The sequence below is a fragment of the Numida meleagris genome, chromosome 4 (assembly GCF_002078875.1).
Source record: "Numida meleagris isolate 19003 breed g44 Domestic line chromosome 4, NumMel1.0, whole genome shotgun sequence".
Taxonomy (NCBI): Eukaryota; Metazoa; Chordata; class Aves; order Galliformes; family Numididae; genus Numida; species Numida meleagris.
The window spans coordinates 25132117-25204205 of NC_034412.1; the positions used below are offsets into that span (position 1 = coordinate 25132117).

The 72089-nt window shown below is 39.3% G+C and overlaps 1 protein-coding gene and 1 long non-coding RNA gene across 4 annotated transcripts; both read right to left on the reverse strand.

The window, feature by feature from the left end:
* Nucleotides 3436–26255, reverse strand: LOC110398329. Of its 3 annotated transcripts, XR_002438322.1 has the most exons (7): nucleotides 26177–26255; nucleotides 25950–26031; nucleotides 11471–11600; nucleotides 6902–6975; nucleotides 6631–6821; nucleotides 6325–6427; nucleotides 3436–5189 (listed from the first exon to the last, which is right to left on the reverse strand). It is a non-coding gene; the product is annotated as an uncharacterized LOC110398329 (long non-coding RNA). The 3 variants fall into 3 exon arrangements; XR_002438323.1 differs by lacking the exon at nucleotides 6902–6975; XR_002438324.1 differs by lacking the exons at nucleotides 6631–6821; nucleotides 6902–6975.
* MAP9 (microtubule associated protein 9) lies at nucleotides 31719–46006 on the reverse strand. Its single transcript, XM_021396107.1, has 10 exons — nucleotides 45740–46006; nucleotides 44212–44317; nucleotides 43325–43575; nucleotides 41795–41850; nucleotides 41132–41297; nucleotides 40542–40631; nucleotides 39681–39842; nucleotides 38874–39019; nucleotides 37490–37622; nucleotides 31719–34909 (listed from the first exon to the last, which is right to left on the reverse strand). Exons 1-10 carry the CDS (start codon nucleotides 45764–45766, stop codon nucleotides 34787–34789), a joined length of 1260 nt encoding a protein of 419 aa, XP_021251782.1. The 5' UTR covers nucleotides 45767–46006; the 3' UTR covers nucleotides 31719–34786.

A 72089-nucleotide genomic window follows, 5' to 3' on the forward strand; every position in this document is an offset into this window, starting at 1 on the left:
TGGTACAGTGGAAGGATTATGGGTGAAGAGAAAGGTCTTAAGCATTACAGACCTTAGTGCTAGAAAACATTTATAATTTTACAAAAATGAAAGCATAGCATTCAGTCGCTAATGGTTTCTGAAAAGAAAACTCAGCAAAGGAATGAAAATGAGGTCAATTTAATTTGGTCTCTAAGCACAGAGTAGAAGGAAAAAAAATCCCTGTAGCTTTTTAAGTACTGTAACTCAGAAGATCAAATCTAGAGCTTCCACAGTTTGCTCTTTCTATGTTAGAAAAAAAGAGTGCCAGTGAAAAAAAAATATTTCAGAGATATACTTTGTTTCAAAATAAACACATACTCCAGGGTTAAAATCAAGCAGCTCAAAAGATTCAGTCAAACAACTTTAGTCCTTAATATCAATTGCCATTAGTCTTCCCACTGTAGTTTGTCTTTAGAACAACAGGGGCTGGTGGCAGATGGAGAAGAGTTGTGTTTAGCTGTGATTGCAGCTTCCTGAACAGAAGGAACCCAAAACCAGTCTCAGAAGAATCAACAGATAGGACCGTAACAGCCAGGAGACTGACTTTCCACACTGAATACTGTTCAGGAGGTGATGTGAATAGCACAAGAACACAACTCTAATCTGTTCAGTAAATAAATGAAAATAATTTCTGTAGACTTTTCCTTCCAGTGTGGGAACAAGAACAAACAGCGTTCAGCCTTGAATCAAAGACCCTTTCCCCCTGCCTCCCAACAGCAAGTACTTCAGAATGATGGTAAAATATTGCTCTAGTGCAAATTTTTTTTTTTTTTTTTTTTTTTTTTTAGAAAAGTATGCTGGAAGCCCAGGCAGAATTCACCAGGCCGTTTGAACTAGTTTTTTTTCCATGACAATTCTCAAAAGCTTTGCAGAATCAGCTTCACTTGTACAGTGTATATGTCAGAGTTCTGTTGCTTTCAAAGGACATCTTTAAGCTGGGATTTTCTTGCCTTACTGTCATACTGCTTAGTGCTGCAGAAAATGCATACACTGTCCCAAAAGCAAAGAGCGGGTCCCTAAATCCTACCACTACAGGCTCTGAGCGTACTTGTGCTCTGATATTCATGGGAGTAACTGCACACTTCAATTAATAGAAAAATGTGGCATATACATCAGTGTGCTGGTACCTCCTGCCCAAAGAGAGAAGAGATCTGTCCTGAAACCAATCAAGGATCAAAACAGGCTGATGTAGCTGTTTATCTTATCTGTGTGTGCAAGTAACACTAACTACAGCAAACCTCCTTCAAGGCAGGGAAATCTTTCTGTTGCTGGGTGAAACAAAGTATCGTGTCATTTCCTTACTTAAAGGAGGAAGGCAAGTCAAATGGGATTTCAACCACATTGCATTCACAGCTCCGCACATTTGTCAAATCATCCTGAAGTCGCTTGGAGGCAGGAGAACCAGAGTGGCTGTGTAAATCCAAATAAATAGCGTATCCACAGGAGGGTTGTGGTGGCCCTAGCTATATCTACACTCTGTGAAGGTGCCCAAAGCTTTGGTTTGGCACGTTATTTATGTATTTCTGTATGTCTATCAATTTCTCAAAGCCTATTTCAATAACATAGTATTTTTCACAAAGAAACCCTTGGTGAAGGTGTCTACACTTTCAGTTTCCTCACTCAAAAAAAAAAAAATGATGTGCTACAAGTATAGGGGCAAAGTAATTTCCATACACAACAAATCATGGGAAAAAAATGCTCATCAGAAAACACATTATTTTGAGTGCCATGTCTTACAATGATTACTGGAAATAAGTCATACCTCTGAAGCCAAACACACCATAAAGCATTCCAAGCAACTAGGATACGTGTGACTAACCTCAAAAACGTTACAAAACAAAAAGCAACTCTCTCAGAACTGTCTTGTTGCCACCTTTTCCATAGTACTACTGCAGTAATAAGCAGAACTCAATCAGCTTCTTCAGAAACCCTTTTTGGACTGTTCCTGCCTCCAGGGAAAAGAAAGGCTGTCTGGACTCATTTCTTTGGTGCAGGCAGCATAGACATTTTCAAAGCAGTTTGGGCAGGAACTCAGCTTCTGAGGGAAGTGGGCACTCAGCATTTCCACATGGCTTGGAAACTCCATCTGGGTGGAATTAGGCTCTAGGAATACAGTTTTTGCCCTCAGAACAAGGAAGAATTCTAACCCCAAATGAGGATGCAGAGCATTTAAAATCCTGTCACTCACAAAGAAGGTGCTTGGATGGCACAGTAAGTATACTACATCTTTGTAAAACTTCCTTCAGTGTCTTACTGGTGAGGCACAAGCTACTAACTCACTTCCCCAGGAAGTCTGTGAAGTCTAACATCTAATTGCCTCTGGAAAAAAATCACAGTGCAGTAAAATATGTAAAAAATGGAGTGAAAGGTAAGAGCAAAATCCTGTCTATGATGAAAAATAAGCCTCAAATTTCCTCCTGACACAAATACTACCACCAAAAGAATTATTCAGCGTTTTCATGACTAGCTGGTTATGAGCAAGACACTCTGGATCTACATACAGAACTGCTCAGTACACAGTTTTAGTGGAGACTGGAGAGTGTGAAAAAGAAAAGCCTTTGATCCGTAAGAAATAAGGAAGGTGAGTGAATGAAGGCTACTTGAATCACAATTTGTGAAAACAGTGAAAAAATGTGGAAAAGGACAGAGTAAGTGGAGAGAGTAAGCAAAGCAGTAAATGTCTATACATGATGAGTCAGTTCTGAGAGGCAGCCTTTTCTCACCATGCTGTGGAGGGACACTGGGCCTTGGGAGCTGCCTTTTTAGGCACAAAACTGACTATAACCCTCATGCTTCTGTCTTCGTTTGGCAGAGGCTACCCAAGGCACTAACACAGCCCATCTGGGTATCTCTAAACCACAAAGACCCTTTAGCAGGAAGCACAACTGTCACTGAAAGAAGAGAATCCCACATGAAAGGTGAAGATGGAGATAAGCAATAACATGCATCATCAGCATGCTTGTCAGCTGTGCATGCTGCAGATGGAGAGGAAATCTTTCATCCCAGAGAGCAGCACTGTGGCAGTAACATCAATGTGCCTGTCATCAGCAGCAAGACCAGAAGCCAAGAGCAGTGGACCAGGCTTGTCTGTGGGAGGACAGCATGGGCCCTTGGGATAGGAGGAGCACTGAATGGCATGCCAGCCAGCATTCCAACTTGGATAACTGCGGCCATGAGGATTTGAACAGAATGGAGGTATGTAGAGCTAGGTAGTATGACCACCTGTGTTCCTTTCTCACAGGTTTATGAGAAGACACACACACACCAGACAAAAAGAGAAAAAGCACGCTGACCATGAACTCTCCTTTTTGATAGCGTATACGTACCCCATCAAAGCATGCCTGTGAATGACACTATAAATATAACTGCAGCAGAAAATGTGGAAAAAAAATCTTTTTTTCCTTTCTTTTTTATTTTTGTTTTGTTTGTTTGCTTCATGAATTTGATAACATAAGCTCAGGAGAGCAATCTACACATAGCTGACAGGGACTTCTGTTCATGCCATTCTGATCGGTGTCAGTCAGCGTCAGCCAATTACTGATCCAAACAAACTTCATTTATCCGCATCTATTTTTTTCTCCAATCAAATTATTTCACTTACATTGCTTGAAAATTAGTAGATATGATACTGATACCTTGTAACTGCTTTGCACACACATATTAAAGACTTATACAAAATTAGCAGGATTCCAGCTACTGAGGGAAATGCACAGCATGAACTCATACTGCCTTCACACAGCTAAAAAAATATGCCTTTGCTGAACAGAAATAACTCTGAAGTCTACCAGCTTTATAATTTATATGTGTTGCTAATATCTTCTGAAGCTACTCTCCAGAGGACTTTTTTGTCTCCTTCTGATTATCTTCACACTGAGAAATCAACAGTTCCTGAATTATAGCACCCATAACACATCTGACAATTCCTCAAGAATCTAAGACTGAATATTTTTTTGAATGAGTTTACTTATAGTACTTGTACTTTGTAGAAAGAGGTATTAGCATTGCAGTCCTATACTCTAAGTCACCCACATCTATCAGTGCTGCTAAATTGCCAGTCGCCTTCCTGGACTCCACTGTAACAGGAAATTGAATAAGAAATTAATCATTAAGTTAATGCAGGCAACTAAATATAAGGGTCTCCTCAAAGGTTAAAGAGCTGCTCTTATACTTTCATCTCTATCTCAATGCCCAAATATAAACAGCTTCCATACTAGCTAATCTACAGGAATTAATAACTGAAAGACTTTAAAATTCATTTCAATAAGACTGGGAAAACAGGTCAATAAATCAAGTCTTTTATCCACCTGCACCAGGCTTGTTCTAAAGGCTGTTCCACATGTATGAATGATTAGCAGCAGGTGTAAAATAGCTCCCCCAAGGGTTACTACTGGCAAGTCCAATTCACTTGTGGATCTTCCTGACAACAGCACATTAATTGCCACACATTTGAGACCTAAGCTCCTGACATCCAAATTAAGGGTATGTTAAATCTGTTTCCATTAACAGACTTTGAATGACCTCAGACAGTAGTTCAAATTGTGAGCAGCTTTACCAGATATCCAGATGTTTTTCCGTAAAGGACAACGAAGGAAAAAAATAGGTGCTGTTGCCCTCTTTTGCTTTAAACTTGTATATTTCTTTCAATATACGTTGTCCTACAGAAATATTGAAGATTGGGTAAGTGCAGCATTTTGAGATCCTGTGGCTCAGAGGGCTAAATTAATGCCACCAATGAATGTTGTGTTCTGCTTTTCAAACAAGTGACTGTACCTCTTCTGGTACTACATTAGACAAGAATATAATTATGAAAACAATAATGTGTGCCTCAAACACAGTGAAAAATACAGGAAGTATATTTGGTGGAAAAAGACAGAAGTGAAACGATGTGGAAGGGAAGAAACTCCACTGATATAATTCAATGACTGCTCAGCCAGATCTGTTATTTAATTCAATAGTAAGCACGGTCTTGTTTCCGTCAGTGACCTGTGTCCAAATCCTGCAGCTCTCACACTTGGATCAAACCTTGGCAATCACACTGTCTTTAGACACAGGATTGTTGCGAGTCCAAGGAAGGCATTAGCAGCATACAGCAGAGGAATATCTGAGCACTGGTGTGAATTGTAGCATCTGAAATTGCTCTTCCAGACAGTTTGACTTTATAGCCATTTCTAGAATAAGAAAAAAAAATTTTCTATGTAGGGCTCTATATCTCTGGCACTAAGTATTTATAACTTTTCTTGTAAGCCAATCCTGTATTCTAGGTCTAGCAGGGCATTAAAAAGTGCTGCACATTTACTTCAACTGTAGATCACACATAGGAATCTTGAGACAAAAGGACAGTAACAGAGGCACACAAAGCAGCACACAGCAGTGCTGCTGCTTGCTTTCAGATTGTCTCGATTGTTTATCAACATTCAGAAAGAGGTAGTGGGAAGAACAGAATTCAGCTGAGGAGCACACACCATCGAAAAGGTTATATTATCAGTAATTCTTGATACAGTATATAAAACAAACTACATCTTATCATCAGATGCCGGAGTAGGTTATGAGCATTGTCATAGGAATTATCATAGCATGTGTGAAGAGGACTGCAATAGTGAGCAAAAGGCTTTATGCAATGCTTCTAACCTCCCTCCCCATGATGTACATGCTATGCCTTTTCAGGCGTTCTAGATAATTCAGCTGGCAATAATGATGATTACCTGAAGCATCAGAAATGGGCACAAACCAGTAAAGTCTCATTTGCAAGGCATTTCAATATTTAAGTCAAATAAGAACTGTGTCAGTAAGTGACATAAATTCTACATTCATCATTGCTGTCTAAATTACACTACTCATTACCTTCCAATATGCCCACAAGCATAAAACCTGCTATTATAAGAAGTTTAATTTGTTGGAGATCTGTATATTTGGTAATAGTTCAAAAAGCAAACCACAGTATTTGCTTTTTATTTTTTCCTAAAGAGAGCTGCTTTTTGTGACTGAGATAAAGGATTAAGTGAAGTTACTTCTACAGCTCTGTTGATCACTGGCACATCATGAAAAGAAAACCTTTCGTGGAGCTTTAACTGTGGTCAGCAAATACCTCTCATCTTGCCAAGGGAAACTAGCTTTTTTGTTGCAGTGCATCTAGAGCAATGATATCTTTCTCCGGTGCCTTCTGGTAGACTGCTGAAACTACAGATTTAGTACCCACTCATCAGTTCAGACGTGATTACTTATACTGATTCCAGAGCAGACAGAAGACATGCCACAGCACACAATAGAGTTAAAAAATGCTTTGGTAGGAAGAATATCACTTACTACTGCTGTTTCCGTGGCCAAAACCTGTAACTGACTGGTTACTTCATGCAGTTGATGAGAATCTAATGAACGCCATAATAACAGAAGCTGGAAATTGAATTATCTGGAAAATGCACAAAAGAACACCAGTAGTTGAGTCCTTACTAGGAATGCTCCAGGTTTTAAATCTGATTCAAATATTAAGTCCAGAAAATAATCAATTAATTATCCACTGTAACAAAATACAGACCACAGAAACTCAACCCAGAATTTCTTCTATAAATACACAACAGTACAAGAAGCCAGGAAGGGCGAGAAACCTCCTACCATCAGTTATGCAGTAAGTAGTTGATAAGGGTCAGCTTGAATCCTTCTCTTCTTTGAAGAGGGATATTGCTTATGCTGTGCAGTATCTTATTTGTATCCACTTGTGTGGACAAGTAAATGACTTGTCCCATTCACTACAGTCTGCATTCAGCATTCTTTCCACTATACTTCTTGTAGATAACCTGGAAGTACTGAAAAGGAAGATGATGTATCAAATCTGTCCTCTTATTTTCTAAGAACACAGTATGACTTATCTTATAAGAAAGCAGACTTGTTTGGGCTTCAGCCTGATAGCAATAAGGAGTTTTAGGCATTTATCATTCCAAATCCAGTGCTCCTTGAGAACTAGAGAAAAAAAAAAAAGGATTTCTAAAGACTTCAAGTATATTTTTCCTCCTACTTCAGCTATAAACAAAGTACTAGAGCAGAACTATGGTTCTCAAATATCTGTTCTCAATAATCAAGCTATCTTATCTCCAAGACAGCAGTGTCTGAGCATTTCTACTTGATGAAGACGACTCTGTTATTAAGAAATAATGATCAACATCGAGTACATACTGGAAATTAATAACTAGCACAGGACATTTTTTGTTAATGCATTTCAATTGGCGTATTAGCGGCATTTACAGAAGATTGGTAAGGCAGGAAAAGACTTGTTCACTTGCTTGGATGGTGTTAGGAAGTCATTGTCCATCTAAGATGGCCTGTGCTACCACAGCTGAGATGGGTGGCCCATGGGAGTCCATTTCCATCATTATCCAACACATGAACAACCAGGCACCTTAACAGGCTAAATTCCAATCAGATACATTGGTTGCATGACCTCTTCCAAACTCCAGTTTCAGCCTCACTGAATTTTTCCTTCCACACCATTGTCCTTTCCTGTATTTTTTGAGTTCTTCCAGTAAGTACCATAGCAGGTAATTTTCAGAAGAAAATGGTGAATTTGCTAATAAGCCCCAAGTCCAGAATTCTATTTGCCTGAAATAGGGTACTTCATGTACTTTGGGCTGCCAAAAATATAAAGTATGTCCTTGAAAGTACTTGAATTTATGTGAAGAAAGTGCCTGAGGAATTTATAAAGCCTTTTATGTAGTACGTATTAAAGCATTTTAACGTAATATAAATGATCACAAGAATATTGTTCATCCCCTCTTAGTTCCTGAACAACTGTAAGAGCAGTTTGAAAGAGGAAGAATTTAGTGAACCAGGTCTTGAATTAAACCTACGTAGTTCAGAAAAATGAAGGAAGACTGCATGAAATTCAGAATATTCATTTCAGGTTCGGTTTTGACATAAATATGAAACTGTTGTTTTAAATTGCACATTATAACTGCTAGCAGCATACCTCACAGCATTTCATTTTAAGCAGTCAGGAAAAAATAGTCAGAAGTTAGGAAGCTACACTTCTGAAGCTTCCTATAAGGCTGTACATAAAATTAGTCAACTTTCTGCTACACGAAATGAAAGATGAATTTACATTCACTTCCTGGTCAGAAAATAGTTCAGAATAGAGTGATCAGGTAGCAGCAGGGAACAGAGCACGTGAAATAGAAACACAGTCCTTAATTGCATGTGAAAATATTTGCAACTCCACTGCTGTTCTCATCTTTAACTTGGAAGGCTGTGAGCAAAGAACAGACTGCTGAAAATAATTTTATGCTGTTAGGTTTTTCTATTGATTTAGAAACTCTGAAAAAGAAAACAAAAAAAGAAAACCAACAACCCTTAAATTACCACAGATAGAACTTCTGAACATCAGCAATCAAAAGATTTGCAGAAGTTATGGAGTTACCTACAACTATCAACTTCCTCATTCAAAGTAATTCAGAAGTCAGTATCAGAAACATCTTCAGCAACAAGGCTTCTTCATTGATGTGAGGTGTGATTTGTAGCATTAGGTTACCTGACCTGCTGAGAGACCAGAAATGTTTCCATACCCTGAAAAACCTACAGATTTCATAGATTCAGTAAGTGCTACTCGGTAAAAGTTGCAGATGCATTTGAAATGCTATAGAGGGATGCAACTTTTCATTTTCATGTTCTATTTCAGAAATCAGAAGCGTTTCATTTTCATCTCACTTTCAGTGTCCTAGATATTCTATCACCATCCAAAAATCTGTGATTTTTTAAGCTATATTTCTCCTAGAAATGCATAAAAAAAAGCTGCATTCTGTTTTAAGCCATGCTCTCCAGAATATGAGAATTTCAATAGAAGAAAATATTAGCTGGAGGCAACAAACTGGAATAGCCTCTTTTCACTAGATACTGTGCCAAACCACAGAGAGATCTAATTGGTTTTGCATCACTAAAAGATATTTCCTCATGTAGATCTGCAGCTTCAACCAAAACTCATTTAAAGGTAATTGCAGCCTAGCTAACCCCCAGCATTGAGCATCTTGTATCTCCAGTACTTACTGATCAGAAATAAAACTTTGCTTCTCAGTCAGTAAGCAATATGCATTCAAATGTGAAAAAAAATATTACCTATGTGCTAGAGGTGAGTCCAGCAGAGTACCTAAGTGTTCAGGGAACAAATGCACACGCCTACCATAGGATGAATCACCCCTTCCTCCCTGTTGCAAGTGGAAGGAACGTTTTTACATGTGGCATGCGGAGTTCTCACTCTCCTTCCTGTGTTCCTTGCACATGCATAGGCACTGTTGTGCCATCACATATATTTTAAAGGGATGGAATGGAGGAATGATTTCCTCCTTCTACTGCAGTTCATTGACAAGACCCTGATCCTCCACATTTTAAGAATGGAAATGTGTGAGAGCAAACAGTGTGAAAACTGTGTCTTTGACTGCAACGGAGCTGCCAAATAATGCATTTGATACGTAGCATGACCTTTATCTTCATGTTTTCTTGAAATTTATTTATAGCACATGTTTTGCTACAGCACATATCTGAGATCTGTAGGCACTTCAATAAGCCCGTTAATACTATTGAGTTTCTATAAGCAACTGAAATCTTGTATTTGATTTTTACTTTACAGAGTCACTTCAGTGATCTCCTCTTCTTTGACTTTAATGTTTTCAGATTTATCTCTTTGACTTGGCTTGCTAAAGGCTAAAGTAAAAGCCATTATGATCTACAGCACGTAATTTATGTTCCAACCAGTCAGCACCCTTGGGCAATGCAAGTTATCAGAGACAGCTGTTAACACTTAGTAGAAGTTCATATTAATCAAAACATGTGTACAGGTGTATACGCACAAGTTTTCATAACAGCTGTTACGTCTCTGTGTTTCCTTAGGTGAAAAAAGACATTTAGGGAAAATAAAAGGATCCTTTGCATTCCTACCTGTACATATCTAGTCAATACATTAGGCACACGTTATCTACATACAAAATTTCTAAGCAACACAGATTAAACCACACAGGACTTTCAAGGTCAAACAATCCCAAAATATCAATACCTTTAATTTTATCTAGAAACAGCCTGAGGCAAGCTAGGCAACATCACTGTTGACAAAATAAAAACTATATCAAACATGCATTTCTTCACATGGGATAGGTGATACGTGCTCCATCTCCATCATTTTACAGTGTAATTGATAAGCCATTGGTTTACCCAAGGTAAATAAAAGTCAGTCATCTGAATAAATATCTCAGGCTTTTTAATTTGAAAAGCTCACCCACTGCTTCTAGAATAGAAATTTCTACAGGCCAGCTTCTGCACCAGCTTCTGCACCATTTTCATATGTATATATATTTTTATAGCTACATTAAAATTAGATTGAACTCTGCATTTTGTTGCTGTTGTTATTTTCATGTTCCATATTTTTACTTGGATATGAATGTCCAATTGTTTGTGAATGAAATTATTGATTACTCTGGCAGACGATTCCTGGAAACAGATTTTTCTGTCTGATTTATAGTACTAAATGTGCCTGAGCATGTCAATTTTTTTTCTTCATTCAGTTATCTAAGCAAAAAAGATTTATAAAATAATAATTTAATGCCAAGACAAATAAACAATATCTTTAGAACTACTGACAAAGCAAAACAACGTACTGCATTGAACATTTTCCCCTTAAACTTAAACAAGGTATTTAGTTTATTTGGGGACATTGTAATACCAACAGTATGCTGAAGTCTCAAGATGGAGATTATGAGAATTATGGAACTGGTTGAATTCTTACATTTTTGACAGAAACCGTTAATAACATTCTCCCATTAGCTGATGTAACGTGATGGAAAACACAGCCATGACAGCAGAGTAGCAAGGTCCTAGGCTGCAGCAAGTGAGAATTTGCTCAAATGCAACAGCTGCGGGCACAGAAATAACAAAAAGAGGCTGCTTACCCTCAGAAGGCCTCAGCTACGCAGGGATCTCCAGCAAGATCCCCTTGCCTCCAGTGCCAACCCTTAAATGAGGTCTGGGAAGGGGTGGATCCTGGCTCCGCCTCTTCCAGTCACTCAGGTGCATTGCATCCACCAGAGATCCCCTGTGTTGGCACTGCCTTCCCACCAAGTGCTCACTCACTGGTTCAAGCCATGATTTAGCATTTCTGCTACAGCTGATGTATTTATTTTGATTAGCTGACTCATTAACTGGTACTAGTAATGCATTTCCAAGTATAATTTTCAGTGGAAGAGTTATTTTGTACCAGTTTACATACTACAAACAACACATGTATCTGAAGATCGAGCAATTTTGTAATGGAGATGAGATACACAGCTCTAAAGGCAGCAAAGCTAGATGAGTGAACAGTCTTATTTTAACATTCATAAAGCTATCCACCAAGGTCATTGACTGCACAGAAAAGTCTGGTATGGTAAGTGCAAGATAAAATTTGTAGGAAAAGGAAATATTTTATCAGAAACACTGATACCTTTGAAGACATGTGGATGGGATTTCTGGTGCTCTTCTGTTGATTGTAAAAGAGAGTGGAGTGTAGTGACAAGCCAGTCTTTTCTTTCCAGCTGGAGAAGCTTGACTATCACCCATCACAACTTCCACACCTAAAAACAGATCAACGTTATCATTTTTCTATAATCTGGTGTGCATTTGTGACTAGAACTCTCATAAAGTCACTCTGAATTTCCATGCAGCTGTGACTTAGTCCTTAGATATACCCATGGAATGTGACGCCAGTGCACAATCATTCATCAAGACATGCCTTCCAAGCACTAACAAGTGATACTGTCAGCTGAGCCATGCTGTTTAACTGCTTGATCACTTCATCCTACCAGAGTTATATGCATTTTTATCCTGCAAGTTCTTTATGCCTCTGTCCTTCCTTATACAGAATTACCAACTTCTCCTATAGTCCTGTCTCCAGCGTATCAAGGCACATGGGAAATAATCCAGGCAATTCAGTATTCATAACCTCTTTGTGTGAGTAACCAAGGATCCTAGTCTAGATCAGGGCTTAGACCCCCTTTTGCACAGCCAGGCCAACAAATAGATTGGAAATTGTAGTTTGTTATGTTGTAATTCACATATATGTCAAATTAGACAGAGGCAGCAACAGGCATCCATCAGTGCTAATTTGCACAGAGGCCCTTCATGGTTTACCCCTACATGGGTGATCATCAGCAGTAACCAACTATCCACTGCTTCAATGTGTACTTTACAGTACACTATATATTACATGTACTCACTAAACCTTAGCAAGTATTTTGTCAAACAGTTTACAATAAATATCTTGATGTTCTAGTAATAAAGTTATGCTTGAGGCTATCACAGCTGTGTTTGCCTGAAAGTATGAAGCAGATTGCCCTGATAGAGCTCCAGCAGTAGCACTGGACTGTTTCTGTGCAGTGTGTGCATCTGTACAGACATGAGTAGGGCACAGAGCAGCTCAGCTGCGCACATGTAGCATACTAAGCCAAATACAGCCTCAACATTACTACAGTGTCTGACTTTAGTTTCAGTACAAAATATTTTTGGGGAAGTATTAAAAGCAAATAGCATGTGACCGAGGATCAAGAACCGTTCTTTGTCATCTTCAATCATTTCAATATAAACAGGTTCCTGCTCTCTCACCTTTTAAGAAGAGAACTATGGAAGCTAAGTAAAGATCATATGCTTCTGAAATATTGCGATTGTTCACTATTTGACTTCATAGTTCAAGTATTATAAACATGGTGACAAAAAATAATTGATGTAGCCTGTGCAGATGCATTGTTCTACATTATTTAAAGCATGGCATTTGTAGGTACTTTATCTCCCATTGTTACAAATAGAATCCAAGATGACTGAAAGGAAAAGTGAGTAGAGAAAGGTGATTATAGTATTTCTTTTTTCAGTTTGTTTAGTTAGTGCACCAGACAGCAGCTTCTGTACAGATTACTCATGCTGAAAAAGATGAGGTTGTACAGATAGGCAATTACTATGATAAAGCTTCAATCAGTAAGCCGTAGGCTCTGTATATAACTCCTGTTCTCTCTTTGACTGCCCAGCCCCTTATGAAGTCATGATGGCAAGTAGCCTGCGTTTACAGTAACTGGCCCTCACTCTAGTCCTGGATGCTGAACTGAAGGATTTCCTGCAAACTGCTCTGTGCATGAAGTTAAAGCTCAGTGGACTGTTCCCCACCTGCTCTCCATTGGGCAATATCACTCCCTACTAAAACCATGGCTGAAGAGGGCTCCTCAAGCCAAAAACTTGCAACTGCTCTGGGACAAACGTGTGCAACTAACCAGCTGTCAATAATAAGAAAACTGAACAGAAAAAAAATAACCAAGAAAAATCCCCAGAACTTGACCTCACTGCACCATGACCTGTAGCTTCTCTCAGGCTATCCCACTGCCTGGTGGGTAACACAAAATGCTTCCAGGCCATTTCACTTTGCTTCATTCCCAGCCTGTCTTGTCTGCATATGGTAGTCACAAAGCAAGGTACTCGGACTCTAGGCCTGGAGCTCTATATTGTGCTCATGCCTGCCACATTGCCAGCCCATTTTGATTTGCTCAAATTTTTCCACCAGATTTAAAATGTAGCCTTCTGGTAATGAAGCACTGTAGCCTACTTATTCAGCCTAAGTTCAATTCACAAATAATTTAGGTGAAAACTTGGTCCTGTTTCATATTAATCTTCCCTGAAATCTTCATTACCCCATTTTGTTACTTGGTAATAAACCAGGAAACATGTCCGGTACCTGTGAGAATAAAGAAGGCCAAGTAACTTTTGCTTTCAACCACATTTTTTTTCCCCCACTACAACAGTGCAGTTGTACTTCTTTATCTAATAAAAATTTCATTAACTGTCAACTGTGACATGGTAGTTATCAATAGAGTAGAGCAGATTTTTATGAAATCAATTGTTTGGATTCTTTCCTTCTTAATAAAGATGTTAAGATTTAGTAACACAGAGGAAAGAATCCAGAGTTCCTATCATTATCCTTAAAACCAAGAGGCCAGCAGAAAACACTTGTTGAGTTTTTAATTAAAATCTTATGAGTGCTAGAAGTATTTCTAGCACACATCATCATGGAGAATAAGATCCTTGAGCATCTTGGCCTTTAGCTCATTTTTCTTTTTTTTTTCCCCCCCCTGAAGCGGTCTCCTTAGATTTTTCATTTAGTGTATCATTCTGTCCTTGTAGGATGCTTTTTGATCACTGACTAGCCTCACCACTTTTGACTCTGACATTTGATTTACAGCCTTCCTGATCTGCAAAAGTCCGCACTAAACAAGAGACTCCTATTTCAAGAGCTTGTTTCAGGCATGTCTACCTCCAACAGCATTGCACCCTTCAGTCTTATCTAGTTAGCAATTCTCTATAGAGCTTACATCATAAAATCATCAAGTTCGGAAAAGACCTCCAAGATCATCTCCTGGAGTTCTGCAGTTCAGCCATTCTTGTCTCCCTGATCTGTACTTTCTTATCAAGTGATTTTTCCAGAGCTTCCTCCAAATCACTGATGGAAACACTGCATGTATGTTTGAAAGAAAATAGACTCAAAAAAATCAATGAAGAATCCTGCTTGAGATAGCCTTTGACTTTGAAAAACTGAATTCCTGCTCTAAATGTTTCTCACCAATTCTACATTTTCTAATAGACTCACCTACTGCATATTTTCTATAGTAGTTAGACATAGTGAGGGAGCATCAAGATTTGTAAAAGTAAGATGATTTGTTTCCCTTATTATTAGGGCTTCTCCCTTATTCAGACTGCCAGGGAAGAAAATCAAATTAACTCAACATGCCTTGTTACTATTACATTCATGATAGTTGCTACCCATCTCTTGATGATTTTCTAGGGGCCTAAAATCACTTGTTTATTTTGGTATTCTTCCAGGATCCAGTTGTGTTGATAGCTATATAACTCTTTGGTTGCTGTTTTTCCACTGTCTTTTACAAAATAAGCTCAGTGTTAGGGAGATTTTGAAAAGTTTCCTAGACTCCACAAGCACCACTAACAGTTATGATTAACTAAAGCAATTTGTCTATTACTTCTAGCTTACATTTCATCATGTCCAGCCAAACTGAGACTATATAGTGTAAACCATCACTAACCTATTCATTCAATATAAAGATATCTCAAGTCTTGCCCTTTTGTGTATTTTAATGCAAGGTTTTGCTACCTTTACTTAATGAAGGGCTGGAGCACCTCTCCTATGAAGGAGGGAACTGGGCTTGTTTAGCTTGGAGAAGGCTCCAGAGAGACCTTATTGTGGCCTTCCAATACTTGAAGGGAGCATATAAACAGGAGGGGGTATGGCTGTTTACATGGGTGGATAGAAATAGGACAAGGGGGAATGGTTTTAAACTAAGACAGGGGAGGTTTAGGTTAGATATCAGGAGGAATTTTTTCACTCAGAGGGTGGTGACGCGCTGGAACAGGTCGCCCAAAGAGACTGTGGATGCACCATCCCTGGAGGCATTCAAGACAATGCTGGATGTGGGTCTGGGCAGCCTGGTCTAGTGGTTTGCAACCTTGCACACAGCAGGGGGGTTGAAGCTAGATGATCATTATGGTCCTTTTCAACCCAGGCCATTCTATGATTCCATGAAATTTGCAACCTCCCCTCTTTCTTCATGGTGCATACATTATACTAGATCCATATGCATAATCTAAGAACTAGTCTAGCAGATACACTGAATAACCTTCCCCTGGTAAGTGTAGTTCCTTGTTCTATTCTCAGATGTTCCCACCTCTGTTAAGCTTGCCACTCATTTGCATGGGCTAAACAGATGAGATCTGTACAGGAAGGTGTTCCAGTCTGGTTTGGGATAATAGTTACAGTGACTTCAATGTCTTCAGTGCCTACAATATATACATATATTAATAACAATATTTATAACATCTGACTGCTAGAATTATTTGAAACTTAGGAGCTTATTGTTTTGGTGCACGTATTCCTAAGAAAGCTGCAAAGTCTGAACAAGTTAAATATAGAGTTGTGACACATAAGAATACATGCACATCCCCAAATATCTTAGCATTTTCTTCAGGCTGAGAACAGAGGGCTACATTTCAGTATAGCATCTGTGCTAATTATATTCTATGTTTTCTGCATGTGACTCTGCCTGATGCCTTAATCATTCTTCTGTTTGGGAATTCATAAATTTGACTGTATGGTTCATTAAAGACATAACTATGGCTGCTGTTTGTCAATATTTATTCTGAAAGGACTACTGATCTCATTACATGAAAGGACAAGATCATCAGAACCTGCTGCATTGCATCCATCTTCATAACAGTTAACAGACAGCTTCTCAGACAAATAACTTAGCACTGTGGCAACATAAGCAGAGATAGAACAGATGAAGGAGTAGATCTGAAGAAAAAGAATTCAACTCTCTATTTCTCCTTCCTTTGGGGCAGATATGTTTCTGCAGTAAGAAAGTAATAAGTACACAAGTAATTACGCTCCAAATGTCATCTTAGGTGGATTTTGCTAACAACTTCCTAGCGGTCAGCTTCACCATTTTTGTATCTATTAGCGCTGTCAACAACTGACTTACCTGCATTTTTTAATGTATGAAAATACTGACAGAAAATGAGTCAGTATATATAATATATAAGAATGTGTTGCATTCTTATTGTGTTGCAGATGTGTTGCAGCAGAAGGTTCCATCATACATACCAGAGCCATTTTACAACTAACAAACATCTGTTTTCACAAACCCTTCCAACTGCCCTATTTCAATAGCTTCTCTTCTGAAATACGAGATCCCAATTATAGAACACTGCAGTCTAACTCCACAGAAATCAACTTCCATTTAATATCTGCTAAAAATATGTTGTCACACTCAGCCTTGAAGAAATTAGTCTCAAAAACAATGAAGTGCCTTACTTAGCACAAAATTCAATTTATGGACTGCACACATCCTGTCACACTATTCTCATTTTTTGTTACTACCTTGCCTAACACAGAAATGAAGCAAAAGCATATAACAAATGTACCTTATTTGCCTAACTCTGGTTGAGTGTTGGACAAAGAATGCGGACTATTCCAAACATCTGACAGTTCCATTTGACGGATCACTCACTGTACGTCTCTAGCAATGAATATAAAATTGGAATTTCAAATGTTTCAGAAGGCAGCATTATGTTATCTGCTCCGTGCAAAGCTCTAAAATCTCTGTTGGAGAAGTCAACAAAAGCATTCAATTTAATTTCATGCCTCCTATGATCACACAGCTGTGTGATATGATACCACTGAAATAACTTTTCAAGAAATGGAACAACTCCACACCTTAAAACTCAAAAAGCAGTAATAAATCTTAAGGATTCAATTTGTTACAGGTGTTAGATATTACAGCAACACAGAGCACTGCTCTGAATATTGCAAGAAAAACAGGACATGAGAAAAATGCAATTTCTAAACAGTTTCTGATTATCCTTTTTTAGAAAAGAACAAGCTACATGAGTCAGCTAATTTAATCTTAAATTTTCTCCCTAGTATCTTTCAACCTTTTTTCTCCATTCTTCAGTAAGTCTTACCGCTAATATAAATCAAGCAAGTAATTCAGAAGGTACATTATCCTCCAATCTTATTAAATTATACATTTCTCTGGCACATCAAGTACTAGCTGCTATTGCAGACAGGATACAGGATGCTGGATTCAATCTACCATGATAGTTTCTAGTCTTGTTTAAATATTCTGTGGCAATCCCTCAAAATTTACTTGAGCAACCAAGCAGTGCAACTGCACTCTTATCACAGAACATATGCTTACCTTCATTGCTGGCTGCTGATAACGACAGTCAATGTCTCCCACTCATCATTCTTTTGCATTTCAGAAGGATGGTGTTAATTCTGTGTTTAAATAAAACTGCTAGACAACTACAAAGAATTGGCACAAACAAAAAAAGGGCATAATATTTCAGAGCCAAACTATCAACTGAAGGAGAATGTTTTCCCTATATTAAGGTAACTACTTGTTTATGAACAGTTAATTATCAAAGCATGAGCAAGCCCAATTTGCCTTCTCGAAAGAACATGGCTGTGTCTACTTATGCCCAAAAAAACAAAACAACATAGCATTTCCTAAAATAATTTTGTTCAGTCATTTATTCATGAGGAAGAGCTGATGTCAAAAGTAATCAAATTATGAACATCTTGGCCACACAATTGACAAAAAGATGCAAGAAAAAGAATAGTTTAGGAGTCCAGATAGCTAACTCAAGGTCCTCCTCAGATACAAGATAGCTAAGCTCAAGATATTCCTCAGATAAAGCGCTCCATAGGATAGGAATTTTGGCTAAATACCTAATCTATACCACAGTCTCTGCAGATAAACTGATAAATAGGAATAGAGATTTCTTGCAAAAATATGAAGTATAAACAGAAATACATGTTTATCTTCCTGCACGCCTAGAAACTGCATTGCTCTGCAAGGCTTATTGAAGAAGTCATTATTTTTATCTTCATCAGCTAATATAAAGGTCATTTCCAGGAAGTAGGAGAACAGCAAGGGCTTCCATTCTTGTGACCACTGTAACCCTTAAGCATGAGGGACTCAAATAGTCACATGGCTTTCAGGACCCAGAACAGCCCTCAAACAGTTGAGAAAGGAAGCACTTGATATGTGGTTGAAAGTTGCAGCCAGGAAGTTGCTATGGTAAGGGGTCAGGATGGAGGACACTGTGCTATGTATTGACTATGACGGATACGTCAAGCCCGGAACCCACCATGCCTCTCAGCAAATATGTAGCATCTATTCACATGTGCTCATAAACATTACAGCTGCTCTGTGAAGAGTTCAGAATGGCAGGGCTGAGATATGAGAAGTAATTATCCTCTGGTTGGCTGCTCTTATGTTTCATATTTTTGCCTCACTCAGACTTACCGTGCACTCTGCTTTCTTTCTGTAAGAGATAATGACTGGAAGGCTAGACAACCATACCCACATTTAAGAAAATTCAGTTAAGTTTCCAAAACTGTTTTTATCATAACTACAATCTGGATGTTCCGATAATAGAGAAATCAGCCAAACTTGGCATATGACAAATTATTTTTATGTTGCTACAGAAAAAATAAAAAATGTTTAGATAATAAACACAGCTTTAAGCTTCCTGTGACCACAGAGCTAAGCAAACCCTCCTCACCAATGATATTACAGAAAACAATTTGTCAGGATGGAGAAAGTTCAGTCTCTGCACAGTCAGACTGTGAGTCACTAGTATCTAATGTCACTTATATCTAACACACAGCCTCACAATTAATGAAATGGGAGTTGAAATCAGTATTAGATACATGATATCTGAAGATAAGCTAGTATCTCACCCAGGGATTCTCTATAGGTATTATGATGAACCAATTATCACCTACAGATGAGGAAATGATGAGGATATGATCATACCCCAAAACATGTCTCTCTTTCAAGGGCTTGGAACTGCAGTTAATCATGTCTACCCATTTAGGATCCACAGCCCAGAAGATCTAAGTTTAAAAAAAATTGCATTGAAGATGAGTGTTCTCATTTACTTATTTCTGTGTAAGAGATTTAGGCATTCTGACAGGTTATAGGAAATACAGGTTTAGAATATCTAGAATCTCTCTCTAGAATATCAGTGTGAGATGCTGTTAGGGAAAGCAAATGTGTCTGGCCTACCTATGAAATGTAATATAGTCTCACTATCAGTGCACTGAGCCTTTTACTTACTCCCACACAGGTCAGATGCACGGCAAACCATTTTGCAGAGATCATTTAAATACTGATAAGGGTACTAGGCCAGTGTACCCTAATTCTCACAAATGACCTATAGTTTCAAGCGTTTATTCAAAAGAGAAGCATTTCAGGAGGTCAAAAAGTATCATTCATCAGAGGTTTGGAAATTGCTGCTCTGTGAGTTTTATATACAGTAAAAGGATACAGAGTGATTTTCAAAGACTCATATCAAATTTCATTATTTTTCTGATGAAGAGGGTTTCTTTTCTTCCACAGAAAGAAGCATATCTTCTTTAAAGGATTTCTTAACTATTATAACATTTCATAATGAATCTGCTATTGAATTTTACACAATCATCCTAGGACTGTGAATAAGGATAACTGTTTACTTATCCTGGTATTCAGAATTTGATTGCTTTTGTACTGTTACATTTTATCACAACGAGCAAAAAATATCCCTCCCCCACCAAAATGAGGAAGAAGATTAAATTCCATTAAGTTTTGAACACTCATAAAGTATCATACTATCATGCTGAACATGAATTCTTAGTAGAGAATTCAGACTTTTCTATTTAGAAGGCTAGACATATTTCCTTAAAAATGACAAAGATGAGGTAGAACATATTCCCTTGCCTCTGCCACGTACCATCATATGTGATGGCAAGGCATGATCTCACAGGATACGTTGGGGAGCATCACCGAAACCTACAACAGCCACGCTTCATGGGACTCAGAGACATAACATCAGGCCCCTTGAAGAAAGAGATGAGGGGCAGCACCATAATAACAGGAGCACCTCCAGGTCCTGAACCTCCATTCCTCCTCCCACATCTCCATCAGGGTTCTGCAAAGCCCCGAGGAGCACATGAAGTTCTTGCCCTGCTGCAGAGGGGCAGGAAGAAGGCACACAAAGGCAAAGGAAAGGCAAGCACCACAGGGCCCCACACCCCTTCACTGTTTGCAGCAGAAACTTAGATTCTACTACAGCTCAACAGAAGGCAAGTTTTGCCCAAAGGCTTCCTTTGTGTAACTTATGGCATTGATTTTATCTTCATGATTCATTTACGGTGGCTATCTTCGTAACTGAAAAATGCATTGAAAATGACTGCAGTCTGCTCAGCAGCCAACTGCAGAGATGTTGTGTCCTGGAAGGCTACTACAGACAAAGGCTTCTTGGCTTGGAGCAGATGTTTTGAGATCATCAGTCCACTCCAGGAAATGTTTGCGCCTTGCTCAACAAAGACAAGTGCAAATGAAAGCCTTTGTAAAGACAAAATACCAGATATGGCTCAGTTATAATGTATTACACCTCTACTTTCCTACAAATAGCTTGAAAAATGAGTGAGGGGCTGAAATCTTCCTTGCTCATTAAAAAATATTCTTAAGTCCAACAAAAACATTAGCGTTAGTATTAACTGTCCAGATACCCCCAGCTTTAGTTGCTGTTGGGGAAAAAAAAAAGATGAACCGCTGACAATAAAAAACTCCGGAAAAGATACAATGAAAAGGAACAAAGCAAAACAAAAACAACCAAACAAACAGGTGTAGCAGAACCAGAACAAAAGCAACTGGGGTTCTTTGCTGAAGTCACTGTCATTCTGCACAGTTTAAGTTGTGACAAAGCTGTGAAGAATTAGCAGTGACGCAGAGCAAGGCCCCGCCCTGGGAGATATCACCTGTAGATATCTCTCCGCTCTCAGTCAAAATCTAGCTATGAACAGAGAAGCATATACAGGCAAAATTCCCTGGCTGAGAGCCAGAGTGTAAATTATTTGCAGTATGTCATCTCTACCAAAATAACTCTGCACAACGAAGGTCTGAGATAGAAGATGCTCCAAAAAAGGTGAAGCAGGGAATTGATAGGAAACTCCATCATCAGCAAGCATGAGTAGAGTCTATCTTTGTAGCACTCATAGTGCCGTGCCATATGGGCCTGAAAAAGCTCTCAGATGCAGCTGCTCACTTGTCAGTGCTGATCAGCACTGCAATACATACCTGCAAATTCCAGGATTGCAAATGACCTGACCTGGAGAGCAATGAGGTATAATCCTCAGGTAAATTTAAAGAGCCCAGTTCCCTGCTGATTTAAATAGGATTCAAGAGTCTCTCCAGCTCCAGACACTGTGTAGTGAGAAACAGCAAGGCAGAAAAACTAGGGAATGTGCCTTGCAGTGAGCACAGGCTCATCATTACCATCTATCAGTCTGAGGATCCTCAGCAGCTTTTCACTCTCTACAGCAATTAGAAAGACAGCTTTGTGGTAAAGTTAGGTATTTGCAGTTGAAGGAAATATTCTTCACTAATGAGGCTCCAGCAACTCCTATTCCACCTTTTTCTTCCCCTCTTCAAAGAATTTTAATGATGTAGATGCTGTTCTCTAGGGTAGAAAATCCAAAGCATGGCTAAACTATAGAAAGAGCATCCCCACTTTCTTTCCCCACAATGCAGATTCTTTACTATTTCTACTATTGCAGCTTGAACAGCGTTACTCAAAACAGCTTTCCATAAAACTTACCATTTTACTCCCCTTTTAATCTTGTTTTGTTTGACTGATTCGGAGTAAATAGAGCATGAGCTACAAAGCAAGAACTTTTGCTCTTTGTCAGCTGACAACAGCCAAGCTCAAGCACAGACCTGCTGCGCTACCTCCCAGACAGCCCCTCACATCTGAGCCTCCCTAACAGAGAATTGAGGGGAAGAGACATGCTTGGACAAAAGACTTGCTCTGGACCATTTAACCATCAAACTGAATGAGGAATTCAATTATTTGGTTACACTGCATTGAAATACATGAGCAGCTCTTCGCTGTCAGAAAATTGGACACAATTATTCCTCTTTTATTTTTGCTGCATTTGCTGTAATGTGTGCGTGCTGGCAGGAGCTTCTTGTAGGAATCATCAAGCAAATGAATGAGACACCTGGATGCACCTGGGTACTCCAGATTACAAGGTCCTTGTGTTCTTCCTGTTAGGTCATCCAGATGAAAACTACTGATTACCTTAGATGGAAATGTTTACAGGCAGGTATGTCTTGAAGTTTATGTGGCACTTCATGGAATAAAGTACCACTGTTACTTTATAGACTACAACCAAGAACCAAGATAAGGCATCTAACAACTCCTAACATCACAAACTCACACACTGCTCCAGCTAACAGAAGCACCCATTTGCCTGCACTTCTGCATGAACAGGAGCTGTGCTTTTGTAGGTGCCTGCACTCCAAGTTTTGGTGTTTGTTTTAGAAGTTCCATTTATGTTTGTTTTCCCCTCCTAGGGAATCATAACAAAACATTCTGAGCAGTGTTGTTACTGTTTTGTGCTCTATTGAAATAAGTGCAACATCTTCTGGAACACAGCTGTTTGAAGTTTGCTCCTGATGCCAGTATTATCCTGGAATATCTCTTGGAAAAACATCTATTTTCATATTTTTGGCGTTATTGGTAGCCATGGGTCTACAGGTTAACTGGAACGGAGGAACACACCCTTGTAATTTAGAATCATAGAATCATTAGGGTTGAAAAGACCTCTCACATATCATCCAGTCCATCTGTTCCCCCACCATCAATAATTCCCTGCTAATCCATGCCCCTTTGTACCACATCTCCACATTCCTTGAGCACCTCCAGGGTCAGTGATTCCACCACCTCCCCGGGCAGGTTGTTCCAGCACCTGACCACCCTTTTGGAGGAGAAGTTTTTTCCTAACATCCAGTCTAAATCTCCCCTGACACAACTTGAGGCCATTCCCTCTCAAACTGAACAGACAAATTTGAAACAGGTAGATGAGGTGCCCTGGGCTCTCCTCCAAACTTGTACATTCCTTGCCTCCAAGTCCCCCAGGTTCAGAATATCTTTAATAATTTACTTACGTTTTACTTACACCTTTGATTTTAACACAGTAACAAGTAAAACCATGGGGAAGGTTCCAGAAACATAGCCTTGGGCCCTTGGGTAATGACATCACTTATCCACCTGTGCTGTATTGGGAACTGTTAGTTGTATTCGCTTAGTTTCCTGCTGTTTTAACTTACGTAACCCAAGTACTAAGAAGGTGATGTACAGCCATAACCACATTTCTTATTTTACACCTAGTAACAGGACCACCGACCAGCTTGTAACTATGTGCAGGTTGTAGGGTGAGAAAGCTGAAACATTTGAATTTGCCTGACTTGAGGTCACTGGCAGAGATTTGCAGATAATTCATTTCACCAATCTAACTGAAAAGCATCACCTAAATTGAAATTTTAACATCAGAACAGGACAATAACATATACTGAATCTTGCTTCCCACCTGCAGCAAGGTATCATGTCTGCTGTTGCTCCTGTACCAAAACATCTTTATGTGGCAACACCTGATGTAGGAACTGCATGGAGAAATCTTCCTGTCCCATTAAGACTGACTTGGGTTAACATCTAAAGATCAGTGTGTGGCTGACTGTGTAACTGAACTCATTCTCAGTCTTCCTATTGCTTGTTCAAATGAAGGCAGCAGTGTCTGGGCTAGGTGTGCATCGCTTGCTGGCAACAAAGAATTGCATATCATCCTAGAACAATGTCCAGAAACTGCCTGGGCTAGAGAAGGTAATGCATCCAAGAGGACAGGGCCAAGCAGCTGGAACACTGACAGGCTTAGAAACTGGCTCATTGTTAATGGTTCAGGTACTCTGACTCAGATGTATTGATTCAGTGTGCATTTATCCAGATACAAAGCTCTGTTGTACAAAAGATTAAATGGTAACCAGTATTCAGATTCACCTGGATATTCTGCCCCTGAAGGAAGAAACAAACTGTTGTTCAGTCCAGGGGACTGCTGCAGTAGCAGTGGTAGTTACCTCTGTTCCTTATTGTCAATGGAATTCAGCTAATTGCTCATCTTTATGAGCAATTACACTACGCAAAGAGTGGCAAAGTACAGCCAAAGAAATAAAGCAAAAACCATTGATAGCAAGGAGGAAAAAAACAGCATACTTCTCTTAACATCTTTTAACACTCTCCCTTAGCCAGGTGTGCTGTGGAACAGAGATCCAGAGCACATCTCTAGAAGAGATCCTGACAATTCCCTTCTCGCAATAGGATGCCCCCACCTTTTAAATTACACATCGGAGTAAAAATCAACCTCAAAAGAGAACACTTGTCTCTTTGTGTTTACTTGACACCAACACACACAGCTTCCCTGGTCTCTGAAGATTTTCTAACCTTCTGGTTTTAAAGCTTTCTATTCAATAACACTTCAGCAAGTGAGAATCCTACTTTCAAGTTGCAGTGCACCTTCCAGGATGCTGTACTCTAATTTAGTGATTCCAAGTACTAGCTTGAATTTTAATGCTTGCTTTTAGCAGTTTCAACAGCTTTTTCCAGGTGACTTCATTGCAGATAATCTGTGGTTGCTGTTACACACTCAAACAATCACACTTGAGAGAGCATTTAAAGACCACAATCAAATCATGATTGCCTGATATCCTCATAGTTGCCATGCCATGTCTATCAAACCACAGACGATGCATGGTTATACGATTAGCAGAAGTACCCTTGCAGTAATGCCATTTTTGGAGAGCAGGCATTAACATTCAGGGCCAACATGTACAGCTTCTCCAGCAAGCACAGACACATTGTTTCTTCCCTGTGGCTTTTTCTTGTGTGGACAACTCCAGCCAGTCTTTGCTTAACCGTGTTTAATCCATTTTCTGTCATCCAGCATTTTAATCATATCAAACATTTTTTGCCTTAATGCTTTCTTCATTGTTTTTAGTTACTTCCTATTCCTATACTTTCATTTAATTAAAGCGTCCTTTTTGCTTTTCCTGTTAGAGGCAAGCACGTCCTGGGCAAGACTATGAGATTTACTCCATCATGTTTCCTGCCCAGCACTTCCTACCTTTTCCCCATGCGTGTCTCCCTCCCACTTATCTGCTTCCTTTTCAAAGCACAGAAATAACACTAGAAATACATTGACTCCATGGTTTATATGCAGGGGGAACAACACAGGAATTCTAGACTCCTTGCCTCTCTGAAATAACATACAAACAAGTATTTCCCATCTGGGAAACCAATACGGAAAAACAAGGCTGCTGTTAGTTACAGGAACAAATACACAGGCATAGTGGCAAAGGAAGTTGGATGGGACCGAACAGTACAGATTTGCAGCCTCTACTCAGTCCTTTTCACTGGTGTCACTGTCCTCGCTCCTCAATAGCCCCTTCTGTTGATCTCCATTTCTCATCCCCAGCATGAAACACTGGCTTCACCTGCATTCCCTGGGCATTGTCCATGCATTTCCTTCTGTTCGCAGCCTTCCACAGCACTCACATCAGGCAGCACACCAATGTCCTGAGACCACAAGAAAAGCCTAGATGAAGATAGCCCAAGAGGAACAGGATCCACACCACAAAACTTCCATCATGAAGAGCAAAACTCAGGTACACCTGAATACATAGCTGGAAAGCTCTTCTCCTGTTAGTCCCTCAGTTCCCACCTGGTAATGCCTCAATTCTCACAGCTGAGATGCTGCCCAGGAACTCACATCAGCTGTTCCCATCACCAGAATAGGGGCATCCTCCTCAAGTTCCTGTGGCTCATTTATGTATGTGAGTCCTCCAGCTACCGCTGAATGTAAATGACCCTATAAAGCATGTTTCTACTCTAAGTTACCTCTCCACCAAGGCAGAAAACTTCCTTGCATGAGTGTGGGATCTGTAACATTCCCATAGGAGCGAGGCAACTAAGCAGAGGAGTTCACCGCTCATGCTGATCTCCAGCCTCGTGCCCTCTTCTTCTCCATTGGGCCTTCTCTCCCTCCTGAAGTCAGCTCCAGGTTGCGGGATGCTGCCTCAGTCATATGTAGGCTTGGGTGACTTCCAGACTTCTCTTAAACGAGCAGTTTCAACCAGATTTTTTTTTTGGCATTGTATAATGAGTGTACTGGCCAGGCCACATTAATACAAGATCTGAGTGATATCACATCACAGTTCTATTAGACATAGGAATTGTTATTTTAGACACATACCTAATGTACTTTCAGTATGGTACTAAATGTTTGGCTTCCAGTTCTCCCTCTGCATCAAGCCTCTCTTGTCAGCTGGAAATGTGACCCTCAGCCACCACCGAGGGCAGCAAAAGGAGTGCAACGGTGCTCATCCCAGGCTGTAGGGAAATCAAAACCACTCCGAAACATGCATTTCCAGATCGTTCTATCTTGGAAGAAGTAAAGTAAGTTATTTTGATAGTTTCAGTCACAACAGACACTTCCCATCCATTACTGCAGAGTGGATCTGTGCTGCCCAAAGCATTCACTATACAGCAGCACTTAGCTGCCGGGCAGCACTTGGGGTAGTTGGGCACTGGTCTGCCTGGGCCTGGCCACACAAGGCTCTGTCTTCTATACCATGCTCGATACAAGCACAATATTTACTAGAAGTCCACCTGGGAGAGGGTGAAAGCCTGAAGGCTGCAGCAGGGATGAAATAAGACATACTGGTTGTTCATTTTTTTTCCCCCAATTGCATTCAGCTGTTCCAATTGCTCCCACCCTGTTTGCTCCATCCCTGCAGTGCAGCTGCACCATGGCTGCAAGCTAACTGCTCTTAGAGGCAGTAGGGGTACTTATAAATATCCATAAATGCTTTTAAGGTTCTCGGGCAGGCAGGTGCGTGCTGTGTGGGGCCAGTGCAGTGGTGCCATGCAGGCGCAGGGTATGACCCACCTCAGGGGGGTGCTGCGTACTGACACCAATTCTACAAGTCAGGGCTTATAGCATCTTTCAGGTCCCCTCAGTTTGCCTGCTTAGCTCTGTTCGGTGTGTCTGTGCAACTCTTCAACACACAGTAGTATAAATAACTGAAAAGCCAGATGCCATTCTCCTTGCCAGGCACAGACTGTGCTGTGGGGAGCAGGAAGTTAAGGTGGTGGAACCTGAAGCCTTGGTGATGATTTCTGCACAATTACAATCCTGTAAGAAAAGCAGTAATAGCATCAGAATGCATGTTGGGGAACTAAAAGTGTTTTCTAACCTCTGATTTGACTGAGAACCACATTTCTCTGATGTGGGGGATAATAATTCTTACGTGGGAGGATCAAATGTGTGACGCTGTACATGAGTACCAAGTGTTCTCACTAATTCTGGTATGGCTGGACACGAATACAAGTGAAACCTCTACAAAGTCCAGGTGCTTAGCAGCTGAAATCTTTGCTTTACAGAGCTGGAGTTCAGTGTTCAGTAGTCAGGGTGGATCTGTCCTTGAATTACTGAAATTTTAAGTGTGGCCAGAACAACAATCCTTGCTTTTTTGCTAAAGTATTTTCAATACCTTTCAGGGGCAATCTAGGCCTCTTACAGGAGCAGTGAAGTTGTGTGCGCTAATTCCTAGCTGCATGCTTTGCTGAAGATGAGACATACTCAGTTACTGCATTGGAGCATTGTACTGTGGTAAAAGATCATCCACTTTTTAAAGAGCAGATACTTAAAGCGATGCCAACAGAGCAGTGCCAGCTGTGACTGCAGCAGGTCTGCCCACAGAAAATCCTGACTCAGCATGCGTAGAAGGATTTGCCCAACTTTTGGCAGATTGGGAAAATTGCATTCAGCCTATAATGAAGAGAGAAACCCATACAACACCCCACTGACCTGTCTTGTCCTTGCATCCTTGCCCTGTTTTACCCCATCATGGATAGGCAAAAGAGCGAGGACTCCATACACAGAGTTAAATTCTCCCCAGTCATTCTCTTATGACTGCTTTAACCAATAGAATTGATTATTTAAAGCAACTATCTGCACAAGAAAAGGTGAAAGGAAACATAAAGAGCATAGAGTAAAGGATATTTAATTTGCAAGTCACTAGACAGGGTTTGCAAAGCACAGTTGGTTGGTACATGAAGCCCTGAGCTATTATTTCTACTGTTATCATCTACCATTGCCCTCGTGCCATTTGCACATAACTTCTCTCAAGTGATACTTGGGAAGCCAGAAAAGTGTTTGCCCTTGAAAATTGAGTGTCATTATCATGTGACCTTGCACATGTATAAGCTACAAATACGTAAAGCCATTTGCAAAAAGCATTTCTCTAATGCAGTCTTCCTACATATTATTGATTCACACGAGGAATAGAAACTTTAGGCAGAATGACATCTTTGCTGTGGTGAAAGTTAACAGCTTGATGCTGTACCATCTGTTTAAGGGAAAAAGTATGTGTCAAATTGATGTTAGGGTTTGATTCTATAATGATACTTTACACTGTATGCCAGTACTGAAGACAGTTGTTCTTTGAGCAGATTGATCTCTTTTGGAGGTGCAGTATGGCAGCAAGAATGGACAGAATTATTTAGTATCTTAAGCGGGAAAGACAGGAAATCTGTTATGTTGGAAAAAGGAAGCCAAAGGATGCTTGACAACATAGTCAGCAGAAAAGTGAAGGGAAAAAATGAGCACATTGCCTTTGACTGCTGAAAGGAAGACAGTGATAAAGGGCAGTAACTGGCAAAGTGTGAAACCAGACTGCCAGGAGCTGTGGATGTCACTGCAGCATGGCTGCTGGTCTGGAAGCCCTGCTGCCTGCTCACAGCCATCCTCTTCCCCCTCGAGATTTTGCCTAAATGCCTCTTACCTGCTTTGTGGGATGGGGAGTGTTCTGTGACAAGTCCACTTTCCATTTGGCTTGTGCAGTATCTAGCACCATGTTCATAAAAAACAGTGTTTCTACTAATGATAAATTTAATGATGACATCACCAGTTGCTATTTTTTTCTCATTGGTATCCTCTCTTTGACCCTGACAGCTAAAAATATGTTTAAATAAAAGTCTTAATCTTTTCATTTATCTCTCTGACCTTTCACAATGTAAGTTTTTCCCATTCCCATCTCAGTCAAAGATGATATTCTCACTTTTAGCTGTAGGTGATCCAAGCAATAACAACTGTATTAACAAGGCTCTACTTACACAAAAGGCAAAACTGGGAAGTTGAGAAAGCTATCTGCAGTGGTTTAACCTTGGCTGAGGTAACTGCAGCTCACGTTTTGCCTATAGCTGTCAGTAGAAAGATGTTTCTGGTACAGAAGGGAAGAGTGGATGCCATCCTGCACATGTCAGGGAGTGGAACTGGCAATGCCCAGAGTTCCCAAGAGCTCTTCTGGATGGGAGCAGTTCTGCCTACCTGCAGGACTTTGCAACCAGGGTGGTAGACTGGGTGCTAAATCACCTCCATACATCCTCAGTACAATTAAACATTAGAAGCACAAAAAACCTTATAGGAATTCAGATGAGATAAGAAAGACTTTTTTTTTCTAAAATGTAATTTATCCTCCCAAATCCTTCAGATGTTTATTCAAGAAAGTGAAATAGATTGAGAACAGTTTGAATAATTTTCCATCCCCTAGATTTCTTTTCCCCAGTAGTCCTTAAATAATTTGTTATAAAACAGGATATTTGGGGAGGGGTTTCAGTGTTGTTCACCCTGTTAAAATGTGCAAAGGAAAACCAACTGGGGTATTATTGCTGTATGCTACCTCTGGGCACTGAAACAGTTAAACAGTGGAACATCCTACTTCACTTTTGGAGAGTTAATGATGCTTGAAAACAATGTTAGCCTTGTATCATTTTTTATCATCAGGGACTGGGCATCCCAGTTTATGAAAATGAATATATATTCATTTTATATTTCTCTTCATGAAAAAAATGATTAACCTATAATGGGAGTATTCACTTCTTCTCTAAATGAAGAACTGAAAAACTTTCCACTGTTTTAATCAGAATTTATCTAGAAATAAAAGCATCACAGAAAAGAGCTGTTCATAAATGAACAAGTAGTAGAAAAGCAAAATACTTTGCAAAACTAAGAGCTTTTATTGGCACTTTTCATCTGTTATGGGTGTAGGCGCTAAAATTATGTTTTATGTTGAAAATACAGCTTAACTGAGTACAGCCTGATAATACGAACAGACTTGTTCATAGCCCAGGCTGAAACAATGAGGTTAGAATTTTTCAATTACTAATTATCCACTAAAGTCTAACCAATAAATTTTATTAGCATTTTAGAAATTGTTTTTTATGACTCACAGTTCAGTTGGAATCTGAAGGTGGAAGTATCAGTAGTATTTGAAAGTGTTGGTCACCTAAGAGGTGCTTACGACTAGAGCTGAGCTTTTGCAGGGTTACAGGGATGAAGAAGCTCAGATTGTGGAAGCTGATGGCAGCCTTGGTCGCAATGAGATTGCGAAGCTTTTAGTCCGGCAAGAGGAAATGAAATGGCAGAACTGCAGCTTTGGTCTTCAAAGCAAGAGCTGTCCCCCAAAATCACGGTATACTAGGGGGGTTGGAGCTCCTCTTTAATGAGGCAGTGAAAGAGGTAAACAGTGTTTTAGTTAAACTCAAGTGAGTCAGTTTAAAACAGAAATAACTGCGTGGAATGTACCAGTTCTGGATACACAAACTAGGTAAGAGGATCTAACAGACTTTCTGTTCTGTGAATATGAAACAAGAAGTATAACAGAGACCAGTGCACAGCCTTTCCTACCCAGAACAAGGGAACGGGAAAAGAAAATTACTTATCCTTAATGGAATCCTATTTCTTTCTTCAGCTGATTTATATTAATGTCCCCCTGCATAGCTGGTTTCGGAGAAAGAGGGGTAAGGCACTTCGTCATGTGTCTACATTTTGTCTGGACTGCTCTTGGTGAATAAACATTTGAAAACGTTTGAAACATTTGAAAAATGCCTGAATAAAACACCTGGAGAAAAAAAAAGAGAAAATGAGAAACAGATTATCCTCCATGCCATTATTTCAAAACACTGGCGTCCCCTAGGTGGTTTTTTGCACTGGTGTGGCAGCACACAGTGAGTATCAGTGAGCCGGAGGAGAGGGTGCTATGTTAGAAGCTGTCACCTGAGTGGGATACAGGTCTGAGGCTATCTGTCCTATTAACAATGATAAAAGCACTGGTTGTGCTTAGGGACATTGCCTAGTTCACTTACATGTATAAAAGGTTTAAGTAAAATGTTATATCCACAGATCAGATGAAAACATTGACCTCATTATACTAAAATACACTTTATTGACAAATAACAAAATAATTTTCTCATCATCAATAAACAAGTTAAATAGGATTTGCATAGATAAATTTTTATAAGTTACTATACACACCTGTACATCTCAGCTTCACTTTTTCCTACATCATGCTATAACATGTCTGAAAATTAGACCAACACTGCAATACTTCATTATAAAAGACAAACACTGAGTTGTATTAACTTCTTTTGTGGGTGTCTACAAAGCTTGAGTACTTTTTCTTCATTGAAAAGCTGTGAATTTCTGCGGGTTTGGGGTATATCACTCCTATGAAGCATGTCACCTACATCTTCCCACTTGTATCTTCTGAGAAAATTTTTCCATCCAATTAGCTAAAGGCTTGAAAAGAGCAAAGCACAATATTCAGCATAGCAACAGGCATACGAGAAACCCTTTTCCAGATCTGCCATTACCTCTTTTCATTTGCATCCCTCTATTGTTAGCCTGTGAGCATAGAGACTTGTTTTACTTGCTCTAGCTGGATACTGCAAAAATAAAGATCTAGGTGCTTCTGCATCCCAAGTTTCACACAGGCTGCACACTTTGCCTCAGTCTCTCCTGAAGGCAGCTGTACAACACTCTGCTGTCTACTATACATTTTATCTTCCCATTAAATTAGACAGCTATATAGTTTCTTGATGCACTAAACCTGAACTTCAGGTTTCTGGTAGTGCTAGAAGCCTAGCAGACAATGATGTACACCACTGCTGCAGCCCAAAGGCATGAATCCATCATTTTTTTCCCCATAAAATTTGTGTGGGTTAATTCTGAGCTGGCATTTCATTTGGATTTTGCCTGTGCTGTAGTTGTTACTCTCCTGCTGGTATATGTAATTTTATCCTGCCTCTTGGGTTGTCCACTGAAGCTGCTCTGGGTGGGCAAGTTCTCAACTTCTTCAAAGTTTCTGCAGGCAGAAAACTTCCGCTCTCTCTCTAGATATCAACACTGTCATTGTCATATCACTATTGCTGGAAAAAGCACTTGACCTGCCACAATGTAAAGGGTAGTCCAGGCAGGGCCAGGGCCAGAGTTTATGAAAGTCCCGTATTCACCTGTCTGTGCTATCTGTAGTAGAGCATTGCTAAAGCCAGGTAAAAATCTGGATCATCTGCAGACAGCATGTAATCAAAGGATGGCGTCATAAAGCTTCCTATTTCCTTTATAATTCCTTAGTAGAACAAAAACTTCAACACACACAACACGTCTGGGTGAGAAGCCTGATAACAGAAGTTGAGAAACAAATAAAAGCATCAAATCCAAGTCAAGTACAATTATCCTTTGAGGAAGAAATAGACCTGGAAGCAAGAGACAGGACCAGCAGAGACCCGCTTAAATGTTCCAGTACAGAGCAGGACTATGTAAAAGAGTCTACCTACTGTTCTAGCATGTCTTATCTGCTTCTGTCAAACTTTGACAAAGCTTGAATTATGAAGTCACAGAACAATAATGAACGTAACCATATTCAACGGTAAGGAAATGAAATATCCTTCTAATTTCACTTTCACATACATCCCAGTGATAACTGTCACCTGTACAGCATTATGGCAATAAAAACTGTTATGGCCAAAACAAGTGCATTTAAATCCTTGGTGGATTCATTACAAACAAGAAACCTCTGGAACTAAAGAAATTCCTCTGTTTGACAGTCTTGTGTTTTTTTTCTCTTCCCAGGAGATGCCACTATTTTTGTTTCCAAAAAAGCAAGGCAAACAGCAATAAAAAAAAAAGAAAAACTGGCTCATTAGCAATGATTGAAATGTGTTTGGGAGGGATTTATTTGATCATGTAAAAACAACCACTGAAGTCTTAATTCAGTTCCAGAAAAGCCATTTTCAGTTCCTAAGACTGCCTCAAAGACTACCACTGCTCAGCACTAAAGTTTTTATGTAAGATTTTTTATGAATTGCAAAATATGCTTCTAAAATATCATTTCCAGTAGGAAACAGGAAATAATTTGAATGTATACAAATACCTGAAACATAATTAACAGTTGCAGTCTTAAACCTGGATCATTTCACACTGTATCGGTTCCAGTTAGCTCTTTTCTTCCATCCCACAGCTAACTGCTTTTGACTTCGTGAAAAGCAGTTTCTACATGATGTAGTTTTAATTTAAAAGTTATTTTTTATATTTCACAATCTAAGAACTGTGTGTTCTCTGCAGCTTGTTTCTTTATGCATGAAAACGAAATCCTCCCACCATACTGTTTAGCCTCATGTCTCTGTTCTATTGCAAGACACCCAACATCCCCTTCCCCATCCTCCCTGTTTCACACAGCAGTTCTTCCAAACGTAATCCCCCCAGTCTCATCATCCTCATGGCAGAAGCGTTCCTGATCACAAACACCATTCTCACCTATGATATATGGATCACCTCTCAACTACTCACTCAAAACAGGTTTTGCAGGTGAAGGAAGAGAAGTAATTCAAACACACCATCAGGTGTGAACGTCTTTGCATCTTGCACATATAGGTAGGCTCCCTGGCCTGTACTTCCCTTTTCCTTGAATACTGTGTTTATCACCTGTTCATCATCATTTAGTTGTTTATAAATAGATTGAGTCTAAGACTTTTCAGAATGGACATAGAAACATTTTTTTTTCTTGATTCTGAACACATCTAGTTGCAACTGACCACTCATTTTGAGTAACAATTGTCGTTACTAATGCTGAATAGTAGTCTAGTAATTTAAGCTAATTCTGCTAAGTAAGCTGCCACTTACTGGGTGAAAAAAAAACCCAACAGAGTCCAGCCTCACATCTCTTGAATATGCACTTTCACCGAAAAGGAATGGAGTAAGACAACATTTAGCAAAACTAAGTTAAACACAGAATTACAAAAATTAGTGCATTTGTTAAAGTCATGGAATAGGACAACTGACCCATTTCAACTCCAGAGATCAAATAAACTAAAAAGAAAGGATGCAACACCTATCGTGGATTCAGTGAAAATTCAGCTGTTACTGAAATAACACACTAGTCTTGAGAGAATATAAGCAGATCATCTTTTTGCAGAGAAGGCAATAGACTGTTCAGTAATTCTTTGTATAGGTGACTCTGCCAGGTGGGATCCAGGGAAAAGACACTTCATCCTCATGGACAGCTGGGAGGTTCTTCTGCTTCTTCTCAAGCTGCTCTCTCCTCTTTATCTTCTCCTGAGAACAAAACATTATGTCAAATAAAAGAGTTCTAGCAACTGAAAAGTCAGAATTATTGCTAAATCTTTCATGTATAAAATGAGAAGTTAAAACACAATAGAGATTTGCCATTTGGAGCTTAGCACATCCCTCTTAGGGATTCAGCCACACACACTGCACAATGCAACAAAGAAGCATAATAACATTTGATGTTACTTGCAGTTGAAGTGACAGTCTCAGGGATGAGATGGCTTTGTGCGCTATCTAAACAAAAAATGAAACAGAAGGCCTTGTAGATTAGGTACTATATTTGTCTTGGATATAATTAGTTTCATTTTAATATTTCTCTTAAGAAATATTTGTGCATACAATTTACAGGCCCAAAGCAGTTTTCCTATTGGTGGGACGATGACTGACATTGTGAACCAGAGCATCGCTTAGTGTGCTCCACTTGACAGATGGATAAAAGGTCCCTGAGCTGCTGGCTTTCTGGCACATTAACAATGCACGCCTAGGAACAGCAACTGGCATGCAAGCCATCTGTAGCAAAGACGCAGTGTGGATATGCAGGCTTTAAACCGTAATCAATTTTGCTAAATCCAACCTTGTTTTTTCCTCTGCTGTGACGTATCAGCCAGTATTTTGAAGCACCATAAAAGTTTCACATTTTCACATGAGTGAACTGTGTTGCTGTGGAAGTACTGCTCATTGCCATGACTGGAGGTCTTAGATAACACATGATACTAGCTCTCTGAAGGACACTGTACATCCTGCAAGTTCCCAAGATCACAGAATCACAGACTCTTAAGGGTTGGAAAAGATTTCTGGAGGTCATCTAGTCCAAACCCCTGTTAAAGCTAGAGCAAGCTGAACAGGAAAATGTCCTGTTTTTTCTGTTAGTCATACTGAGAAGACAAATAGTGAGATGAGGGAATAGACAGGTAAATGGGGGTAGATGTGCTATTGTAAAAGAGAGGGCTAGAGAGGAATTTTTCATTAAAACTTACTAATACCAGCTATACTTGTGTTATGTACAAAAAATAAGAGCACAAGATGTACTGAAACATCAGCTCTATCAATAATGTTTTTAATCCGTGACCTGCAGCCCTACCTCTCAACAGCACAGCTAGGTCAAGATTTACCAAGTATATCAGAGAACATAACACAGCTAGGATACTCACTTTCTTCTAGATTCTTACAGACAGCAAAGAAGTCAAACACACAATGAGAGGCCACATTCATGCATTCCTACAGCTATACTAATAGAGGATAGTTTCTGTAAACAGAGCATACCTTGACAAAGTGTTAGCTTCTACTCAACACATAGTACTTCCTTCCTTGGGAACCAGAAATACTGATTAACTAAGAAGTAATCTAACATTGGACTAATCACAGGACAAAAACGAGCGGGAAAGCACACGACAAATGAGACCAGAGAAAACACGTGTAACCAATGATTACAGAAATCAGAAGCATTCCAGAAGGGGATCAGGACAAGTATGGTCTTAAAACATTCAAAAATTAGACTAAAAAGATTTGAAAATAAACAGGAAAGCATGTAGTCTGCTGCTTATATTTGTAGCTGAGAACTTCTGAGTTAGCTAAATAAAGGATGACTATCCTTTTAAAAGGTATCCCACACCTGTACTTCTGCTGTCTGTCTCAGTTGTTAAATAAGCCCAGTAAAAAAGAAAAAACACAGAAAACCTACTTGAGACTCTGAAAAAGAATTTCTTTCTACACTACTGATGGTATAAATGAGCCGCTGTAAGGATTGTAAGCCAGCTGAGCTGCAAAATCCCATTCTTATGAATGGCAGCAGAGCCCTTACATACAGAATGTATGCTAGAAATCACAAGAAGAAGGACAATAAAAGAAATGCTTTTAAACTAAGAAAACCTTAGAAGTCAACATCATGAATGACTGTGTTATAGAGCGAGCATGGAAAAAGCAGGTATTTCTTTAACCAGCAAGTTACACATCTTTAAGAAAACAATTTATGCTAAGAATATCAGCAAACTCTCTTAGTTTGCACAAGGAAAAAGATATTTCCTTAATGCTGGTACTAGACTTCTACATTAATCTGAAGCTTAACAACTTGGACTAAAGTTTGCAGTTGTAGGGAAAATATAAATGGCAGCATTAGAGTTTCACCCTTTCTAGTCAATGAAATAATCTCAAACTTCAGTATAATGGCTTTTATCAATTTTAAGGCACAGAATTCTCCACTTTAAATGTTTTCTCAAGTGTAATTGCATACACTGTTGCAGCTGGTACTGCTGCTAGGTGGTTTTGCTGGTTTTGTGCTGTAGTGAGTTGGGCCTTCAGAGATGGCTGCTCCTGACACAGAATGGAAGAAAATACAATGAAAATCAAAACTCCAAGTCACGTAGGTAGGGAAAATATATTTTCCATATACGCTCAAATTCCAGCACACCATATTTTATCATTTTGTTCAAGAATTTTTGAGGACTAGCTATGTAATACTGCCGCCACCTGGCCTCTCCTGTAACACCAAAAAAAAAAATGCAAAGTATTCACACTCATTACTTCATTCATTTCTTTGATTTTTATATAGTGTAAAAAAAATTACATTACCATCCATCTTTCATATTCTTCTATGGCCATTTTATCTTTTTCCTCCTTCTCTCCCTGTTGTATTTCTTTCTTTCTTCTCTCCAGGATTTCTTCTGCCTTCTTTTGTTTCATATATTCTTTCTTCTTATCATTCCTGTGAAAAGGATAAACAGGAAATCATTGTTCAACAACCTAAGTGCAGTACCTGTGACTGATTAACTAAATCAAGTTCAAAGCGATATTTTATGCATTTAATAACACATAAAGAATAAACATATGTAAAATCTTTGATGTTCATCGCCACTTATTATATCACAAAGGTATATGTAGCTTGCTCTGAAAGTAATGCCTCCTATTTATTCCCATGGAAACAACAGACACAAAGAGTACAATCACACTATTTGATGGAGCAAAATCTCAGCTACAGAACACTACTTAGTAACACAGTCATCACCATTAGCCAATCGGCGCAGATGAGCTGATTGAGATGCTATTCATTTCGTGGTGTGACAGCTGTGCATGGCTGTCCAGAAACATGGCTTGTCTTTTACAATGCTGTCGCCACTGCCGAAACGCACCACTCACCACTCACTGCGCTCACATCCACTGTTTGGTCAGTGGGTGCCATTTTTTCCACATGGAGCAATTCAGTGACACACCATTGCTTCATACACACTTCCATATCAGATGCCATTCTGTCAGACTGCCCCTCTGCTGCCATCTGTCACATGGCAACAATAAGAAAAGGAATACTGGTGGGAACGTTTAAACTCTACTGCCATACCACCAACATCAGCCTCTGACTTTGTTGGCCAACATAATAAAATAGGAGGCATTACCTTTGGAGCCGCCCTCATATATGAACTTACTATTCTACGTATTATGATATCATCTTTTCTGTACTACTGTTTCCCTTATATGATATCATATAAAAATAGATTTTAAAATTGTGCAGGTAACAGTAAGTTGCACAAAGTCTCTGAAAACTCTTGGCTTGTAAAACCAGCAAAGAATTTCTCCAGCAGACACATCTTACTTGCTTTTGAATACACTTTCATACATTCTGTTCCAAATGCTTGAAGAAAGACTTACTTCCCTTCCTATTGCTTAATAATGGAGCATGATACTAGTCATATAAGACTTTATATTACTAAGTGAATCCTACTTCTGAGTTGCAGTACCTCTGCCTGGGCTGAGACAGTAGTCTTTTGGGGAAGAAAGAATTTAAGTTACTAAAATGAAAGAAGCTGCAGGCTTGTTCTCACAGCCGTGCTTATTAGCTGGGAGTGAAAAGCTTGATCCTAAGCATGCCACTGTTCTCCAGTCAATAGCATATCAAACATTCACAGAAGACCTGTTAAGCAAAATTTTGGAAACCGATACTCCAAAACCCAAAAGGAGATACCATTTTTCAACTGCTGATATGCTGTCCCTCTTCTTTTCGGACGCTAATTCCTCTTCTTTCTTCTTTCTGATTCTTTCACACTGTTCTTCCTGTCTGCTTTGCTTTCTCAAATATTCTGTTTTTTTCTCTTTCCATTTTTCAAATGCCTAAGAAAAATAACAGATTAATTAGCAATCTTAGCCCTCATCTCTGTGTCAATACTCTCTTAATTTGTTCTGAATTATTATCTTTTCTATTTCTACACTTTCAAATGTTGTAATATTTATTTCCTGCATTGCTCAGAAGGGGATCTCACTGTATCTATAAAGGGTAAGTTATTTTCCCCAGTAAGCCTTAATTTTTTCCCAACATATTTATATGGAGTTTATTTTACATTCAGCTGACAGAATCTAAATACACAGAAATGCCTGTTTGCATACAAATGTTATACAGTAAAAAAAGAAAACCATAGAACGGCTTAGGTTGGAAGGGATCTTGAAGATCATCAAGTTCCAACCCTCAACTCTTAGTTCCAATCCCCAAAATGAAGCTGTTTCTACCCAACCACCCATCTTGAATGTCTAAGAGCAGGACACATTGTCTCTGAATCCTCATACCATGGAAACCACCACTTCAGGGCTGCAGGGACCTTCTGAAGTAGCTGCATATTTTCAACAGAACAGAATCTCATAATGCTCTATTCAAAGATTAATCCTGTTCAGATGCTGGAATCCAGTTCATTTCTATCTCTTTCTGGATTAACCAAGTTATCCTCAACAATTCTCAAAATCACATCCGATACACATTTATGTACATATTTCACATTACCTTCTGTGCTGCTTCTGCTTTCTCTGTGTTCTGTTCTGCTGCTTTCTTTTCCTTAAGTTTTTCAAGCTTCTTTTTTTCATTCAGCTTCTTTGCTTCTCTTGCTTTCATTGCTTTCCAGGTTTCAAAAGATGCATTTGCTTCCTCTCTTTTAACAGCTTCTTTCTAGATAGGAAATATCATTCACAGTTTAAATACATTTAAATAAAAAATATAGCTATAATTGAAAAAGCGTGCTTTGAACTCATTCTCATATACAGATTAAATGAATCTAATACATAAAGAAATGGAAATAGATTTGTAGGAAACACTTCAAGTATGAACTATACACTTTTTCTATGCTCATTTTTAACTCATTTTACTCAAATGATATGAACTACTCCTGCAAAGTGCGTAGAAGAACATGAAATACATATTAAATACTGGAAAGGAAAACTTGTTTAATACTGAAAAAAAAAAACAGATCTAAGAACTGCATATTCAAAAGGTAGAAAAGTATCTCTTGAGATAGTGAGCAAACTAATTTTCCAGCAGAAGAAATGTTAAAACTTAACACTGGAAGCCATGAGCATCCTGAGGTCTTTGTGAACAATCCTGAAAACTAATCTAAGAAGAACGCCTCTAACATGATTGGTGTAAAGCAGGTATGTTTGTATGTTTCTGCAGGAAAGCATTAGCCTCGTTTTCTTTAGAACAATCATAATAACTAGGATATGCCACTTTCTGTTTCAGCTCACTCTGTTCTAGAGAAAACCAGTAGCCTTATAATAGGAGAGTGATGTAATTTGACAGAAAGCACAGGTCAGCACACTTCAAAAAAATGATAGTTCATCAACTTCTCTTAAAACAAGAGTGTAAACAAACCTTTTCAGTATCGTTCCTCAGCTCTTCAGCTTTTTTCTTTTCAATTCTCTTTAATTCCAGTAGAGAAACTCTTTTCTTTTCCACCCAGTTCTGTAAGAATAATTGGAAGATTTACATATTTTGAAGTGTTTTTAAGCCGTAACTAAATAAGTTCTGTTAAAACAGATCAATATTACTAGAGCAGCACCAGTATAATGACCACCAAAATGACTCCCAATTCTTCCACTTGCTACTTCAGTAATTATCTACATAGATCATCTTTCCAGAGAGAATGCTAGACTTGTTTTTACTTCTAAAGGAATTTTAAACTACTTACTTTTGCTCAAGAAAAAGTAAAAATAAAGGAAATCATCTTATATGTCTGAAAATAGTCTGACATAATAATAAATTATGAAACAGTGTGTCCCTCTCAATTAATTTTTTAGTTCATAATTTAATCAGAAAGCATGACCAACGGAAGAAAAGAATTATTATATGTAAGCACATGTAAGTAATATCATTAGAAATACTGACTTAATGAAAGTAAGTGTTGTTGGATCCTCTTACTAGACCTTTATATGCATAGGGGTTTTTGGTTTTTTAAGATCTACCTGGAAAACAGCTGCTCGTAAACTATCTGCTTTGTCAAATTCTGTACTATTCTTCTGCAAGTGTTTATCCTCCAACATCTTTAATGTTCCCAAATACTGAGGTGAAACAGTTGTTGCCGATGGAACAGCTTTCACTTTTTCCTTTACGCGTGCAGAAGACAGAAACCTACAAAGACAGACATATTAAAGATCCTTCTATTTATTGTAACGGATAGCAAGTAATGTTCCTTTTATTTCACTTGATACCAGAAGTTACTGTGACTGTAGCTGCACTTGTGTGGGGACGGGAAAGGAAGGAAGGCTGTTTACTTTGGACAGCTTAAGCTTATTGTTAACAAAACAAGCCATTACTCAACATATTCAGACCAAGAACATTTACAAGCTCCTTATACTTTCACCTATTTAAAAAAAAAAAAAAGCTTAAAACCAGTAAAGATACCATGCTTTGGATTAATTGGTGAAGACATTAGCACAAACTCATTATAGACATTAGCAAAAGACTTGGAGTCTAATTTGAACATGCTTTTCTTCTCTCCACAGATGGCCAGAGGTTGTTAGCAATAAAGAAAACGATGATAGAAAATGAGAGGTAAGCGGCACTATCATAGCACTTATATATAACCTACGCCCTGTAGACTGTGATATATAGCATCATTCTCTTACTTGCAAGATGAGGATCTTGAGCTCCGTAGAACTGCTTTCATTGTTCCACTTTGTTTCTAAGAAACAAAAAGGAAAGGAAAAATCGTAGTCTCTCAGGTAACAGAACTAGATTACGATGACACAGACTTTGAAGGCTAACATGTTAAATATGTTAATGTGCCAAATATATACACAAGAAAGCCACTCAAATATAGCATAGGTACAGTACAGGCTTACAGGCTAAGAAAGTTAAAAAAAAAAAAAACCTAAACCAAGCACCTTTTGTAATGTTTGGAACAGTACTTAGAAATGTTTCTTTGTATCATGTAAAAGTCTATAGTGTAGACATACAAAGGAATACAAACAATCTGACTGAGCAGTGGGTTTCCCTGCTACATCAAATATCCACATACTTTCTTTCTTATAATGAGGCATACCACAGGCAACCCTACAGACTTGGGGAGGAGTGGCTGGAAAGCTGCCTGACGGAAAGGGACCTTGATGTGCTGATGGACAGTCAGCTGAATATGAGCCAGCAGTGTGCCCAGGTGGCCAAGAACAACAGCAGCATCCCGGCCAGCAGCAAGAATGGAGTGAGCAGCAGGACTAGGGAAGTAATCCTGCCCCTGTACTCAGCATTGGTGAGGCCTCACCTCGAGTACTGTGTTCAGTTTTGGGCGCCTCAGTACAGAAAGGACATTGAGGTGCTGGAGCAGGTCCAAAGAAGGGCAACAAGGCTTGTGAAAGACGTGGACAATATGCCCTACAAGGAGTGACTAAAGGAACTGGGGCTGTTTAGTCTGGGGAAGAGCAGACTGAGGGGAGACCTTATTGCTCTCTTCAAATACCTGAAAGGTGATTGCAGTGAGAGCGGGGCTGCTCTTTTCTCACTCGTGACAGGTGACAAGACAAGGGGAAATGGCCTCAAGTTGCGCCAGGGGAGGTTTAGGTTGGATATCAGGAAAAACTTCTTTACAAAAAGGGTTGTTAAGCACTGGAACAGGCTCCCCAGGGAGGTGGTTGAGTCACCATCCCTGAATGTGTTTAAAAACTGTTTGGATGTGGTGCTTGGGGACATGATTTAGCAGTGGGTTGTTAGAGCAGTATGGTTAGGTTGCGGTTGGACTTGATGATCTTGAAGGTCCATTCCAACCTGAGCAATTCCATGATTCTATAAAGTGCTTTGTATTTTTTTCATTAAACAAGTCAAGCCATGGATTCCATTGTCTGTCAACATATGCTGCTCACTTCAATTCAGAATAGAGATTTGACATCTTTACTTCAATAAGGCTATTCAATTCAGATTCTAAAACACATATTTCACTAACTTTTTTTAAACTAATAGTGTAAAAAGTGTTCCCTAGCCCTTCAAAAAGGTATTCCCTACATCTTCCTTAAAAGTAAACATAATTTATATGAGCCTCAGGTCCAGAAGTTTTATAAGCAGAGTTTTACACACTTAAGGAACCAACAGTAAATTTATTTACAGAACCTTTCACTGCATTTCTAGGACATTTTTCTGAACAATGGTAAGAACGCACACAAAAATACCTGGACAGAATCCTTTGAAGTGCTGTTCGCCTCCCCATGTTCAGACTGACCATCCCCCGATACTTCCTGTACTGTAGCAGTTACTGTTGGCTCTTGCACAAGTCTTTCCTTTTTACCTGAACTGCCATCTGTTGACTTTTCTAACTTCTTATTTTCACGTACTGTGGTGGTCGTTGCTTCTATCATAGCAGGAGTTTTGCTGCTGCTGTCCTCCAGTTTCAAGTCACTGATGTTGATATTTTTCCTCTCATCTAGTGGAAGTAAGAAGATTAAGCAGACGCATTCACTTAGACAACATTAACAAGAATTCTACAGCACACAAATAATAATACTGAGAAACTAAACACATTTGTTTATGAAGCATTACTAAATTTGATATTGGGCAATATATTTTCTGTATATATCCTCCTGAGACCTATACGGACTAATGACAAGAGTACTCAATTACACTGAAATGTATGACTGGATTGGCAACTCCAAAGCTTTAATAAATGTTATAGAATGTAAGAGCATGACAATAACAAAATTTCCCAGCTTTCTCTCCACTTTTAACACGTTTCTAGAGCAGCAACCAAAAAGCACGAGCCATTTCAATCACATAAGAACTCTTCCGACATCTAGTGAACTATCACTTTCTAAGACACAGTTCTATCCCATATCTAAGACACAGTCTCTAAACACCTGGGACAATACTGGACTTAGACATAACTGCAAGAATAAGGCCAGGCCCTTCATAGAAGCAAAATACAAGGAGACAAGAGGTCAAGAGAAAGTTACTAAGAGAGTGGGAAGGAAATTAAGAAAACTGCCAGACTTGCATTGGAACCTTAGATGCTACCAAGGCATAAGCGATTACACTTATCTGGTTGTACATACTTAAGTCTTACCTTTTTCAGGTGGTACTTCTCCACACAGCAACGAATTGGAATCCCCAGATCTCTCATCAGGGGGAGTAGAGGAAAATGGTTGTGAGGTACTTTCTAGACATGGACGCTTAGATCAGAAAGTGGCAAACAAATGAGTGAGCAATTCATAACAACTGAGAACTATTTATCTTGAGTTCAAAATACACTGATAGAATGTTTCTTCAGAAGTAAGAAAAGTATTGTTACTGTCTTACATTCGGAGAAATCAAACCAATCAATAGATTTCTTAAAGGCTACAAAATATCATAAAATCCTGTTCTCCTTAGAAAGAAAAAGAATGATGTACTCTTATCTGCCCTCATCATAAGAATACTACTAGCAAAGATTTTTCTCTTCCCCGCTCCTATTTTTCTTACAGAAAATGCTGATAGCTAAATAAAAGTTACTATCAAAAGCTTCCAATGTAAATTGTAAAAAATAATAATACAATAAACACGTATATTCTCCGTTTGCACTCTTACTTCAGGACCAGAATTTTTGGCAAGCACTGTTTTCTTGGCGAGGCTCTGTCAACCTATCCAAAACGAAGACAATACATTTCTAGGAGTTATTTTTCTTTCTGACCTACTAAGCTCAACGTCTTTCACGTGACCAATTTTTCCTAAGACACTTCTTGTTTGAGCTGATGTTTTATAACAGCCACCTAGTGAAGGAACATTGATATTCTCAAATGAAAATGAGTATTACAGTTTAACTTATGTCTAATTAAATACGTGTTAGTTTGGACTATTTTGTGAAGTTAGATTCAATCATTTTCAGTTAAATGAGCTATTTAAATAATAGTACATCTGTCATAACACAGGGGGGCCAAATACAACAGCTACATAAAGTCACTGACATTCTTTGAAAAAGTCTAGTGAAAGTTGTCAAGCTTGTAACATGATCACTGAACAGACAACCTAGAAATCTCTTCTTTTCCATTTACTGTTCCCTCTGTGCACATGCTGAAACTAGAGGTAAGAACTCATCTGCAGGTAGTTAAAAGTATTTCCATAAATATAAATGAGAGCATTAATCTCAAACAGCACTGTTACAAGAAAACCTTTCTGTAATTTTGCTTAATTCCTTTTATCTACTAAAGATACAAAGGGAAGATTGCATCTTTCCATACAGTACAGAACAGAAAAACCCCGGGTAGAAGGAGACATCATGAGAAACGTGGTCAAAGAGGAGGGCTCTCAGGGCACGTCCATCTCCTTCAGTGATGCTTCTGTTCCTTCCCTAAGCCAGCCACTGAGCAGCAGAACTACAGCAGCAATATTGAAGTGTTTTCTTTTCACCTGATGTTATTTCTTGGCTTGCACAACCTCAGCTTTGGTTTCTTTTCCTTTTGATGCTGCCTAATTTGCGCTCCTTTTAATACGAGAGCATCAACCGTTTTTGGTAGCTCATTCTGAAACAGTTTTGCAAATAACTTTTAAGCGGAAGATTCACTGCAAAGTCAGCGCTGACCCCCTTCCCCCTCACACGCCTCCCTCCGCCCGCTCACCTCCGCCGAGGCGCCGTCCGCTGACATGGCGGCTGCCTCCCTCCCTTTCCGCTGCGCGCTGTGACCAGACAAAGGAGGAAAGGCGGGCGTGCTCGGCTGTGCCCGCGGAATGGCTAAGGGTTCGAGGCACACCCTGTATGCGGAAGCTGAAATCGGATGCCTTTAGTATGTAAAAGCAGTAAAGAAGAAATCGACGCGTTCTTTCTCTGTGACAACGTAACAGCAACTGCTGCTGCAAGGCTAAATTCTCCCCGCGTTACAAACATCCGACGTGCTCATTTTGTTAAACTCCAGAAGGTGGCAGCAAAATATTTTAAGATAAAAAATCTGGTTTATTTGTGATGCGTCTGCTTTATTCGAGTTTTTTCCACCTTAACGCTGATGTATGGCACTTTTAGAAAGACATTGCATTCGTTTAGAACAGTTCTCCAGCCTTGAACACTCTATATAGGAAGAAGGTTTGTTTTCAGTTATTATTTATGTTTCTGTCAGAGCACGTAAACATCAGGACTGCATCTTACTGAGCTGAGTGGGGTTTATTCCTAACTGAGAGCGTAAGCCTCTGATGTAACTGTAAAGGTTTTTAAGAGTGCACTTAAAAAAAATACTCTGACAGCTTACTGAGATCGAAAAGCATAAGATTTTATGGCCTGAAAACGATCATTACATCTGTGTCGATTTTCTCTTGATTAATAACTGCTGAATATATCACAAATACGAAGTTATCCAAAAGATGTGTACTTGAAGGTGAAGATGCTCTTTTTCTTCCACATACACGGGGAGCATGGAGAACAACACTTTAAATAAATCCAGCAACTATATTAATTTGGCTAAAATAAACGTAGAAGGAACATTTTGTTCTGTTGCTCAAATGTAGGTCAGTCTCTGCCTGCCCAGAAGCTTACAAATAGGCTGTTTAAAACAACAGCAAGATGATACAGTGATAAGCACCACAAGGCAATACAATTCTAATTGGCCATGATGAGTTTTTCAGATGGTTAGCTTGTATGCATATAAACAACTTTTAGAAGTGGTGTATTTTAGAGGGTGTAAGATTGGATTCAGGCTTTCCTCTCTCGTATACCAGAAGTCACTATAAACAAAAGATATAAAGCCTCTCACCAGAGAAAAAAAGGCATTCTTTTTGCTTTGATATTCTTTCCCAAAGTCAAAAGTTATATTGAAAGGAAACTTAATGGCATGACAAAATTGTCAGGTTGATGTACACTCCTGTAGAAAGTGATTTTTGCTGGTAGTTGCAAGAGTCTTAACTCATAAATGACTATTTCTGTTCCTGACGTCAGTGGGAATTAGATATTATTTCAGTATTCCTACAAACCTTTCAGTAGCATTTGGTTAGGAATGCAGCTTGTTCTTGGATTTTGTGTGCATACTGATTTGAGTGAGACAGTCATCTGTACAAATAACTTCTTCAGTAGCACAGCAAGTGGCATCTTCTACCTATGGTTTACTCTCCCAGAAATTTTTAAGGACAAACATTAAACATTGCCCTTCCCATTTTTCCTCTTGCTTCATACAATATAATCCATTACAGTGTGCCATATATTGAATAGATGCGCCTGTCTTGCTGAAATATGCCATCCTTTTTCTGATTGTCTGAAAATAAAATCAGAAATACAATCAATCTTATCTTAAACCTGCAGGGCTAGTCTGCTGGAGAAGATCCACAAGTCATCCAGATCTTACGTGGCTGATCTGGCTTTGACCTTTGCTACCTCAGGTGGTGAGAGCAGAGTCACCGTGTTGGGAAAACATTCAGCACAGGCAGAGCTCAGGAAAACCTCTGAAGGTTCTTAGGTGAGTTGTAAACTGCAACTCATGCTATCTCAGGCAGTCTGAGGCCCAGAGCTGCCCAAACCAGCTTTGAACAACTCAAGTAACTGCAAAAGCAGCCAGTGCATCAGGGAAATGCACAACAGCACTTCAGCCTTTTGTTCTCGTCACCATGATTATTTTGAGTAAATGTCATTCTTTCTCCAGGAACAGTCTATTCAAAACATGACATCACCGATCCAACTGGAGAGTATTTGACAACTCACCTTAATTAACTTAACTCCTAGTCACAGTCCTCCACAAGTATCCCTGGACTATGCCACAGTGAAGGACTTGAGTTCCTTACAGAAATGCCTTTTTGTACCTCTTGCTCACTTCTACAGAGATAGGTACATTTCATAACAGATTCTTCTTTTTTTCTTTTTTTTTTCTTTTAAAAAAAGAGGTAAAACTAATGCTCAGTCTGAAGAGCAAAAGCAGAGAAAAGTGAGAAACTTTCGTCTTTTACCCAAACTGTCAACACTAATGTATTTTTCCCCATCTCTTCTTTTGCATTTGTACAAATATACTATTTAATTATGCAATGGAAATGAAATATTCATCAACTTTGTGTGGTAAAACTTTATTTCAGTGTAAAAATATACATTTTGTTTTCTTAAAACAAACTCATTTTTCACCGATTTGCACAGCAGCTCGGACCCCACTACATAAATAAAAGCAATTGTATTCCAGTAGATTACAAAATACTTTGGTTTTAATCACATCTGGGACCAATTGAAAGAAGATCTGTCAGATTGAAACATTAGCTTAAATTTGACTTGACCTTTTCTTAATCATTCATTCCCAAAGAAAGTTCAATGATATGAAAACAAAATATTTCCTTTTTTTTCAGTGGAACTGCATTCAATGGCTTCCCACCTTGTTTCCAAAAGAGAAAAGCTAGGTTTGTAATACATTGTTAATTCACAGAACATAGTAACATCCATAAAATATGCTGGAGGTAGGAGATCCACATTGTCATTTGTACAAACTCATCCTCTCACTTTTACATCTTCATCCTGACTTGCAAGTAGCTTAAGAAGATCCAGGCAGGATAAGAAAGTATTCCAGCTTCACTTACTAGTTTATTGCCCTCAGGCATATTACCTTCAAACTTGAATTTGATACATTTTATACTTATAAGCATAGATGTTGAAGGAACAGTCTGCAAAACTGCAGCAAAAGAAGACTGGTTAAAACAAATAAATTCAGGTGATAAAAAGTCTATGTAGTAGCATATAGAGGAAGATGTACTCTTGGCTGATTAATTTAGGCCTGAACATTTGACTTAGAAGCAGCGGATGGAGGTAGATATCAAGGGGAAAAAAAAGGCTCCTTTCTCTTTTAAAGTTATTTTAATCTTAATTTTTAGCTTGTCTTTTGTGTGCATGTGATAGTACTTGATGTGATTTTAAGGAAATGCAAACGGAACACAGAGAAATGAAGAAATGAGACACAGCTGTTTTATTGTTGGGCTTGGTCATGGTGACAGACAGTGAACTTTTCAAACAGACAAAGCTCGGATGTGTTAGACAGCAGATTACACTTCCTGTTAAGGGGAGTCAGAAAATGTGAATCTTTTCACATCAAGTGGAGTCAGTTTGTGTGCAAATGACCCAAGCTACTGGTATCTTCTGTAAATTCTTCATTTAAAGTCTTGCAGATGTGCTCTGGTTAAATAAACATATTTGATAGAAAGCTCACAGACTTGTAGTTTCACTAAACATCTCTTGAAGCATCTCTACATACTAATGCTGACAGGAAAACCCAACAGCTGTTAAGTGCTGAGGAACAATTCAGGCCTTTACTGTTATGGCACATTTCACCGCAAGAGGAAGATGACCTGTCATATTATCACCTGCACATTTGAGAAGTGCCAGGACTTCAGCTGTTTCCACCCTCAGGCTCACCAGAGATGGGTACATGGGACCTTGGATTAAAGACTTGGACAATGTCCTGCAGCCTTGTGGCCCCAAGGGATAAGAAGTCTGACATCATTAAAATTAATCAGAGAAAAGAGATGCAGTAAAAGGCCAAATTAAATTGCTTTGTGGTCAGAAGGATCGACTGACTAATTCCCACTGACAATGATAATGTCTGCTCATGCTTTTTATGTCTATCGTCCTCCCTTGCTGCCTTTTAGCTTTCAGTGTTATTATGGTTCAGTAGGACAGGAAGATTTAAAGGAAAATAATGCTGCCAGGTCTGACTTTGCAACCATTCCTTGCATACAGTGCAAGTAGCTTGAGCAAGTAAGGTTGTATAATTACTTTAGAGGAGTAAGTGTAGCAAAACTAAGGCCTATCAAGAGCCCATATGACATTGCTTACTCTTTAAATTTGTAATTGATGCAAGGGAACAACTTTTTATCTTTGGAATATTGTGATTTGGCTGTCAGTATAGTTATATAAGCCTCACTGGTTTTCAAGTGAGTTATATGCCCTGTCCCTGGAGACTTTCAAGGCAAGGCTGGATCAGGCCCTGGACAACCTGATCTAGCTGTGGTGTCCCTGCCCATTGCAGGGGAGCTGGATGAGATGGCCCTCAGAGGTCCCTTCCAAGTCCGATTCTGTGATTCTATGATTAGTTCTCCCTGCTACATTGCTGAAAGAAGGAATTATTCTCATTTCAAAGATGTACGATAAGACTCTGGAGCTACACCAGCAACTGAAAGGCATGCAAAAATGTTAAGGTAGTGTAATTTTGGAAGGTTTCTAAGACATTTGTTTTTCATTCATTTATGCCCTTGATCAGTAAAGAAAATTCAGACATCGTAGGTGATGGCTTGAACCAATCAGATGCAGATCTGCGCAAGAAGCAGAAGGATTTAAGGATCTAAAGACATTTCAGTACTTGATAGAATGTTTATTGTTTGTTTGCTTGTTTCATTTGTTCATTTAGTTTTATTACTAGTAGTAAGGAGATGTTGAATGGCATTTTTTCTGCATATGCTATGGACATTTGCATCTTTAAAAGAGAGCTGTTTGAAGGAAGAGTACTCACACAGCCTTTCCCCTTTGTAGGCCAGCCAATGCACACACACTGGTCACATCTGGGACTGTAGGCTGAGCCCTGTGGCCTTAACACCAGAGACCTGCAAAATATAAGCTCCCACTTTTGTGTAGTTCCTATGGAGACCATGCTACTTTATGATATTTTTCTCACAGATCATAAGGATCATTTTGATGTCCTCTATATTAATATTGTTGTGTACTTTTATGTCATTTCTACAAGGGTTATGGAAAGAATGTTTAATTCAGACATGCTGGAGGAAAGCGCTGATTATCCCTAGCACTTGGAATCAAATAGTCCAAGTCAGTAATCTGGAACACTAAATTAAACTCTGTATTTGCAAAAGAAGCTTAACAGTTCATCTTTTCTTGTTCTCCATGTTTCCTTCCTTCCGTCTGGTGACTTAGTTTATAGCCCCTGTAACTCACTTGAAATTGTGCAGCTGCTAAAATTATTTAGTTTCAGTTTAACATCAGATGTCCTCAGTATAAATCTGTAGTTGAAGTGAGCTTTCTTTCCATTCCCTATTTCTTTTTCAATTTGATCTGTCCTCAGTTTGGGGGATTATCGAAAGACTGGGTCTCCCTGCCAGGCCTCTTCCAGCTGCTCTGCCAGAGCAGAAAGCAGAAATAAGGAAGAGGTGTGCCAGGGGCGTGTGGCAGGGAGCTCTGAGAGCCAGGCCTCTCACGCTGAGCCCAGCGGCCTGGAGTGCAGAAGGGAATAGGGCAGAGAGAAGTGCCCTTGGTGCAGGAGGGAGCTGGGCTGCGGGTGGCGGGGAGGGCACAGCAAAGGGCTGTGGAGGAGATAACAGAGTTCTTTGTGCCAAAGTATTTCAGACTGTGAACTCCACAGGAAAGGGGTGATGCCTCTTCTGAGTACAGTTTCATGCATGCCTAGATGCAGTTTGGCTGGTGCAAATTGTGTTTTCAGACACACAGGCTGGCCCAGACTGTTTAGTGAAGTGGGAAGGAGAGCTGTTCAGCTCCAGTACTCCAGGTTCATGCTAACAGCTGTGTTTCTTCCCTTCCTGAAGTAAAGTTGGTCAGTGGTAATGCTGCTTGTTCTTCCCAGCAGTGCCTTATGCCATGAAGATCTACTCAAAATTTCTGAGGTGCATGAAAACCGCTCTGGGTACAAATCCAACGCATTGAAGCATTACAGACAAAGATTAATATTCTGAAGTGGTATTCTAAAACTGAAGACTGTAGCTGAAGACCATTTGCAACATAAGTTTAATAGCCATTTTTTATTTATTAGTTTCAATACTTGCACCTTTAAAGTGACAGTGGCTGATGCTGAAGCTATGTTTTCCTGAGATTAAAACTTACTACTTAAAACAAGTTGCTTAAGGACTACTTGCAACATGGAAACAAGCCCATCTGTACATACATGCACATTCTTACTATAATATCTATCTAACTGCCTGATTGCCCACCTATCTGCTTAATTGCTGGGCTCTCTGTGTTGAAAGCAGACCCTGAGATACTTCAAGAGAGAAACCAGCCTGATTCTTTTCAGCTCTTGCCCATGAATTATCCATAGGATAGCAACTGCACTTCACACCAGTGGTATTTTCTGAAGCTTTGTATCTCTATGACATTGACAATCTTTAGATGCAATATTAACAAGGAGCATCAACGAAACAGAATATTCACCCAGCTGCAGAGAATCTATTCCTGATAGTAGAGCTGTTAGCTGTGAGAACCATTTAAGACAAAAAAGAGCTGGGAAGTGCATTTTGGATTGTATCAAAACATTATTTTTCCTGTAGAAGAAGAATAATGGAAAGCAGCTCAAGGTGAGATGGTAATCGCATGTTGATATTTTTATGCAGTGTTTCATAACAAAATTATTTTTGCTAGTGATGTAAGAGACCTATTCGCACTGCAGTCAGTTGCTAAAGGGATTGAGTAGTGTTTTTCTTAGACAAGATTGTTGCCTCTTTCTCTTTGGGTTCCAAATGTAGTTATTTACCTCATAATTCAAATGAGACATGCTAGCTGTATCTCCAAATTATCTGGGGAAATGCTGTGCCACTCAGGTAGTGCTAAGAAGCACAGTTCACTTCACACTGTCTTTTGAGCAATGGCAGCAGTATCAGATGCAGACGGCGTACTGCACCCCAGTAGCTATTACAAAATTAATTGGGGTTTTCTCTCATACCGTGTACTTACTTTTTGTGTCTCATTTTCTCTCCAAGATCACCAAGGGATCTTCAGAAATCAGTGGGGATCTACCAAAAATAATATTTTTTCTCCTGACTTCTTTTTCTAATTTGTGCGGCCAGCCACTGGAAGAAGGCCCTTAGGAAAGTCCTGGGCTTTTCCTCTTTTTCATCTAATCTAGTCAGGATGCAGCTCATTCAAAAAAAAGAGGAAAAATCTCCACTAATATTATGTCCATTATACATGCTTAAGCAAACTGTATTCAATGCAGTAAGACCTAGTGGTTTTCATATATGCTAATGCATGCATTTGGAATATTTAAAGTGTTCAGTGGTGGCCTAATTCTACACTACTGGTTTTAGCAGCAGGTCTATAATGATCTGTAAAGGGGCAGAGCTTGGGCAGTGCTGAGAATTTTTCTATTTCTTTTCCCCTGTATTAATTTCAGTGGCGATACACTCTTCAGGAATTGAGTCCCAGACTTTTATTTGTGCAGTGTAATGAGGGACTTTATCCATGTCTGGATGTAGCACAGCAAAGCTGCTAAGTGAGCTCAGCCAGGTGCTCCTGAGTCAAACAGCACAGTTATACAATTCAGTGCCTACTCTGCTATCTTTGCTAGCTTTAATCATGCCTAATATGGATAAAAAGACGGATGAAATCAGGACTGCAGAGACTTCTCTATGCATTGTGCAAATCCTGTTGATAACTGCATGTGTATTTAGCAGCTGACCTCTGCTATATAAGCTGGCTAGAGAGCGCTATCTTGTGTTGCAGTAAAATGCAATGTGTAGGAAAAAAGTCCAACTCCAGAAGGGTACTTGGGTGTCTGATTTACTTGTAAACCAATGATGTAAAGTTCCTGAGTATGAATGCAAGTAGGGCCAGTGGGGTGGTTCTGATTTCATTTTCTTTTGGCTTGAAACTAAATGTATTAGTTTGTAATCCTTCAATGTCTTATAGTGAGAATCATCCCACAAGGTTATTATGCCACCCTACTTAGTCCTCTGAGATAATATCTAAGTAGGCAGAAGCAAAGCTTAAGAACAAAGTAGGAAGAGTTAGGATTATAGTTGAGCTCCAGTTCTTCAGACTGGGGAGAGGAAAAGTAACTGGCCTCCATTTCTTTTTCAAATGGTGCCTTTCTCTCACTGTAGTAACAGTTGCTTGTGACATTATATAGAATTTCACATGTTCAAAATCACTGAAGAATGATATTTGCCATCAATTGATTTATTGTTTATTGTTACAACAGTAAGTAAATACTATCTTCATTTTAAAACAGAGAAAGTGTGTGTTAAGGCAGAGTCCTGCATAGGACTTTTGAGGCCATAGTATTTGGCCTCAAAAGCAGTCTCCATAGAGATTTGGATGTTTTTGGATCTTGGAGTGGTTTCCATTTCTTCCTGAAAATACTAACTGCTGGCAAACAGAGAAAAAAAATAGTTTTACACTAATTTTTCCTGGTGGATTAACCATGCAAGCTGGTGGACAATATGACTGTTTCAACCAATCCTTCAATGTGAATGTCCAAATAGTTTGCTGATCAGCCTGGGATATATAGGTGACTTCCTCATCTCATGGTTCTTGGGTGTGCAATGGGAGTATAGATTTTTTCTGTTTTAGTCACAAAGAAACTTTAGTGTTATCTTTTGGGAAAGTTTCTGTTTGGAAGTCTATTTGCATGCTTTTTTCCTCTGTCTTTGTTTCTTTCTCTCATACACACATTATCATGTATTTATGTATATATTATTTTTATCCGTGACCCTTATGCATACAGATTACTGAATGCACCTTATACCACACATAAAATATACAAGATATAATAATATATGTCAGTCTCAATATTTTGAGTTCACATATCCATTGCAGAATCATATGCTATATATATAGATTTCACATGGATTCTGTGAGTTGGATTTTACACAGCATCATGTACTGAACAAATGCTCTCCTTGAAGTTTGCAGAGATTTATCATTGTGTTCAATGCATGGAGATTTAGCTAATGGCAATGAATCTTTGTGAAGTGTACATTTCTTTTTGAATTGTATCTCATTATCCCCCCGAAAAGCAACTATACTTCCATTCGATACCATTTCTTTCTAACAGAAGAAACCGAACTAACAGATGTATAGTTGTTAATTTGCAGATGTGAGAATTCATAAGTGAAAAGCTTGATTTATTTGCTTGCTCAGTGCTCTGTTCTATATTTAGCTTTGGCTGGCTTTCACATGGGACAGAAAACATGTCATGGTTCGCAGGGAATCATCCAAGCGTGTCAAACTTGGGTATAGTACTTAAATTACTTAAATCTCTTTGCTTTTCCTTCTATACTCTTTATTTCTTTGTAACTCTCACAAAGATTTGCAATAGTAGAGCATATTTTTGAAAGGTAGAAATTTGCACTTACTTAGAAACCAGGTTTCAGATATCTGTATTCTTTCTCTTGTCTTCTAATGGAGTGAGAAAAGACATAATGATGTGCTAAAGGCTCTTGTGATGTCTGCAGTGTCTAAAGTTATACTGAGGCCGTGATGAAATCCACCATGTATTAAGTGGGGCAGATGGAATATACACACTTTTAAGGGTTGAGATTTTGACATAAACACTGTCATATGCTGAGGAGAATCAAATTAAAATTATGTGTGTTCTGCTATCCTTAATTTTGTGGCAAATGCCTAAGTAAACATTCTGCCAGAATGAAGTCTTTGACTAAAGTATAATACCTTTCTTTTCTAGGTGAGAGACAGTAATCCAGGTTAAGAAAGGAATCAAATTGTAAAACCTTGCTCTTGACATGAAAGAGACCACGTAGTGTTACACAACTGCTATAAAATATATCCAGGGCCCCAGCAAACATTCACTTGTTCATTAACCATACCAACGGTATGTTTCCAAAGTTATCCCCAGAAAACAGAGATCTCAGTTACTGGAATAACCTCTAAGCCCTGACCAGTGCTCTGTCATTTTTCTGCGAGATTTAGCAAAGACTTTGGAAGTGGCAAGCACTAAAAACAAAACTGAAGGATCTTTTAATCAATTTTCCAAATAACCTGTAATAAAGGAAGATACTGACAAGTAAATCCTCTCTGCTGACTATCACATTACTGCTAATTGGCTGTGGTCCACAGAGAAACCATGTTTATTCAAGTTGTAATTGCTTCAAAGTTTTCTGTTTTAAATAGGAACTGCGGATCAGAACTGCATTCCTCTGAGAAGACAAGGAGCAGCTGATGCACAGGAACTGCACGTGCATTAAATAATAGAACATTCTTACTAATTGGTAAAGTCCAGAAACGTACTGTCTTAGTGGCATTTGGTAATTTTGGACATCTGTTCCTACAACACAGGATGTCCAAGTGCATTACTAGCTCATGTGTCCACTGTTGCTTTGTTACTGCATGCAGGATTTTAGTTGTTTCAGCCAGCTATATCCTTTCCAAGATATTTTTCTTACAGAGATTTTGCCATGAGGCTTTGCTTTTCTTCTGGGAACTGAACTTCAGAGAGAGCTTAAAGTTGTCACACCTTGGTAGAAATAATCAGAGACATTCGACTAGATGCTGTTGCCTTTCCAAATTCATGACAATCTTTATAGCTTGTGTTTTGTTTTTAAAAATCAAATCCCTCAACACTACAGCTTCTCTATCAATGAAACGCACACACACAAAAAAGTCCTCTTAAAGGCAAACCTTTTTGGTAACTGGCTTTCTGTCCAGTTGCCACACGAGTTAATCACTATACAGTATATTTCTAACTGGTATCTCTCCAGAGTGCCCTTTTTGAGTAATTAATGCTGGGCTTGGTAGAAAGGAATGTGTCAGTCTTTAAAAACATACTTGCAGGCAAAACAAACCAACAAATTTGGATATAGAGTGTGAGAAATTGAACCACATGTTCTATCTCTTTAACAATGTGAGTTTAATTCCAATCTATTCATATTGGCAAAATCAAATATTGGATTTTGGACTGATTTTCAGTTTTAGTCCTTACAGTGAGATCCTGTGTGTGTTAAGGGACAACGGGCTTCAGTTGTGATTTAAATACTCATATAAACTCTAGTATTTCACTAGCTGCGCACTGTTAATCACTGTTCATGTCACTGAATGTAGTTGAGGCAATTACATTTTGTGAATAGCTATCTTATTATGTCAAAAGTCCATCTACTTCGACATCCTGTCTCATACAATCATCAGCAGCACTTTCTTAAAGGAAAAGAACATGGCAAACATATAATGGTATTTCCGCAGAATGCTTTCTCACCCCATAGTTATTTGTAGCTCAGAAGGTTCCTGAGTTACGGGCAATGGCTTTCTATTTATATTTAATAGCCCTCAGTAGATTTTCTTTCTACTAATCTGTAGAGCTCCTTTTGCTCCTTTTGCAGAGTCCATTTGTCCTAGCAGTGTAAGGACCCACAATGTAAGGTCTAGGAAAGCAGGAGCACTTGCTGACCACCCACAGAATTCAAAGAGAAGTTTAGTCTTTAAAATTATTATTAAAACCATTGTGATCCAGACACACTTCCCATTAATTTTCTGCTACGTTAGAAAGGAATTCACTGTTGCAATTTTAACAATGCATAGCTGAATTTCAGTAGCTCTCCAGCAAATTGATTGCAAACATAAGACAGATACCCCTGACAGGACTGAAAACTCAGGACACAAAAATCAACACCATTATTTTTTAAATGTATTTGAAACTTTTCTTGTGAACAAATGCTATATTAATGTGACCGTGGACAGAACTGCAGCATAAAATTACACATGAACATGGAAAACAGACTTTTTTTACTTTCTAGGCAAAAATTCTATTTACTTTGGATACAAGAAATTACGTATTTCTCTTGCTTAGTGGTGAACTATCCTAGCTTACTTGCTTTAATTCAGGAATAATAGCATCCAAACCATTTCACATGGAATGCAAGGAGGTGAAGCTCTGATGGCTGTGGGGTCCTTACTGAGCATTTCTAATCCTTCATCAGAAGATCGCTAATTCACAGCAGAGGCAAATGCAGTTTATTTTTATCCTTTGGAAACACTTCCACTGTTAGCTTTTTTTTTAATGCTGTGAGCAGCTATTTTGTGTAGTCTGAACAGCAGATTTAAAGATGCACAACTAAACTTTGTTCTCTCACTTATACTTCTGAAACAACATTTGAAACTTCACGTGAACAACTTGTAATCTGGCCCCAAATTCTCTTCTAAGAGCTAAATGTTATCCCTTATCAACACAGTTATTTAGAATGCTATTGATCAACTTGCAGTTAAGCAGTAACAATTAATAGTGTGTTGCCCTGCTATTCTCAAAGCCGCCTGGAAATCTATTCCTGAAAGCCTCCCTGCTGGACTGTACCTGTCCTGTGAGTTATCACCCTACACCAGGTAGACAGCTGAGAGGAAAAAGGTGCTACCAGGGGTTTGGACTATGATCTCCAGAGGTCCCTCCTAAGCTAAATTATTCAATTATACTACCTGTTGTGATTTTGCATTAACATGATTATGTTGGTTACAGTAAGGCTTTTTGCGATGCAGCATAGTGTGAGATCAAAGTCAGAGCCAGAAACAATGATTATTACTCCAGCAACAGATGGGTCCTTTTTCTCCACTAACTCTTCTGCTGTACTAAAAATTAACACTTTTTCTGTTAGCTGTTCATTTTGAAGGTGATCCAGCTGATGAGCAGAAAATTTGTGGAAGAAATGAACTCTAACATATGTAAGAATGATAGTGGAATTTGTCCTCCTAGCTTTTTGAAATAGTAGTATTTATTTGTCATATATAAATAGGTGAAAGCTAATTCTATTTTCCACGTGTGAATTCAATATTCATAAGTACTTGCTGAATAATTTTTTTCAGAAAAATTCAGACTCTAGATGGCTTAGCAAACTAAACAGATCAGCTGTTTGCTATTTATGGCATATGACTGGTCACTGAAATAAGAGGGAGCAGGTTCTTCTCCCAGAAGAGTGCATTTATATTTTCTCTGATACTATACCTGATGACCTCAGCATCAGTCCTGAGGTCTGCTGGGTCTGTCCTGTCTCAAAGGGGGAAACGCATCCTTGCCCAGGAGCTGGCAGGGCTTATAGGGAGGGCTTTAAACTAGAGAGGAAGGGGGAAGGGGATAAAACCAGGTCTGCAAGAGGTGTGCCTAGGTGGGCATCAGGACTGGGGGTGAGGCAAGGGGCTCAGCTGAAGTGCGTCTATGCCAATGCCCGCAGCATGAGCAACAAACAGGAGGAGCTGGAAGCCTTCGTGCGGCAGGCAAACTATGACTTAGTTGCCATTACGGAAACATGGTGGGATCGCTCCCATGACTGGAGTGCTGCAATGGATGGCTACAAGCTCTTCAGAAAGGATAGGCAAGGAAGGAGGGGTGGTGGTGTGGCTCTCCATGTTAGAGACTGTTTTGATGTTATCGAACTTGCAACTGGGGAAGACAATGTTGAATCTCTATGGGTTAGGATCAAAGGAAAGGCTGACAAGGCAGACATCCTGGTGGGGGTCTGTTATAGACCACCTATCCAGGATGAAGAGACAGATGAGGCATTCTATAAACAGCTGGCTGAAGTTGCACGATTGCCAGCCCTTGTCCTCATGGGGGACTTCAGCTTCCCTGATATATGCTGGGAGTACAACACGGCACAGAAGAAGCAGTCTAGGAGGTTTCTAGCGTGTATGGAAGATAACTTCCTTCTGCAGCTGGTGAGAGAACCCACCAGAGGAGGTGCCCTACTAGACCTGCTGTTTACAAACAGGGAAGGTCTAGTGGGAGATGTGGAAGTTGGGGGCTGCCTTGGACAAAGCAACCATGAAATGGTAAAGTTCTCAATTCTTGGTGGAACCAGGAGAGTGGACAGCAAAACTGCTATCTTGGACTTTTAGAGGGCAGGCTTTGAATTGTTCAGGAGACTGGTAGGGAGGGTCCCTTGGGATTCGGTCCTGGAGGGTAAAGGGGTCCAGGAAGGCTGGTTGCTCCTCAAGAAGGAAGTCCTGAAGGCGCAGGAACAGGCTGTCCCCCTGAGCCGCAAGATGAGGCAGCGAGGAAGGAGACCGGCGTGGATGAACAGGGAGCTTTTCCTGAGGCTCCAGGAGAAAAAGAGAATCTACCTCCTGTGGAAGAAGGGACACACAACTCGGGGAGAGTACAAAGAGGTTGTCAGGATGTGCAGGGAGAAAATTAGAAAGGCAAAGGCCCAGCTCAAACTAAGCTTGGCTGCTGGGATTAAAGGGAACAAGAAACTCTTTTACAAATATATTAACAGTAAGAGGAGGACCAAGGAGGATCTCCATTCTTTTCTGGACACGGCTGGGAATGTTGCCACTGAGGACAATGAAAAGGTTGAGGTTCTCAATGCCTTTTTTACATCTGTCTTTAAAAGCCAGACCAGTTGTCCTCAGAGCACTCTTCTCTCTGAGCTGGAAGTCTCAGATGGGGAGCGAAACAAACCCCCCATGATTCAGGAGGAAACGGTCAGAGACCTACTGCTCTACCTGGACTGCCACAAGTCCATGGGGCCAGACGAGATCCACACGAGAGTACTGAGGGAGCTGGCGGAGGAGATCGCCAAGCCGCTTTCCATCATCTATCGGCGTTCCTGGTCAACTGGAGAGGTCCCAGAAGACTGGAGACTTGCCAATGTGACTCCCATCTACAAGAAGGGTTGTAAGGAGGATCCGGGGAACTATAGGCCTGTCAGCCTGACTTCGGTGCCAGGGAAGGTTATGGAGCAGATTGCCCTGAGGGAGATCACACAGCATTTGCAGGACAAACCATGCTAGGCCCAGCCAGCATAGGTTTGTGAAGGGCAGGTCCTGCTTGACCAACCTGATCTCATTCTATGATCGAGTGACCCGCCTGGTGGATGAGGGAAAGGCCGTTGATGTGGTCTACCTAGACTTCAGCAAAGCCTTTGACACTGTCTCCCACAGTATTCTCCTGGAGAAACTGGCAGCCCGTGGCTTGGACAGGTACATTCTTTGCTGGGTAAGGAGCTGGCTGGAGGGCCGGGCCCAGAGAGTGGTGGTGAATGGAGTTAAATCCAGCTGGCAACCGGTCACGAGCGGTGTTCCCCAGGGGTCGGTGCTGGGGCCTGTCCTCTTCAATATCTTTGTTGATGACCTGGATGAGGGCATTGAGAGCACCCTCAGTAAGTTTGCAGATGACACCAAGCTGGCAGGAAGTGTTGATCTGCCTGGGGGTAGCGAGGCCCTACAGAGAGATCTGGACAGGCTGAATCTCTGGACTGAAGGCAATGGGATGAGGTTCAACAAGACCAAGTGCTGGGTCCTGCACTTTGGCCGCAACAACCCCAGGCAACGCTACAGGCTTGGGGCAGAGTGGCTGGAAGGTTGTGTGGAGGAAACGGACCTGGGAGTATTAGTCAATGCTCGGCTGAGCATGAGCCAGCAGTGTGCCCAAGTGGCCAAGAAGGCCAATGGCATCCTGGCTTGTATCACAAATAGTGTTGCCAGAAGGAGTAGGGAAGTCATTGTCCCTCTGTACTCAGCACTGGTGAGGCCGCACCTCGAGTACTGTGTCCAGTTTTGGGCCCCTCACTGCAAGAAAGACATTGAGGCCCTGGAGCATGTTCAGAGGAGAGTGACGAAGCTGGTGAGGGGTCTGGAGCACAGGCCTTATGAGGAGCGGCTGAGGGAGCTGGGATTGTTCAGTCTGGAGAAGAGGAGGCTCAGGGGAGACCTTATCGCTCTCTGTAACTACCTGAAGGGAGGTTGTGGTGAGCTGGGGGTCAGCCTCTTCTCTCGTAACTAGTGAGAGGACGAGGGGGCATGGCCTCAAGTTGCGCCAGGGGAGATTTAGGCTGGACATTAGTAAACATTACTTTTCTGAACGAGTGGTCAGGCGCTGGAATGGGCTGCCCAGGGAGGTGGTTGAGTCACCGTCCCTGGAGGCGTTCAAGAAACATTTAGATGTGGTATTGAGAGACATGGTTTAGTGGGGTCATTGGTGGTAGGTGGATGGTTGGACTGGATGATCTTGTAGGTCTTTTCCAACCTAGCTAATTCTATGGTTCTATGATTCTGTGACTTCTAATGAGGAGTGTGCTGTGCATCAGGTGTGTCAGCGGTAGAAATATGAGCCTGAGAGATGAACAGAAGATTGCATAGCCTATAAAATGAAATGGCCTTTTAAACAAATCAAATTCTATGCTAGGCAAAATGATAAACAAGAGAGAGCTCCAAGTTGAAAGTAACCAACATTTCAGTGTTAGATCTATCCTTATTTTCCCTTCTGTCCACTTTTTGTAAATATGCTAAAAGAACATGCAGAGGAATAGTAAAAAATTCCTGCACCCTTAAACCAGCAGTAGTTATCTAATAAAAAAATTCTGAATGGTCTCCAAGCCCAAAAGCAGGCTGAGAAAACTACTAGCAGTATCTCAGTCTAACTCAGAAGGCTATCTAGCAGGGCTGAAACCAACATCTAGAAGTTTACTATGTGCTTTTGGAACTCTGGATTTTTAGCTATTCTTCATGTAAGTTTTTCTGGTTTTATTCATCCAGAAGCACATCATCTTATTGTGATTTCCTTTCGCTTTTCATTCCCATTCTCGTGTCTGGAGTCTTCATGTACTGTAAAACTCCAAGAAGGTTTTCATTCCTATTCCACATTCAGAATATTGTTCTAGATTTCCCACAAAAGCAGCTTTCTATCCTGGAGTGAATGTGTGAATGTACCATCTTGCTTTCTTACTGCCAGGGATTTCAGCTCTACTATGCAAGTCAAAGGTCCCAGAATTCAGCCTTTTGAACCATGTTGTTAGGAACACTAAGTAGGTGCTAAGGACCGAATCAGTAAAAGCTTTACTCTGATCCCAAGTACATTATGTAACTATATGGATTAACTCCATTGTCACTAGTAGAAGAAAGACAGAATAAGATATTAAGAAGAACAGTTTTTTCATGTATTCATTTCCATTTCCATTGTCGGTCACCAAGATGAAATGTTATAACTCTGAAATCAGCCTGTCACTTATATAATTTGAAAACTTACTTACTGTAGAGCTTGCAAGCTTACTACTCCTACACACATGCACTCCTAGTCAAATTAACCTTCAAGTCAATGAATATTTAATTTTGACATTATTTTCAGCATCTTATCTCTCCACAGTAAGTGTGTGCCAGATAATAACATAGTTGATATGGTACTAAATTGTTTAATGCACAAGAGACAAAGTGAAAAGAGCTATCGACTAACTAGCTGCATACTTGATGGTCTGTCCTGCATGCAAAAGGCCCAAGTGCAGAGGTAGAAGTGGTGAAACACAGACAGAATATGAAAACAGAGAAACTTGGGAAGGCATAAAAAAGCATTCTTTCCCACCTTGTCAGGAGCACTAAAAACAGGCTACTAAAGAAATTAAAGCACTGGAGGCCAATATGGTACCACACTATTACAAACAGATCAATAGAATAAAATGTCACACGTATCTTTTTTCCAGCATTTTCAATAACAAAACACTGACCTTTATAAAGAGGTACAGAGCTGTGAGAAATAATCTGATTCATTTTGTCTAATGCTATAAACCTGAAAGCATTGGAGAGAAAAGTCAAGCCAAGAGATATTAGTCAGACTTTAAACAAGCTAAAGGCTTTCTGAGGCTACAAGTTCTATGTTTTTGGAAGAGTATCAAAGACTCCTACAGTCTACATCAGGTAGTTCAAATTTTCCACAGTATGGCTAATCTGAAAATAAACAAAAAAGTCGAAATTGCTTTTTCAATAGCATCAGTGTGTTTTATGAAAACCTATTGGTTTGATAAAAGTTTCACTTTCTCATATCAAGTTCAAATTTTGACCAGAGCATTTGCCAGTCCTTAGACTAACTGAGAATGTTCCTACAAAGTTCAGATCATCTCTCTGTGTCAGGCAGAGGAGTATTTTGAGACTGTCCCATTTGTCATCTGACTGTAATATCCATTTCTTGGTGAAACTGAGTTGGGAATCACGCTTCTTCCTCCATGACCTCAAAAATGGAGAACCTTCCAAAATTTCAAAACTTCATAATGAAATTGTTATTTTCTAATCAACCCCACTGCTCCTAAAAGTCTTAGGCTTAACTACCATGATTAAGCTGCCAGCTTAAATGTTTCTCCACTGTAAAAATATTTAACAGAGACTGAAAGCATGTACAAGTATAGCAGGGAACAAAAGGACATTCCTGTGTTGTTGGGATTAGTGGTGCCCAATATTGATTTCCTACTGGCATTCTTCTCTGTGTTTCTGTAAAGTACTGTGAACCACAGTAAGCAAGTAAGAAGAAGAAAAAATAAGTCTCTATTTTTCTGCATGTGATTGCAGTGGTTCAGTTGTAACCTCATGCAGCTTTTTAGAGAAAAGCATGCGTGGAAAAAAAACTAATGTATTTAAAACATTTCTAAAAGCAATTAGAAACTAATTTTAATCAGGCATATTGCAGTTAAATTTTGGGTTTGATTTTATCACTTCTTAGGGAGGAGGTTTACTCAGGCTATCCTTTGGAATCCATTATTCATGTCATGAAGAGAGTCTCAGAGAACAGCTGATCCTGGGTTTAAAGCTGATATACAAAGTTAGATATCCACCTGTGCAGAAGTTCGATTGTTGAGATTTACAGTCATGGTACCTTACTTTGCTAAATGTTTTCTGTGAGACTGTAATTCCATATGTTGTTGTCCAAGACAGCAAGAGAAACCCTTTAGATTACAAATCAACTTAGAGCAACGGTGAAAAATGGCAAAAGTAGTAGCTGGATAAAGACAGGCTATTTTATTGCACAGTATTTCTAGGTTTGCAGAAAAAAAATATAGACGTAATCTGTTAAAAATACTGCAGTTTTCTTTCTATTGTAATACTCTGGGTTTTTTAATATTTTTGTTCAGATTTGTACACTTCCTACCGTATAGGCAACAGTATATGCCGAGGATATTATCTGTTGCTGTAGTTAATATAAAAGGAAAGTGTTCTACCAATTCATCTTTCAGCTAGCCAGCAGAGCCACATCATTTAGGGGTATTAAGCAGGAAGACAGAAAGCCTAATGGAGGCAGAGGCTTCTGAATTACAGTAGAACTGTCTTTTTCCAGTCAGGAAAACCAACTCTCATAAGGAAGTCAGACCTAATATTATCGTAAGACCCAACGTATTCCATTTAGTGGAAAAACAGAATGCCATTATTTTACATGAAATCCCCTAAATAGCCTTGCTGATGAGATTTTTTTCTTTTCTTTTTTTGTCTAAATGGAATTTCAGTTCTACATGCCAAAGGAGTTGGGCTGCTGATTAAATTTGTTTGATCATACATCAGCAGACTGAAGACCTCCCACTGTCTTCTTTAACTGCTCCCTCACTTTTTCAAATACATGTCTTTACTATTTAGACTTCATTTGTAGCCTCGTTTAACAAATATGAAATCATTTGTCTGGTATGTATTTATATCACTATGATACCAGCTCTCTGTTTTCATAAATTGATTTTCAGTGTGCCATTTCCATGTATGTTATGGTATTGCACATTCCAAAGCTACGCCAAAATAATTATGATGAGATGCTCATCCTAATATAGAGCTGAAACTACATTCCTAACTTGAGGCTGCTTTTCAGTATATATTCAGTGGAGAAATTTACTTTGAAAACGGTAACACAGTGATGCACTTGGCTGAGACAAAAGCTGTTCTTCACAAACAAAAAGGAGGAAATTATGTTTATAACTATGTTGATCCTTGAAAAATGGCAAGGTTCATTTTAAACTGCACAATGAAATAGCATCATACATTTTCATCATACATAATGCAAGTCATATGAACATATGACAACTTTTTATTAAATGAAGAGTGTTGCAGAGGTCAGATGAAAACTATCCCTTCTTGAGGAGGCAAATGAATACAGGAATGAAAAGGTCAAGGTAACCTCCTCCAAAATATCCTAATATTATATGCAAGAAAGCATGATTGTAGCTTGCATAGCTTACCTGCAACTTACTTGCATGCCCAGTTCTCAGGATTGTACGAAAAGTCAAGTCAACATCCAACTGGTTTTTCAGCCTCACAGCAATCATGGCTGACAGGAGAGATAGTAATTATGGGCACACATAATTTTGCTGCATAAACATTAGCCTGGGTTTCTTGCTGTACAGGACTGAGGTCATGTCTACACCAGAAAGTTATTCTGGCAGGACTTTGCTCTGATTACAGCTTGTACATATTGTGTTGGAAGGACAGGTACGTAATTGCTGAGCTGCCTTTGCTAGTGCCAAGTGTACTCCCCTTGAACGCCCATTTTGGCAAACCACAGAATTATAGAATAATTCTATCATAGAACAATATCATATGCACACCTTCTATTGACCCCTGCAAGGTTGCCAAGCAGGGACACCTCAGGTGCCAGACGTGGCACAATATGCTCACAGTCATACGGATGCACAGCCTTCTTTTTTCATACCCAGAATTTGGCTCTACCTGGCCAAGATTATTAACAAAGATTAATGAGTTTGAGGCTGGATAGCCCAACATGGGAAGAGACTGTCAGTCAGCTGTGCAGGACTGTTGCAACAAACAGCAACAAGTGGATGTGAAAAAATGGGACGCCTGAATTTTGAAAGGCGCGAATGTGTCGTGCATAATTCAGGCTGGCTTGTGACATCGTGCTTCCAAGTACACAGGAATACAGCAACAGCCACACTGGCTCAGGCAAGAGGTCTAACTAGCCTCGAGTTTTTTCTCTGACAATGTGCAGCAACAGATGCTGAGAGAAAAGAGCAGACCAGCGTCTGTGCCCACCCTTCTCCGAAATATCCTCCCAGCCTCAGAACTTTCTAGGTCCGAAGTTTTCACATTGTGTTTTGTAGTATTTGATTAATTTCTTTTCCAGCAATTTGTGCTGTTGTTTGTTGAAACTCGCTACAATTTTAGTATCCAAAACAAGCAATAGTAATAAGTTCTACAACTTTTAGGGAAATTGACTATGTGTCACAGCGTTATCTATGGATCTGTGTCCATGACAGGCGGACAGCAGGCCCACAGGCCCACTGGCCTGGAAAAGAGATAAAGGAGAAAAAAAGTGTCGGCAGTTTACAGGCCAGCCCGGACTGGTCTGTGGCTAATACCATGGGGACTTGCGGACCCACGCCCTGGGGAAAACAAAGGGGAAAGGGGAAGGGTAGAAAAACCATAGATGGGTCTAAAATAAAACAGCGGCAATAATATGAGGAGGAACATTAATTTACTAAATATGATATTGAAATTGAGGCCAATAAATCAGAATAGAGAGAGTTCAAAGCTAAGATTCTTACTCTGTAAACTGCAGGGGGACCACATGCTGCTCCGCTGCAAACGGAGAGAAGTCCCGCTCACTCAGCCCCCTCCAGACACAAAAACCCCTGGGGCATGCAGCTTCTCTCCTCCCACTCCGAAAACTAAGCACCCAAAAAAGGCAGTCCCCAGAAACCAGGACATTAACTCTTTAACTGCCAGTGTTTTACATGATATTATGATGTGGAATACTGACAACAAAAAATCTCAAAACCATGACACGATGGAACTATGTCACTGAGTTTGCTTAGAACAGGTAACTAATTTCATTTGATGCTCATTATGTTTTATGCTGAAGGAGACAGCAAAAAAAATTGCTCACTACTGTTCACTATTTCTTATTCATTTGGGACTTCAGAGTCTTCTACCATAGCACCCAAACTCACGCAATGCAGATGCTTCATGAACAATGTTCAGTAGGTGGAGAAGAAGTGTGATGCTGCAGCATCATTTACGCATCTAAAATCTTTTCCAACAAAACCAATAAGAATACAGATCCTGGACTGGCATTTTTTGGATTTAAAGAGCCAGTGATGGTCCTCAATGGCCATGTGGTTCTGTGGTTAAATAAGCTATACCATGAATAGCAGTAGAGGATTGTTTGCCTTTTTTATGAACAGGGACAACAAAGCTGTTTAATGTGTACCAAGCAGGTGGAAGAATCCTGGTAGTGATCATGGCTAGGCCGAGATGCAATAAGTATTCTTATTATTGCTACTGTATGTTAGAGTTTCCATAATTTCTATATTTGTGAAGTGAAAACTATCTGGATGGAGGAGTGAATTTTAACAATTGCTGATTTTGAATAATGTGGCACAACCAGAAGTGCTCAGCAAAGCTGTAAATGGTCCTTTCAACACTCAATTAGAATTACATAGCATGCTACTTTTGTACAGTTGTTTGTATAATTGGCTTTTATTTGATTTGTCTTAACTTTTAAATGCCTGTTATGAGTACAGTAGTGGGTATGTTAGAACTTGGAAATATTCATAAATATGATCTTCATAATCATCAGCTAGATGATGATTTGAAAACAAAGTTGTATCAAATTGTGATTAACAATGTGCAAACAGCTGGACGATTCAGAGCTTACAAACTTGGACTCTAACACTTTTTTTCTTAAATTTAGCCACAATAAAACATGTGTATTTTCTGGCACATCCTATTTTTTTTCCCACAGGCCAGGATACATTTCGTTCCAGCAGTTTTTCTTATTCATGGAAGTTGTGTTATACGATTCCCAGACCTCTTGCAGTTTTCAGCATTTTTCTAACATTTCTTTTGTACGTTATGTGTTTCTTCAGTCACGCTGTGCATTAACCCATCATGCAACTCCTTGAACTCAAGTATGCTCAGCTTGAGTATCATGCACTCTCATGGACTGCTATTATTACACTTTACAAATACTGGGGATGTAAACTGCCTTGTTTTTCTGATTTTCTTCTCCTTAGCAAGGTCAGGTAGTAGGGGGCTCTGACTTTGAAAAAAGCAAATATGCACATTGAATAAAATTTCATTTGTGGGGGAAAAAAACACAAAACAGTGGCAAAAATTCGGAAGGAGTCAAATTTTCTTCAGGGCTATTCCACAATTCAAGTTGTAATAAACCTGAAAGTACTCCTGAGAGTCTCTGTGAGGGCTGTTTGAGGCCGGAGGGAGGACTTGTGGGATTGCTGGAGAAACACTGGCACCAGGGTGCTAACGTCAGAGTAGATGAGCACTGACTGCTGCTTGTGGTTACGCTTTTCATGCCTTGAGTGTAGGCTCTTACCATGTATTTTGTGCAGCACTGCCTAGCCCAGATCTACAATTTTTTAAGTCTTCCTGTTTTTCTGAAGGGTTGATGCCCTTTTCCTGCTCCTAGATGAGTTCATCATTACTGAGTGGTGCCAGGGAACCCTCCTTCCCATCAGCAGAGGTGTCCTCTTTCACTTGCAGCATCCAAACATGGCTGGAAGTTTTCAGTAGCTAGAAATGGTAAGTTTCGCAGAGAAGCATCAAATTATCTGTTCTTCTTCATTCAAAAATGCAGCTGAAAATGTTGTTTCTTGTCCTTGCTGGCTGAAGAATTATCTTGTTTGTGAAGGTTATTTTATTTTGATGACAGAAAGCTATTTAACTAGTAAGAACTTTAGTTAAAAGCTTTTCTGTGGAATCTAAGTTTGAGACTTTGTTAGAAAAATTATTGCCAAAAGTCACAATCCTAAAGTACAAACACCAATTATATTTATTTAGATCATGACTGACCTTCTAATACTGTGCTTTGTATTAGGAAGACAATTTGTGTTATAAAAACATGAATATTTCTAGTATTTCTTTACTTTCCTTTTTCAAAAACTAAATATAACAAAAAACCAATCACGTTAACAGTGGTCTTCCATGGTTTAGAAACAGTGCAGTGAGTACTAGAAACACGCAGCAAATCAACATTTGTATTTGTTTTCCATGATAGTGCCCACAAAAAATGTGTCTGTTTGGGAACGTTCAGAAAAACACTTGAGGGAGGAATCTTGCCAAGGATAGCTCTATGAACAAACAGCAACAATAACACATATGTTGTTACGTGACTAGGATAATTGGCTTTATTTCTTAAAACACAGTTTGAACTATTATTACAGATTAATTGACAGGGTAAATATTCATGCTAAATTACACAACCCTTGTTAATCTGAATGTATCTTCTCAGTCTTTACCAAATGTGTAAATGTCTACCACAATCTCACTGCAGTATATGCTACACTGAGCCTTGATAATCTCACAGTACTACTCTGTTCAGCTTCTGCTCTCCTATAGCTTCTCCACTCCATTTCCTGGTGTACTCCAACACTTTTCTGCCTCCTTTTAATAAAGTCATCCACTTCTTGGCTTCTGCTCCTATTTTACTTCTTGCTCTCAATGCAGTGATTCATCACCCAGTCTAATCTTGATTTACAAGTGTTTTAGATAGCCCACAGTCAGAGAGATGAGGCAGCGAAAGGAACTGCCCAGAGAAATTAAATCAACTTGGAATATATCCATCTTTAGAAATCAGGGCAAAGTTTCCTCTATCACCTCGAAGAGCATTTATGACAATGGTTCCTTCTTCTATTTGCCTTCTTACCTCTTTTTGGAAAACATGTAAAAATAAACACAAGTGAAATAATAAAGTGAATAAACTTACCAGAAAAAGAATGATACCACCAGACTTAAAGCAGAAATGGGCATTCTAGAAAAGAACGAAAACGCAAGCCCATTAGGAATTTCTCAATTAAGATGTGGTTTTACAAAAAAGGTGTCCCCACACTATTGCGTTATAAACTCCTGAGAAGGGATAGGTACATGATGTATGTACATGAGATTTGAAAGCAGAACCAAGATAGTTGGCAGACAGAACAGAAAATGTCAAATCTTTCTTTAAATATTCTGGGCCAGATCCTGCATGAGTGCAAATCACTCTAGTTCCCTTGAATTTACTGGAATTATATTATTTACAACAGCTTCCCATGAGCCCATCTGGACTTTTTGCTGTCATTGGATAGCTAGGAGAAGAATGAGGGGGCTGTCTGCTGGTAAAATTAAGCATGAGCCATATTATTTTGGAAAAGTCATATGGGACAATACACATGTCACTTTTCTGTCTGGCCACACCTAGAACTTTTCTCTGGCTAGCAAGTGGCATGTCAGCCTTTGAGAAAGGTGCTTCTAACTGTGTGTTATGTTGTAATGAGATTTTACCACAGGACAAAGAAAGTCCAATTAGTCCCCTTTCAAAATTTCTAGCATGATCACATATACAAACAAATTTTAACAAATCACTGTATAATCTACTTCTGGATCAAACAGCTCTAGGCTGTACTAACAGAGCACTGACTTCAAAAGTACCTGCACTCTATTTTCATTCTTATCACATAGTTCACTTTATTTTTTCATTCTTGTTTCGCATCAGGCCATGACAAGAAGGTACACCATCCAGCAGAGTTTGTTTTTATTTCCTTTCAAAATTTATATTTGGAAGTTTTTTTAAGAAGAGGAACTTGGTTTTACTTGTTAGCTTTGTGATTTAGGCTGAAAACGGGGGACTTTATCATCCTTAGCACCCACACATGTCTTCTGTTATGCGCCAGCATGCTTAAGTGACAGAAGTGCAGTCATTTGGAGTTCTTCATCTTCTCCATATACAAAGTACTACTTGTATATATGCTCTCCCCTCCCACAGAGAGATAAAGAAGCTTAATCTTCTCCTGGGCTCTGCATGATCTTTTATCTCTTTAGCTCTGTTCCACGTAATGAAAATGGCATCACAGGGTAGCTTTTTGCCTCTTTCCACTTTACTTTCAGATTAATAATTGTCTTCAGTCTAGAATGTTTAGAAGGATTTTAATTTTTATTAGATCCTTTTAGTTTTCATACATCATTTTTCACTTTTTCTTGGGATATATATTTTTAGATCAGTAACCTTTTGGATGTATGATTCATGCTGATTTAATTTTTTCCAGCTGGTACACTTTCACTTAATCTGTTACAAATGCAATGAAACTGATATTTTGCAATGAAACCAACCATTACACACCTGTGCTCTCAGATTTTTTTATTGGAAATAAAGAGATTTTCTTCTCTATTTTCTTCCCAACATGTCAGTAATAACCTTTTGTCAAAAAAACAATACCAATAAAAAGTCCAAGCACCTGTACACTAGTCCTGCTTGTCACAGACCAGGAGCTAGTCCAAATCAGATAACACTACTTAATTTACTGTGGAATTATTAAAAGCCAAGCACACTTCTTATTTATTTAGATGTAATATTTATTTATTATTTTAGATTTATTTATTTATTTATTTATTTATTTAGATTTAATATCTTATACATCCAAAAGGCTGAAGAAATAGTTCTATACATCCACCAGCTCCGCAAAAAATGGTTCTGTGATTCCAAAGGCTATGATCTGTATACATGCGATTCGTGAACCCACTCTCAAGATTATTAATAAGCATGTTCATCAGCAGCTGAAAATCCAAAAATGAAGCATCAGAGCATGTTATTTGCCCAATGA

Bases quoted from the DNA above. Each gene is read 5' to 3' on its own strand.
- MAP9 (XM_021396107.1), bottom strand. From the start codon at position 45,766: ATGTCAGCGGACGGCGCCTCGGCGGAG. The intron at 44,318-45,739 runs GTGAGCGGGCGG...TTCTGATCTAAG, and splicing joins CGGACGGCGCCTCGGCGGAG to CGTCCATGTCTAGAAAGTAC. The intron at 43,576-44,211 runs GTAAGACTTAAG...TACTTCCACTAG, and splicing joins AGAAGTACCACCTGAAAAAG to ATGAGAGGAAAAATATCAAC.